General features: G+C 46.5%; 2 protein-coding genes across 2 annotated transcripts; both read right to left on the reverse strand.

The window, feature by feature from the left end:
- Nucleotides 1-7,643: 7,643 nt before the first annotated feature.
- On the reverse strand, nucleotides 7,644-49,752 carry LOC126534013 (glucoside xylosyltransferase 1-like). The gene is made up of 6 exons (XM_055072581.2): nucleotides 49,675-49,752; nucleotides 44,640-44,848; nucleotides 42,760-42,907; nucleotides 39,591-39,722; nucleotides 15,810-16,123; nucleotides 7,644-10,464 (listed from the first exon to the last, which is right to left on the reverse strand). The coding sequence occupies exons 2-5, from the start codon at nucleotides 44,828-44,830 to the stop codon at nucleotides 16,118-16,120; spliced, it is 477 nt and encodes a 158-aa protein (XP_054928556.1). The 5' UTR covers nucleotides 44,831-44,848; nucleotides 49,675-49,752; the 3' UTR covers nucleotides 7,644-10,464; nucleotides 15,810-16,117.
- Nucleotides 10,288-16,085, reverse strand: LOC129385815 (glucoside xylosyltransferase 1-like). The gene is made up of 2 exons (XM_055072962.1): nucleotides 15,810-16,085; nucleotides 10,288-10,464 (listed from the first exon to the last, which is right to left on the reverse strand). The coding sequence occupies exons 1-2, from the start codon at nucleotides 16,083-16,085 to the stop codon at nucleotides 10,288-10,290; spliced, it is 453 nt and encodes a 150-aa protein (XP_054928937.1).
- Nucleotides 49,753-72,089: the final 22,337 nt, after the last annotated feature.

Here is a 72,089-nt window from a genome sequence, read left to right on the forward strand (position 1 = left end):
TTCGATTATTGGCCTAATTAGGGTTTTATACGCTAAATAGTTTGTTGTGCCGCAAAGGGCAAATTATGCCTGAGACACCAGAGCGACTTGCTGGCACTAGAATATATGTAATCTGTATGATCGTTCAAGCGAAGATCATTTGAGAAAATCAAGCCGAGGTACCTATGCTGCTCATCTCTTTAAAGTTCATAATTATCAGTATAGTAAGAGTAGTTTAAATAATCTTTATTTTTAAAGACCGTCATGACTACACTTTTTAATGAATTGTGTTTCATCTGCCATTCATCACACTATTTCTTTATCTTCTGGAAGTTCCGTGTTATCTTTTCTGGTAATCTTGTGTTTATACTTTATTGTACATAATGCAGTCATCTGCAAAGAGCCTGATGGAAACACCTATGCTATTCGCGAGGTTGTTAATTAATGACAGAAATAAAAGGAGGTCAAGAATGCTACATTGGGTACGCCTAACAGCTGAAACTCGACATTTCATGCCTCTAGCCTCAACATATTGCTCGCGAGTATGAAAATAGGATGAGAAATAATTGGTAATGGTGGGATCATTAAACATTATTCAATTTTGCTAGCAATTTATTGTGATACACTTTATCGAATGCTTTTGCGAAGTACATGAAGATCATATCTAACTGTCCGCGAAAGTTTATGGTCTCCGCAAGATGGCACACTAACTCGATGAGCTGAGATGTAGCAGATAAGACATTTGTCGAAAGCTGTGTTGGCAGTGAAATAATAAATTGTGCTCGTTTATATAACTTAAAAGATGTTTCGAGATAATGCGTTCAAGCAGCTTTGAGCGAGTATTGGTAATCGAGGCAGGGCGATAATTTTCTAAATTGACTGGACTGTCGCTTTCGAGGATAAGAATCACTTTAACTTGCTTCCAGAACCATAAACCGGAAAAGAACCATACGAAGCGAGGACAGAAAAATTAATGCGATATATTTTGAATTCCATTTGGCGAAGCTTGTGCATTTCAACTTGGTAGGCGTGTTTGACTCATTCTGAGCACGATTAATTATATACACAGGTGAAGACGCTGTCGCTATTGTGTTGTCGGTTCGACGGCAGATCGCGCGGGGTTCCGTCGAATTAACGAAGGTCGGCACGCTGATTTTGCCGGTGCCGTCGTCTAGAAAGCCCGTCGCAGTAAAATTCGCGCTTGTCGGTTGCGTCGTTGTCGACCTGGCATGATAAGGTTTCAGTGACGCACAATAGTCGGTCAATCGTTGGAGTGAGCGTCCTGTTGGTCTCGTATAGACCCAGTGTTGCTGCGCCCTACGAGTACGTGCAGTCAGGCACGCGCTGCTATCACCAGCAAGCGAGGACCGGCGCTGCAAGAAGATTTCGTCAGCAACGTGATGTACTTAAGAGTCGCCCAAGTGTAACGCACGGGGTTTTCGTTAAATTTGCTAGCCATCAATTACCTGGCTCACGGTGCAGTCTGCACAACTTGGAAGATGCCCTGACCGCTTTCTGTTTTAAAGTGGAGTTGCAGCCTTACGCTACGCATGTTTTCTACACCTCACCGACGTCGAGCTGCCAGTAGAGTTTCAATGCGGTACACGGCACGAGTGTTTGCAGCGGCGCGCGTCCGAGCGCTTTTCTTTTTTTCGGGGGACTTTACGGCCCGCGGCCACGCGCGCGACCCTTCCAAAATGTTTCGCGACTAATCCGCTAGGGCAGGGCGCATGCGCCGCCGCACCATGAAAGAGGTGAATTCTTACGTTTTCTATTTAGTTGTCTCTTTATGTGTAATATTTCTCTAGAAATCCAATGACTTCAATTACTAGTTTTCTTAATACGCTTAAGTATACACATGGCCAAATTAAAAAGTACTCCCAGAGAAATTCTGGGCTCTGGTTAAGCTGATAAATTTCAGAGAATATCTCGTAACAGTGCGCTAACAATTCTCGTACCCCAATATTATCAACGCCAGCATGATTTAAAACGTTCGTGAGAGAAGGCATACGGTGCTGGGGAAAGGTGTAAAGACAGCATTACTAGCTTACGGTTTGTGATATGATCGCGGGTTTCACAGTCAAGTAGAAAAGGGATCATGTGAGTATACACAAAAACAAGGTCAAAAACAGACGAACTACATGCACTGATTCTTGTATAGTCGCTTACCACTTGATTTAAACAAAAGCAAGATGCAATTTCTAGTAGTTGTTCACAACTTAGAATTTTGGCTGCTCCAGAAGAGTAATCATTACAGTTTATGCCAGGTTGGTTGAAGGCCCCCAAAAGTATATTATCACCACGATGCATATTGCAATCCATAAAACGCTGGAAACTTAAAAGCACTTGTGCTAGATACTTTGGGGGCCACCACCAAAGGCGCCAGTCCACGAATGTGAACGGCGCGGTTATTTAAATTGTCATAGCCCATACAGCCTCAATGTCAACTGAAACATGTAGTAAGACCGATATTATTGCGGATCACTAACACAACCCCGCCACCTGTACTATCCTGGGCTTTCCTAACCAATGAAGAAGAATTGGGCATTACTTCGCTATCTACCATATATTTATGAAGCCGTCTCAGTAATCCTTATATTGTCTGGTACATGTTCTAAAATCATTGATTCGATATCGTCGACCTTCTTTAGCATGCTTCTCGCATTCACATTGAATATCGTGAAGCTTTCGCTTTCTGAAATTCACGCAGAGTCATTCTGTGGGAGCGCATTACACTCGTATTGCTCCATCGTGTGTTTATTCCATGCATAAACAACATTGTTCAGTATGATTTTATCATGTACAAGCTTACCCTTAGCTCCCGTTGTCCTTTCCTGCTGTGAAGAAGCCCATAGACCTTTCCGTATTTTGAAGAATCTTTTCGAATAGTCCTCACTGACGCTTATATTCATTCCCTTAAGCAATAATGAATTGCTTTATGGGGTTTTACTTGCCGAAACCACTATGAGATACGCCGTAGTGGGGGACTGATAGGCAAGTACTGGCAGATAGGCTCAAAACGGGGTAAGTCGGCAAACAATGCTAATTACATTGAAAAGCCAGTGCAGGAACTACCCACTAGAGATAGCATCTCTTTCACGTACCAAGACAATTTAGAAAAAGTTGCCTGTAGAAAGCAACCCACTCGTGGCTAGAAGAAGAGGTCGCAAGAACAGGCCATGTGTGTTCGTATCAGTCTATGGCGTCTTTTTTGCCCACACACAGTACGTGGGGTCTGCATAATTTTTATGAAATTTTTATTTCTTCTTGTTTTTCCACTGTCCACTGAAATATTTTAATCCATTTTGCCCTCTCAAGGAAAAGAAATTATGCAGAAACTCCGCTGGAGTTGTTTAAGTATATGCGTGAGCATACCGACAAATTCCAACTGGTCCATCTCCAAATTTCAAGTTGACCAACCACCAGATTTCAATTGGCTCACCCATAAATTTACGTTGGCCCACCCACATAATTCACGTTGGCCCACCCCCAAATTTCAAGTTTTTCCTACTCCAAATATGAGTTGACTCACCTCTACTATAGGCTTCCCCGTACATTTTGTTTGGAGCTCTATGTATCACTGTAGGTAGGGATAAATCTGATCATATCACATCAACTTTTTAACTCGATATCGCTAAGGGCCCCGTGTCGCAGAAAATTTTGTGTGGGCGTCGGCGGCGTTGTCCGTGAGGGAAAAATCATCACGCATTCCGAACCACGCAGGCCCTCAGCGCGGCGCGTAGGCGTTACTAAACTAATGAAAGTTTTCAAAGTACAACTTACACACAACCTACAGACATGATGGCGTCGGATTCTAATTTGAATGTACGAGAAAGCATAATTCTGCTACGCGGAAACTCGAACACAAACCGATTTTGCAGCGGCCGTTTGAGGTCTGGCTTAGTACCAGCGGCGCGCCCCGCTCGGTTCCTTGCAACACCATCTTGATGGAGCTACCCTCCACGCATTCACGGCAGCAGCGGCGCCCACCGTGAAGGGGGATAAAAAAAGATCCAGAAAGCTCGCCTTCGTGCATACATTCGTCGCCAGTGTTTCCTTGAAAATATTAAGTTAAATATGCTGCATTTGCCGGGAAGCGTGAGAAGCGGTCGAGGAACTGTGAATGATATCGTGTTCCACTCTTAAAGTCGAAGCTTAAGCGTCCTCCTAGTTTTTTCAATTGTTTCTTATTACTTATAAAGGTACCGATCATCTACATTTACTCCATTATAACGATTAAATGTTTTTACTTCACAAATTACGTGTTTTTGTGCAGATACAAGGCTTTGCGCTTCTCGCGCGATCGAGATATTAGAGAGTTTTAGCCCAGCGGGTTTACGGCCAGCGGAGCGGAGCGGGTGAGCGGAGACGCGACTGCGCATGCGCACAACGCTGAGGCGGCCAGCGGTTTTACGGAGCAGCGTTTACGCCTGCTGCAAAGCACTCCCCAGCGGAGCGTATACGCAGCGCGCGAGCGTGCGTAAGCGCGCGCGGGCGTGTGTGGGAAATGCAAGATGGCAGCCGCGAACATGAACGCCGGCAGTTCTGCATCGACGATGACGACTGCGGCGCTGACCCGCACATTAGTACTCAGTACATTATTAACAAATATAGTACTGAGAACATGTAATATATCTTTATTCGACATTTCTCGCATTATAAAAGCAAGCGTAATTCAAATTCATTTATCAGTAACTCCTATTCGGACCACTAGGTGGGGCAGCAGAGCGCCCCGCTCTTTGCCCCGCTTGAGCGGGTGAGTGATCCGCCGGGCTCAGTCAGTCAGTCAAGAACTTTGTTGAGGTCCTGAGGGGGTTTAAGCCGTTGGAGATCGCACGCGGGGAGCTCCTTGGGCCGAAACCGTAGGCGACGCCCAAGTAGGGACGGGAACGTGGTGACGCTCCGCCAGTTCTTGGGCCCTCTGGACGGCCTTGAGTTGGAGTTTGAGGTCCGGGCTTTTGAGGGGTTCTTCCCATTTGGGCTCACTGGAGAGAGGGCCCTCTGGTAACGCGGTACATTGCCAAAGCATGTGCGAGCAATAGAGTTTTGGGCAGTCTGGGCAATTTGGCGGGATTTCCGAATTGTAGTGGCTTAATAGGCCTCGTGACGGATACGAGTCCGTTTGCAGCATTCGAAATGCGGCCGCCTGCGCGCGCTCGAGTTTGGCGTGCGGTAGCGGGTATTTCATTCTGCCTTTTCGATAGTGTGAGGCGATTTCTTGGTAAGTGAGTAGCGGGTCATTAAACTGAATGTCCAGCCCCGCTCACATGGGGAAAGACATTCACCCGCCGGGCTAAAATTCTTTTTTCGCGAGCCGCTCCGCTGGCGCAACGGTGGAGACCGCGAGCGGAGCGAAACGTAAACCCGCTGAGCTAAAAGTCTCTATTTTGTTTGGTATTCGTCAAAAGATGCTTACGCATAAAAAGTAGCGTGTCAGTGGTCATATGCACGCCGGGAAAACTCTATACTTTCCAATGGAGAGCTTCTCTTTCATAGGACAGGTAACCCAGCTCAAGGGTCCTCGGCGCTAAAGGATGTCAAGAACGCAGAAAGATAAGGCGAACACGGTAGGCTTCTTTTCCGGCACTGTGGATTTTTTCGCGCTCACTACCCTCTAATGAAAAATCAGCTTGCTTATGAACGGATCGCATAACTGAAGTGTTCTGCAGGCGTTCATTTTGTTTATCCACCAAAAAGTGTTTTACCTTCATAGATATTTGAGCTCACTGTGCTCATTACTTGCGCATCCAGCAGGTCTATTTTTCGTTGTTATGCCTATACAGCCGGCTAAGTCCCTTCGCAGCCATGGAGTACCTCGCTTTTAATAATTTCCTAAGGTGACTAACAAGTGATAGCGCTACATTTTGATCCCTGATTTAAAGTCAGACACATGCACGCGTGTGTGGAAGTTGATTAAGTTTCATTATTTGCGTTTTCATTTATGAACAATCACACCAAGTTGCTCAACATGGTTTTTCTTCCCAGCGTGAAGAGTAAATGCTGTTACCTGACACGAAAACCCAGAATGTCACATCAACATGCCAACGTATCACGCGATGATGCACCTTCGTCTCTGTGTGTCTATGGCAATAAAAAAGTAGCATCTGGCGCAGACAATCTGTCTCGTGCGGCACATTGCAAACGGAGCAAAGTGTGACTCTACTGTCTCGCTAATCGGGAGATCGGGAGAGGCAGCGCGTGGGTGACGCGTGAGCGTGATTCACAGCAGCCGCCGCAGACAGACCTCCGCTCATGCAATGCTTTGTTTGTATGTATGACATCGGTGGACCCGCTTGCCGCATGCCATCGGTAAAAGAACATGGCGCTCTTCTCTGGCGCCATCTCGTATAGCAGTCGTCGCGGCAGAGATCGTCTTGCGCGGCACTACGCTTTTCTCCTCACGCTTTCACCATACCCTCCTCCTCTGCTTTCCTCATCGCGCTCTCTACGCTATTGCCGTGTTTCATCCCGCGCTGCGTTACGCGTTCTCTCTTGCATCCATCGCTGTGTTCGTTCGCTTGGTTACGCAGAGAGGCGATGCCAACACGAAACGCAGGAATGGGCGCCTACGAACTAAGCTCTGAAAGGCTCTTTCACATTTATAAGACATTTGTCACTTTTATTAGCAGTAGTCCGATAAGAAATGTCACTAAATCCTCAAGTAATGAGGCTATAGCAAGATTCCTTATCTTATCACTACTTAGCCCTTCATGTCTCCATCTTCTTATGAGCTTCTGTCTTTGGAGTTACTAAGAACCAACTTGCAAAACAGTTATGTTCCGGATATGTGTTTTGGTCGGAAGTGGATAGTACGACGGATTGTTACTATAAGTATTACACGGTAGCCAGCTGAGCCCTTACCATGTTTACTTTTGCTGCCTGCGCATCTGCTTGCTTTGTGCTATTTACATTTTGAATATTTAGGGCAGTCCCGTTGTAATGTAGCTCCGGTCCAGCAGTCACGGTGTTGACCGCCGCTGTTCTGCCGCGAAATTGTAGACAATGTTTCAGTCGTATGCCAAATAGTTTTTCCTTACCACTGTTCAAAACTTGTAAAAGAAGTACCAAAACATGGTCTATAAGCGGTACGTCTTTAAATTCCCAAAAGTGTTACTTCATCCTCTTTTGAAGTTTACCTAGAGGTGTAGGTGAACTTCGGGCAATATTAGCACTTCTAAACACTCATTTACGAAATATGAAAAATTAGATTGTAATAGAAAGAAAATAAAAATAAAGATCAACAACATTTGGCGACGACATCTTGTTTTGGGCACACTAGTATGTGTTACCCAGGACGGCTGAAGAACTCCACGTCTGTTCGGCAACGTTCTTGTCATATCGCGCTTTCAGGATTCCTCACCAGCTCATCCAGTTGACCACTTCATTTATTAAATTGCTAGTACAATAATACAAAACATAACAAACTTCAGGTACAGAAAATACAGACGCTGGCTTTGAGGTTACGGCTTCTAATGAGCAGTCGCTCGTGCCACTTATTCGACGCACCGTTCCCTGTATTTGTTCATGGCAGTGGCTTTGAACCACTCCGTGACATTTTGTGCCTTGTTCTTGTGTGGCTGATCACTACGAAGTGCATTATTTCTTAAGAGAAACAGCTCCTCTTCAGAGCGGAAAAATCGTTTTGCTCAGCATACACTGAATGATTCAGGGTTTGAATTAATTTGGTTTTATTATTATTACACACGATACACACACAAAGAAACAGTGTACAGGAGAAGGGCCCGCGGTGAAAGACTGTAATGGGACCTTATGTATAGCGCATAAGTAAAAGTATAAACCACAAGTGCAACGATTAATGTAAAATAAAAAAAAGTCGTAAACATACATTGGTTTATGACAGTACTAACGCAAATCAGCTACAAACGTGCAAGCACATTTGTTAATTCATACAGCACATAAAAGTACGCCATATACTAGAGACATAATCATTATTATTGCATTTGACTAAATAAATATATATATCAATACAGGTGGAAGTAACTATAACGCCTTTATAGAAGGAAATGGATAATGAGGCATAACCAGGTAGATTTTTATTCGTGTAGCGTAAGTACTAACAAAGTGTACGTTTGGAGGCAGAAAAGGAAAAAAAAAAGATACATAAATAACTAAGTGATTGCAGATGCTAAAATATGGTTTTTTCAGTTTTTGTTTGAATTCAAATGATTTACATGACTTAATAGTAGGAGGTAGTGTGTTCCAGAAAGAAACAACCAAAGAAGAAAAAAGGAGGGGGCCCTCTGCTTAGCATAATTGGAGGGTACCTTCAGAATAATAAAATTCGCGTAAGATTGGTATTCAGTAGAAAAGGTCTAGGTATCACACTGTTGCGGTGAGAGTCAGCTGGTTGTCGGTATAAAGACGTACGAAGAATACAGTTAATGAGTTTGTAGTAAGAATGCTATAGTTACGCAGTAACCGTTTGGCATTGCAATGGTTAGGATGAAAACTGATTATTCTAACAACTTTGTTTTGCAAGACTTGTAAGGATAGCAAGTGGGTAGCATACGTATTGCCCTCGCATGCATTGCAATAGTTTGTATGAGAATGGATAAATGAATAGTATAGAGAGAGTAATGTTTCATGGCTCTATACATAGCGAGCTTTTCAACGTGTCCTTGTTCCGTAGGTTGCCTTCTGTCTAATGTTGGCTATGTGTTGATGAAATTTAAGATTACAATCAATTTCTACTCCCAAATAATTACAGGAAGAAGTAAGGGCGATGGGATTATCACTAAGGTAAAGTGGAGGCAGGAATGCGGATGAGCGTTGCTGGGACGCGATTAAAACAGATTTACTTTCAGAAGGGTTCATATCGAGCTGGTTAATGTTGCGCCAATTTAACATGTTGGTTAACTCAGCGTTAAGTTTCGAAACTAGTTTACTTACACAATTGTCAGAGTTAAAGATATTTGTGTCAGCTGCATAAAGGATGCAGTTATGAGAAAGCTGACAATTAAGTAGGTAGTTAACATATATTACAAACAAAAGTGAGCCAAATATGTATCCCTGTGGTACACCAAAGCTTGTTATCATTGATTTAGGAAGAACATAATTCATTCTTACTATTTGTGTTCTATCTTTTAACTAATTTTGTGTCAATCTTACAGCAGCTACGACCTGTTGTTCCGATAGATTCAAGTTTAAAAGACAAAATGCAGTGGTTAATTGCCTTGAAGGCCTTAGTTAGATCTACTAACACTGATACAGCATGCATGGCTTTGCCAATCGCCATCTTTAATTGTTCACTTATGGCGATGAGAGCAAGTTCAGTTGAATAGCCCTTACGGCAGCCCAATCGGAAAGGTAAAAGTGTACTGAATTTCGACAGGTAAATAGTTCGGCGCTTTTCTACCAGCCGTTCAATAACTTTGCTGAAAAAGGGTCGAATGCAAACGCGTCTATAAGTAGAGTTCAACGTACGGTCACCCTTTTTGAATACTGTAGTTATTCTGCCTTGTTTTGATCAAGCCAACAGTGTTGCTATCTGAAGAAAGAGCTACGATTCGTCGGTTTGTCGCTGTAACTATTGCAGTGTATGTTTTTGATCATACCTTGGGCAACAGTGCGGTTCATGGACATGCACCTCTATATGTTCTTTTTTATTGTCTAGTTTGTTACCGCTCGTTCGGTATATATTTATCGATGCGTGCGAAAATAGAATCTTTAGTTGAAAGTAGCACAGTCTGTGTGTATCTGTTTCTTTCTAGGTCGTCGTTCAGTCGCGCTTACACACTCTATCATGTATACCATTATGTCTAACACTCTGTAGCGCAGCAACAAAAAAAAAAGATATTCTATCTTGTAAAGATGACCTAAGATATCTACATTGCATAAAATTGATGTATCGCAGACCAATATGTGATATACTACTGATGAGTAGAACTAAATGGCGACGTCTGTTCTCAGTGGAAAGTTGCGGATATGGAAGCGTCGTGCTTCTACATGTTAGAAGCTTACCGATTTCTGGCAATTTCTTTTAAAATGAAGATGCCTTAAATGAAAATTCTGCGTCTTGTTGCCTGTAAAATGCAACTTCGTCCCTTGAATGCAAGAAAGTTAACTCAAGCCGATTCAGCAGTTAGTTTTGGGAGAGAATTTAAGCGTTTTGCATGCGTTTGAAGATTCCATCAGTGTTTCGCTCTTGGTACAGCGTCCTCTTAACAACCGACTGCTGCGGTCATTTGACCGAGCAGTGGTCACAAAACTATCGGGGCACAGTTGATTTATGAGGGAATATAACCACCGGTAAGCGTCACTAAAGCCGCACGGAGATGCACTCCACCGCTACGTTCTATTCGCGGCCGTAGCTCGGCCAGTCACGTTGTCGACACGACTTGCAGACAGCGTAAGTAGAGGCAGCTGCTTGGTTAACTCTTTGGTGCACCCCGTCGGACGCGCCTTCTGGAGGCCTTCTCTCACAGGAACAATGAAGTCATCCACGAGACTTTGTCCAAGCTTGAACTGAAATGTTGAACAGAAGGAAACATTACGACAGAACTCATCTCCCGATGCGCTGCAAAACAAGGTGGCCGACGCTTGTAATAAGGTCATTGCCAATTGCAGCCCGGTACTTGTTATACACAACTGACGGGTGAGGGCTTGGTCTACGGTTTATGAAGATTATTAGCATCTGCAGTGCTGGAATCTTGTACCTATTACTTACGTGCCGCTAAGCATAGTGACAACTCCCTCACCAACGGCTCTACTTCTCCCGACAACGCAACAACAATGCCAATGCTAGAGAGCTTTATGCATGCAGGTTGACACACTCGATAATTATCTTCTGATATAATTCATAAACATTTGTAATTTTACGAATTCTTACCTTCAAATAGTACAATCTTCAATAGCACTTTTGAGAGGGTGTGAATATTTTTATTCCTTCTTTAATGCCTTAGCTTTAGGGGCTGATGATATACATGTTGGGTATATGTCAGGATTCTTCGGTTTGCACACGTTATTCGCAAACCGAGGGATTCGTCAGTGCTCTGACTCAAATATAGAGTGACGGACTCAGGGAAACAAATTTTGCCTTGAGATGTAGTTAAAGCTTTTAATTGCCTATACGCCTCCTTGAGGCTTATGGGAAGAGGTCTTTAGTTTTTGCCTTTTAAATAATGTTTTGTTTTGCGCGAGAAGTGACACAAGCCCATCCTCATAATTTTTTTCAGGCTTCCTTGTGGTTTGTCCCGAACAGTCTGTTCTGTTTTGCCGCTGCGTCAGCATTGTTCTCCCTCTTTGCACGACTGCGAAGTCAACGAAAACTTGCATTTCGGAAGAACCAAATTAAGTTGCAATTTTCTTTAGTGAAAATAGGCACGGTACCAAAAAGAACAAAACGAGAGCGGGATTATTGATTGGTGCAGTGAAATTTTCTCTTGTACAAGTAGATTCCGTTTATAGTGTTCGGTAGAAATGTTGCTTGTAAGAGCGCATTCGATTTTATCTCATCAATGCACGGTAACACTTTCACTGCTTGAAATACGTGTCACATTAGTCGCTTTTTGGTTGCATTTTCACTTCTTGTGGTCACTTTGTCGTGCAGCTGATTGGTCAGCTTACTTTGAGGATTGAGTTGAGAAACGCTCTTCGTCCGTAGCTCCGCATGATGTTATTTCGCTGGCTTTCACGTGGCCATCGACTACGTGCCGCTGAGCCTGCAGTTTAAAGCACCTGATTATGCAGTGCGTGCGTAATCTCTTGCCAGGAACCCGACTCAAGGCCGGCTCTTTGGGCAAGATATTAAGAGATAGTAGTATTTCTGCACAGATTGTTCTGATATTACGAGAACAGATCTAGACGCATAATAAAAATATAGCTATTTCTTAACCTCTTGATAATGATAACGGGCAGCACAAGTGGTGCGAACACTGTTTTTCCGTCATTTCGCACCCACGACAAGACGTTGCACCCGTAGGGCTGCTTTCTTTGTTATAATATAGATTTTCTTTTCATGCCCCGTTGGCCCGTCGTATCCAACATCGCAGTTCCTCTGCAATGGAAGACACGCAAAATGGAAACAGGCCGAGTGATTTTTCCCGTACGTTGAAGACATACTGTTGTCTCCAACTCAAAATAAACAAAGCCTGCATTGAAAACCCGCGAGGCTACATGTGAAAGTGAGGGAATTCATGTTAGTCATTCTGTCAGGAAAAGTCGCAGCTTCATCCTACAGGCGAAGCATCTATTGGGATAGCAAATTAGTATACAGTGTTGCGGCTAGGGTAGCGTGCAAGGTATGGAATGCAGCAAGCCCATCGAGTACGGCGTCAAGTTGTAGCAAATGAAGGAAAAAGGGTTTATTTAGCTTAGTTACACGGCTCCAGTACGGAAGCCCACTCCATGCAGGAGCAAGTTAAATGACTAAATTCACATCAGGATCCACTGACCTCACTCTCCAAAAGTATCTGATTTTGATCTCGTCCTCTTCCCTAGGCGAGTCGACTAGGGAATGTGAAGTCTGTCGAGCAGAAAATCTCCATCGTCGACTCCGTTGCGGTACCACGCCCATGCTCGCCATAACCCGCAGTAATTCCGCTTTGAAGAATCTGGTTTAGAATCTGAGGAAAGAAATCATCCGGCGACACCTGGTTCCTTCGTCGTTGCGCCCCACTCGCCCGTTCACCCGTTTCTCCAGTTTCCAGGTAATGGTGGGGTGAGCGCTTTTAGTCGTCCATGTCTCGTTGACGTCTGAATAGGAGGTTTGGTGGTTTCACACGTGGCAAACGTTCAATTAACACCCTTGGTGGTGTTGAGACGTAACAGCTATACCAAGTAAGGGCAATAATTTTATGTGCCGATATAAACTTGTAAACATTCGCTTACCAACTAAAATAAGAAGCATGGTGTCACGCGCACCCAAGCAAACGTGAACACATCTCACTCGATGACCGCAGAAACTCGCTGTCAAAGTGCTGCATTGAGGAAACGCGGCAGCAGGCGCGAGCGAATTGACCTTCTTGCAGCCGCTGGCATTAACAGGAAGTCGCAAAAACGCAGCGCAATGCGGAATCTGTACCCATTGCTGATTGCTTTCAAGATACAGCGGCAGGGCCCGGCGCGCGCGGCGGTCCAGACCGCCTGAAGCTGAAGAAGTTGAACGCGCGCCCCTCTTCCCCACCCTCTCCCCCGGAGCCTTGTGCGCGACGGAAGGCGGCGCGTTTCCTCCCCGCTTTCTTCCGTAGCGTGCACGAGCTTGGGCTGCGATCGCAGGCTCACCCTCGCACGCTTTCACTCGCACATACAGCATACGGCGCGCGACGACGATTCTATCGGCCTTGAACATTATACGGAACCTCATGGCGATGCCGATGGTGACGCCGACGGCAGAAATGCGCCTGGAGTGTCCATCTATTTGCTATCGCAATAAAAACGAGATCCTCCGAACTATAGGTAAAATCAGCTACGAAGTCTGTGTCGATGAAATGTATCTGTCACAGTCATGCCACGCGCTACGGCGGGTCGGTCATGTAGTGCGGCTAAAGTCGTTGCATGAGCGTCAGCGCACTGCACAATATTTATTGGTGCATGGATTATAATATTAAAGCGAATAGCTTTCTTTCGCTCTTTCGGTCGTTTTCATGGTAGGTCGGGGGCACGACGGCTTGCCAGAGAGAGAGAGAGAGAGAGAGAAAGACGTGTCTCGTTGGGCAATCGATTTGCGAAGGTGGCCGAGGAGGGAACGTGGAAAGTGGAAGAAAGGGGGCACATGGTCGCTCGTTCATCATGGCTAGGAGAGAGAAAGGGTGCGTGATTTTGGGCAAGAGAGTGGTGGGGAGATAACCCAGAGAGGAGTATTCTATAGAATGACTTGTTAATTGATTGATTGATTCATTCATTCATTCATTCATTCATTTATTCATTTATTATACTGTCAGCCTTCTTAAGGATATTACAGGAGTGGAGAATAAAAACAACAAGAAACATAGAATGCGACCGAGTTACAGGTTTTGACGCGCAAAGCTAGTCTTGGAATAGAAAAGACGTATGAAATACAACATACATGGGAAAATTATAAAGAACCCACTCATAACTTGGCACCGCGTCCTCTTAAACACAATAAGAGTCACTCATGTAAAAGTAAATGCATACACATTGGGCAATTTCACTACGTGTTATTACAAAAAATTGTGCTTTTAAGACTTTCCAAAAAGGCAGTTAAGCACATCGAGGGGACAAGAGAGACGGGTAGCAAATTCAATTCTCTTATCGCTCTAAGAAAGAAACTGAACTTCAAGCAATCATTGCGGGCGAGTGGAGGAGAAATGTACAGGCGCCGACAAAAGGGGTATGCTCCACGCAGCGGAAGCCGGAGCACGGCAAACTGCATCGCAACGCCATCTACAGGCGGCATCTGGGATCGAGACAGCCAATGGGTGCCCTTTATTATCTGCAAGCATGTCGCTTGACTCGTGTCAATGTTTCGTGCTTCAGCTCGCCAAAATGCCAAGCGACGCCGCTGCAGTAGCAATCTGCGTGGAATATACCACTTGTTTCGGCCCCTGTACATACTATGACGATGCCTCATTGACGCGTTCATAGGAAGCTCAAAATAATCATATGGTTTAATATCTACTCTATTGTGAATAACTTCGAAGAGGAATTTCAATCTGTCGTTTCTTGTTCTGAGCTCAAGTGGTGCTAGATCAACTAATTGGCATAACTATGATGGAGAATGGATGCGACGCTATATATTAAATATAAACCTGGCAGCTTGCCTCTCTCTTCGGTGAAGTTTAGAACAGTTACTTATGGTGTGTGGGTCCCAAACAGTTTTAGCATATTCAATAATTGGTCTAACTAGAGTTTTGTAAGGAAGACATTTAATTTCAGGGGTTGCCCGATATAGGTTCCGCTTGAAAGACTACAGGGCTTTAAGCAATTTAAAGCACACATTTTCTATGTGTGTGTTGTTGGGCTAATTGGTGTACCTTCTGTGTAATTGTGTCTTCGCGCTACATTATGTCGGCAAGCAGAGAGAGAGGAGGAAGGGAGGCTGTCGCTTGTGCGTTCGTCGCGCGTCTCTTTGGCCACCCGACGGCGGCCAGCCGATCGTGGACTGTATACGCCGTGGCCGGAAATTCATAGCATATTCTCGCCCATGGAAAGCCCAGCGCAAGCGCAGGCGAGTATTCTGTCAAACGTTGACGCCGTTCACGCGGATGCACCAAGGAGAGCAACAAGTGGATGCTTCACGTCTGGTACGAAAGAACTACACGAAGGCACCGAAGGAAAGGGCGCGCCCTTTCAGGCAACCGAGCTTCTGGGATAAGCGGCAAGGAGGTGGGCAGGACACCGTTGACTACTCGCTCATTCATTCGGGACATTTGCTTAAATTGAGAATCATTGTCGATGGTTTATGCATAATTTTTTCCCGCTTTTACTTTCTTGTGTGAGCATAAGAAGGACAACTTCTATAGAGCGGAGTTATACGTATGCGCTGCTTTTCATTTTCCTCTTTTATCGCATTACCGGAGCTGTCATCCTTATCAATCTTTTATTTAAAAGCGAGACGCGTACGCTGTATCGGATTGCGTAAAATGTCGTATACGTCTCGGGTGATGCAGCTATAGGAGCGGGCTGTGGTTGAGCAATCGGTGCAATGAATGACTTGTTTAGGGCGCCGTCACCACCACCACCACCAACAACAACGACAACGACAAAAACAAGAATAACGGCAAAGACAACAATCAAGTTTTGTTCAACAATCAATTGACGTTTCGGAGCACCCCTGGTGCATGGCGACTCCCACGACCAGTAGAGGTAAACCCCAATGCGACTGGGTTCACCACTGACTGTGCGCTTACCTTCTGCATGGCCTGATGGAGCACGACAAATGCCGGCTCGAGCTTCTCCAGAATCATCTTGCGCGAGGCGTGCACCACTGCCACTGGGCCGTCAGTGCAAAGGGCGTCACCATGGCAGTGCTCCCCGCGGAAGTTCCAGCGGCAGGTGAATGTGAATATCCCTTGCGGGTATCGATAGAACAGGATGTTCAGCAAATCCTGGTCAGCCCACGGAATGCGGCCCTCGAACTCCCGCTTGAGCTCCAGTACACGTCTCTCCAGGCCAAACGCACGCATGCGCGTAAGGTTCATCATAAGCAAACCAGCATTCAACGCTGCACCATCAAACAGAAAGGAACAGGAGTAGGAGGCACTTTGTCGCAAATATATCTGAAATCACAGGTACTTCGTATACGGGTAGGCATGGTGCCACAGGTTTCCCCATTAAAACACATGTGAAACGCTGATATGCTTTTTGGAGACAACCACAGGACCGATTAGAATGAAATTTGTTGAAATTGCGAAGAAAAATTACATTCTCTACCCGTAATGAAGAGAAATCCTGATATGAGATCTCGAATTTTATTTTACCAAGATTGCCAAAAATCAGTAGGAACGAAAAAGAAAGAAAATTAAAGCACGAGATATGCAAATTCGTAACACTGCACCAACAAAGATGTCGCAGTTCTGTAAACTGCATCTGTTAGAGCGCCGAAGTGGGCAAATGTGATTACTGCATTTACCATTTACGTCAATTTATTTCAAGGTTTACGCGGCTGCTGCAATGTCCTACCAACCTTCCGATATTACATTTTAGAGCTGTGTACGATAGATACATCAGTGCTGCCCACCTTAGATCCACTACCACGTGGAGTTTACAGAACCGCCCTATAGTTTTTGTATGCTGCGGAAATAGAGTTGTAAACTGAATTACGTGATTTGGATGAACTTTAGCAATTTCAAAGAATTCGTCTAATACGATTGAGGGGCTAAGTAAAGAAAAGCGCTCACTATGTTTGCTAGATTTTAGCTGTTCCTTTCGGCAAACTTCATAGAAACTGGTGTCCTTGTTGATGATGTCTCCGTTGATATGCATTTACAGATGACGAGCTAAAGCTTGTTTCTCTAACCGAAGCTCTACTTCGGCGCGAAATCGTATTTATCTGTTTAGAAAGTACACGTGAAACGCTGAGATGCCTTCAATAGACAACTACTCAAGCAAATTCAATAAACTTCGCTGCATTTAAAAAAGAAAAAAAAACCTTCAAACTACAAACTATAGCTAGCAGAATATTATTCTGCTGCTTCAAATGTTTACGAAAATTGCTGCAAATGCTCAACTTCTAAAAATAAAACATAAATAAAGATAAAGCAAGGAAACTAAGCTGATGCAGAAACCTTACAAATGCATAACTTAGTTCCAAAAACAGATACCGCAGTTTTGTCAACAAATCTGGTAAAACACCTGAAGCTGACAAATGTGGTGCACGGTACTTTCGCAGAGTGGATTGAACGCCTAATACAACAAGTGCACCAGGTTCTGCACATGGTGAAGCGGTTAAGTGCAAGTTAGTACTGGGAAAAACATCAAAACACAAAAATTAATGGGAACCCATCTTCACTCTCACGTAATGTTTTCTTTTCCATGTATGGCTCCTCCGCGTATACAGCTCTCGACGCAATAGGCCGTGCTCCTCAAGTGCCGGCGGATAGAACTGGCTGTTGCTCCATATGCCCGAACACGTGACGTACAAGCCGCAGCTGTCGACAATACGCTTCAAGAACGAAATGTGCCGCAGAACCCATATGACGATGACTCTCGGTGGTAATGCGTCTAGCATTGAGTCAATATAGCGGCACAACGTATTGCCACCATCGACACGAGTTATGGATAAATATGTGCTGCCAGCTGCATTCCTCTTTCGCGCTTCCTTAACAACTGACTGCGCCATCTAGCGCCACCGCCGCGAAGTCTGCGTGTAGCCTCCGAAATGCGTGGCGCGCAGGCACGTGCGAGCGCTGAGAGACGCGTCATGCGTCAACAGCTATGCGCTTCTTTCTGGACACGCTGCGCCATTTAGTGGCACTGCCGAGAAGGCCTCGCGTGGACTCCAAGACCAGAAGCATGGCGCGCCGGTTCCGTCTCTGCCCGCGCCCTCAGTGGCACTTATTCATTGACCCAAATCGGTGAGAGCCTCATGGAAAAGCGGCACATACCCAGTGAACTTGTGGCGCAGCCTGCTAAAAAATTATGGGGTTTTACGTGCCAAAACCACTTTCTGATTATGAGGCACGCCGTAGTGGAGGACTCCGGAAATTTCGACCACCTGGGGTTCTTTAGCGTGCACCTAAATCTAAGCACACAGGTGTTTTCGCATTTCGCCCCCATCGAAATGTGGCCGCCGTGGCCAGGATTCGATCCCGCAACCTCGTGCTCAGCAGCCCAACACCATAGCCACTGAGCAACCACGGCGGGTTAGCCTGCTAGTGCGTCCGGTTACCATCATTGAGGAACCCTTATGACGTGGCTTCAATTCGGCTCCACGTCGAAGAAATTTAATGCCAATGTATGCTCGAGCCGCACGCTCCAACGCCCTCCTGCCACACGCGTGCGGACGTGCGAAAAATTGCACCTGTCACACACTAGTGCCCAAATTTCAGTTTACGCTACATATACAAAATCAGTCTAAACCGAAGTTTGTGCCTCAGTGTACAACATGCGCGAGTTTTCGCACTACCGCACGCGTTAGGCAGGCGGGTGGAGCGCCATCAGGCGCGAACGTAAATCGGTCCTTAAGGGACCTTTCTGTGTCAATGTAGAACGTCGCAATCCCATGGGCACGTGCCCAGTTGCCAAAGTAGTCGTCAAAGACGTTCATTGGAGATAGGGCCACACCTATTTGCACAAACCCAGTACTCCAAGTGGGTGTCAAAGAACTTCTTCCAAGAGTTGCACCCACCCCGTCCCGCATCTACAGCGATCCATGTCGCCGTGAAAGAGTTTTGTTGGAGAGCTGCACGCATGCTCAGTAACGTGCAATATGACCTGCAACACCGGTGCCCGTGGTCGAAGGGGCTCCAAAACTGTACGGCTGCGCAGACACAGGGTAAGTTCCCGACCTAAACACAGCTTCAATTAGTGGTATTTATTAAACCGCTATTTCACATGTCAGAGTCATTGCGCAACTCTGGAGTCCATTCGACCACGAACAAGGGTGTTATCTTGCAAGTAACTGCACGCGACTGTACATATTGCCAGTTACTCAGTGACACGTTGCGGCCCCGCCTCTTCGTTATAAAATTTCTCGACGGACAAAATACAATAATAATAACTGCATTGTCATTGCGAAAGATGCTGCTAACGAATTCTTGAATGCTACGCACTGTCAAGAGAAGTAAAATATGCATTTTTCATAAAAGAATATACTCGTACGTCTCAAAAATTGTGTCCGGAGTAATATATATCAATGCTTCCATGTTTTCTGTCTATTTGATACGTAAAGAAAATATCACACGAACTTTAGAACTGTATCAGTTTGAAAAATATGTATGAAAAATATAAAGACCATGGAATGAACTTGTTAAGGACAAATATTTTAATAAAACTTTGTTAACCTTCCTGCCTTTCTCTCATTTGCATCTCTCTATCTCTGTCAGTCAAGAACTTTGTTTACACCTTTGTACATATGCAACGACCAGGGAAAAATCTCAATTACGCTGTCATTTGTTAGAATGTATTGCCCACAAGCAGCTGTCATCGGTCGTTCATTGTGAGTAATTGCTCCAAAAAGCGGAACTTGAAGGGCTCCAAAGTATGAAAAGCATGAAATTCTTTTATTTAGTTTTTCATGACAAAATTGGAATTGATGAGGCATCGTACATAAAACCATCATCAGAATGTACAATGCGCTCCTGTCACTGTAAGAAAGTTGTATATTTAATAAATCCCACCGATACATTCAAATTTTTTTTTCCGATAACAACTCGGGAATGGAATTGTCTACAAGCCGATGTTGTAGAATGTGAAACAGTCGAACTATTTATAAATGCGCTATGAAACCAATCCTGATTTTTTTCTCATTGTGTTGGTTGTGCAATGATGGATCTCATTAAAAATAATTCAATGTTTTTTTCAGCTATATTTCATTTTTTTTTCACCATGTCTTTGTGATGTTATATGTTGCAACTATTTTGGCAAAAAACATAATCTATGGTCACTCCTGCTTAAGGCATGGCACCCGTGCTAGCAATATATGGAATAAATAAAATAATTATCAAAAGCAGGAGTTCTGCAAAATATACGAAGGCGAGTCAAATGAAAGTCAGCCAATGCGAACATATGACTAACGGCGTACTTTGTTTAAAAGTAGTCTCCATGAGCATTCAGACATTTGTCCCACTGACTAACAAGTCGCGTGATTCCCGTCTCATAAAACTCTTTGGGTTGCTGCATCAAAAAGTCTGTAAGTGACTTTCAGGTCATCATCCGACATGAATCTGGTTCCCTTGAGCAGCTTTTTTTTTTCAAATGCTCCAAAATGTGGAAGGCAGAGTCCCTCCGGGTTTAGAAAATCCGATGAGTAATGGTCCCTGACGACTAAAAAAAATTCAGCACCTTTTCGGCGGAAATGACGGCCTTTGCTTTCCTTGGGGGTTGTGAATTGAAATGATTTCACTGTAAGCTTTGCCCTCGTGTTTCAATAGTGGCAGCATGATTCGTGCCGGGTCACAATTGCAGACAAAAAGTCGTCACGCTCATCGTGATACCGGATTAGATGAGTGAAGGCACCGCCAAACCTCTCTGTCTTCTGGCCGCGGTTCAAAATCTTGGGCATCCATTGCGCACACAAGAACCGATAACCGAGATGTTCAGGAATTATGGTGTGACCCGAACCATGACTGATGTTCAAGCCCTGCGAATTCACCCATGCTTATTCTCCCTTCTTTTCTAATGCGCATTTGCAATTGTGTTGGGGTGATTGCACGGCGGCTTTGGACCGGTCTTTGATCGTCTTCGCAGGTTTCACGTCCTTCTTTGAACCGCTTGCTCCAACGGTTCACAGTGGCCAATGAAATGCAATGTTCAACGTACACGTTAGCCATACAGCGACTAATTCCTTTTTGGGAAACACCTTCAGCTGTCAGAAAACCTTACGACACCACGCTGTTCAACTTTTGGAGCGTCAGTTATGCCACGATACTGAGCTGAACCCAGTGTATAAGAGCATGAAAGAACCTTTTTCCTAACACCTAAGTGTCACTTTTGTAAGTAAGAGATGCCTCTGTGCTACGCGCATGCCTCGCAGGTAATTAACCGAACCATTATTGCGCGGCGTGTGTTGGCTCACTTTCATTTGACTCACCCTCGTACATTAGAAATGCGGAGATAGAACGGAATATACAAATGCGAAGATACAGCTTTATGAAAGGCAAAAAAAGTGTCACTGGAAACAAAGTTTACCGCACGTACGTACAAAACCTCGCAACAAGATATTTAAATATACACATAAGTCTCCAATAAATCTACGTATCTAAGAAAACGTCACTACATATAATGTGTCAAACAAGGCAAATAACCATGTTGCGCAGCCAGAGATTCACAAATCACAGCCCCCTCCCTCCCCTCTATCCACTCCCTCTGATGCATCGCGCGCGACAGGAGGCGACGCGGTTCCTCGCCGCTTTTCTCCTTGCGCGCACAAGACGGAGCCACCATCGTCTGCTCACCCATGGCACAATAGCCGCTTCGGTTGGCGATGGTGTCCGCTGCCACCTCCAACGCCGGTGCCCACAGCACCACTCACCACGCGAAATTGAGAAAAGAAAAATTCCCACTTCCCACCGGGATTGAGCCCGGGCCCGCAGCGTGGGAGTCAACTACCCTGTCACTGAGTCACGCCAGCGGTTGCTTGCATGCAGCGAAAAAAGTGCCCCATAAACTTGTCCTAGTGCGCGAGCAGACACCCGATGTGACATACGCGTCGCGAAGCGTCGATACCTGCACATTTTGCGTTGCGGTTGCCTATTATTGCACCCAGGTAGAACGCCATGTAGCAGGTGCACTGGTAACGGTACAAGGCAGTCAAAGAAAGATTGAGGAAGAAAAAGAAGTTGAAGGAGATGTATTGACGAATATATTGCGCACCTAATTGAATTAAGCTTGGTAGGAGACTTCGAAGGAATGGTCAATAAATCGTGATCATCACCATCATTAGTATCGTTTCGTGCCACTTGTCAAATCAAGCTGGCTAGTGACTACATCGCCGCTGCGTTTCAAAGAGGATGCCAATAAATCATCATCATCATCATCATTATCATCATCATCATCATCGTATTGTGCCACTTGCCTTGCCAGGTTAGATAAGCACTGCGTGGCGTCTGTACGTGCGCCCTTTCAATTGCAGTAGCGTATTATTGAGCCAGGTGGTATACAATGCAGCAATTGCATAAGTATCGGTACAAGGCAGATGAACTCTTGAGGAAGAGAAAGAAGAATATGGAGATGTATAAATATTGATGTAATGAAAAGATGTATAGCATATCTGATTAATTCAAGCAGGCTAGGCGACTGTTTTCCACTGTCCGGTTTCAAAGGGAATGTCATTAAATCATCATAATCATTAGCATCGTATTGTGCCATTTTACACGCGATGTAACAAGCGCGCCGCATAGCATCGATGCGTGCAAAAATTCTACGTTGAAGTTCCACTATATTTCACCAGCAGTGGCATATAGCAGTTGCAAGCTCCATAAAGCTGGACCTGGTAAGCTCGAACAGGCTAGGAGATACCAATGAGCCATAATTATCATAATCATCTACAGCAACGTACCGTGCCTCAGATAACGGGATGTAACATGCAACCACGTAGTCCGCTTACCTGTGTTTACTCTTCGGTACACGTAATGGCGACTCCTCGCAATGTATGAACCGCTGCTGAAGAAGCAAATCGTGGAGCTATGCGCGCGACTGCAACCAGGCAACATCGGGCTTAGCAGAACGCTGTGCAGAGAGCCGGACGAGCCGCAGCTCGCTGTTGACGCCGGGCGGAAAGTTCAGATCGTTTTCGTGAGAACGACGCGAAGAGACCTCACCGCGGAGACCCTGTAGTGCGTGGTGCCGAACATGGAGATCTTATGAAGCCGCTCATCCAGCTTACGCCCTGATGGTGTTGCGTGTGCCGCGTAGGCCAGCGAGTTTTTTGTACGATGTTTATTTTTCAGAAATAGCAGAAGCGTAACGTACTGTACCTTCAGTTTTCCCGCAACCGCTGTCTGCGTGTCTTCTCACGTCATCTTCTCCCTCTCCCGCCTGCTACCCCTGTATGGGGTCTACAAGAGTGGCAAGGTTGTTATTCACTCGTTCCACAACTGCGTCGTTTGTATCCATTTTCTGCCTCCTCTCTCCCCGCCTCTCTACAGTTACATCTACGCCTCCTCTCGACTTGCAAGTTAGTAGAAAGGTAAGCGCTGCAGTTTCTGTAACGCTTTTGAAAGGGGTCACGGATAACTACAGCGGTCAAGACTAATGCGGCGACACCCAGGGAGCACCATAGAGCATTGTGCACATGTTACACGATGGAAAGGTACAAATGAGTTTCTTGCTTCGATTTTATTCTCTGCCACGCTCCTGCCATGCATATACAACCTCTGAAGCAGCCTCCAACGCAGCGTGCAGGACTATTACAACACGACAACAAGAAGACAAACAACAACAACAACCACAACAGCAGCAGCAGCAGCGGTGGCGGCGGCGCAAAAGTCGAAGCAAGAGGCAAAGAATGTGTCGTCTTTACCCGCTACCGCGGCTTTGCGGCTACGGTGTTGTGCTGCTAGGCACGATGTTGCGGGATGAAATCCCGACCACGGCAGCCACATTTCGATGGGGGTGAAATCTAAAAAATGGCTGTGTCCCGTGTAATTGGAGGCACGTTAACTATCCCCTGGTGGTCAAAATTCATCCGGACTCCCCCACTACGGCGTGTCCAAAAATCAAATCGTTACTGTGGCACGTAAAACTCCAGAATTCAATTCAACAACTCCATTGAACCTTGAATTCTGTGCACGTTAAATAATCTCATGTGGTCAAAATTAAACTGGAGTCTCCCACTAAGGCTTGCCTCATCACAATATCGTGGTTTCGGCCTATAAAGTACGATAGAGAGAGAGCGCGAGAGAGAAAGAGAGCGCGTGCTCGTATGTGTGTGTTTGTGTGTGGCTTATGCTGCATTGTCGTACCAGATGTTTTCGCATTCATTGACTCGAATTTCACGATTGCACTTGTTTAGACTTGAACACGAATGATCGAGTTTGTGGAATAATGATCAACCACCTATGATATTGAATAGTTTTGCATCTTAAGTGAACTTGCAATCTTGCTGGTGTTATCGGAAGTTACTTCACTCTATTGTTGGGAAGTGAACTAGGTATCTCGCTGTAGCTTAACCAAGAGATGGAGTGAGTGCATTCAAGATAACCGCGGAGGCCAATGTGATGCTTATGGCACATTTTGTCTATTCTTTAGCTATCAATAATGGTGCCCTTCATGCGCATTCATCTTTCGTTGGGTTTGCTATATAAGAGCTGAAATTTAGCCATACTGCCGCCTATTTCAGAAATTTACTAATTTCGTCTTCAAGTTTCTTTTCGATTTCGTTTAACTCCTTTGAGACCATGCTGGTCGTAGTCGAAGAAGCAGATATTTAGTGATTGACATTCCGTCAAAAGGTGCCAAATGATACAGAAAAACAACAAACTCCCTTGAATGAATCTCGTTTACTTAAGAAAATGAACGTACACGCAAATGCAGGCTCGGAGTACAGGGTCACTTCTTGAGGAACCTATCGAAGCAGTTTGCTGGTCCATCTTCCTCAATGCAACGATGCACCTCACACGTTTTGTACTGAAGCTTTTTTCTACGTCCGCGCACGCACGCACGCACTCGCACGCACGCACGCACGCACGCACGCACACGCACGCACGCACACACGCACGCACGCGCACGCACGCACGCACGCACGCACACGCATACGCACGCACGCACACGCACACACACGCACGCACACACGCACACGCACGCACACGCACGCACACGCACGCACACGCACGCACACGCACACACGCACGCACACGCACGCACGCACACGCACACACACACACACACACACACATGCATATACAAGAGGCGTTCTGGTTGGTTTAGTTGATGAAACTCGGAGAAAGTATATAGCACAGCAGCGACAGGTCACACAGCTGAGGCAACACGGGCGCAAGGCTTCAAAGAACTCCTTATCATCGTCTTTCGTGAAGCAATGCATGCTGCTCGTTCTTTTCCAGTACAATTATCTCCCCGAAGAAGAAGAGCCGTCCTGGTGTCCTACGGGCAGGATAGCACAGATAGCCTAGCGGCTTAAGCCGCTGAACGTGCAAGATTTCGTGCCCTCAGCTACGCTTATCCGAAAGCGGCTCAAGGGGTTCTTCCAAATAGTCCACAGGAGACGTATGACTGACGAGACGGTAGGGACCTTGGTACTTGAAAACGTGTTTCGGTGAAAGTGCAGGTCTGGTAGCGGGAATCCAAAGCCAGACTAGTGAGTCAGAGGCATAGGGTGCAGGAGAGGTATGAATATCATGTAGGGGCTTCTGCCGCTGCTGATCTTCCGAAGTAAATGCGCGGAAGAGCTTTCGGCACTCTTTGGAGTGTGAAGCAGCTTCGGACAGGGTAGTAGCCTTTGTCGTGTCAGGGCGGTTTCGGAAGGATGACATCCATTGTGAAGGAAGGCTCGCGTCCGTAAAGAAGAAATACCGGGGAAATCGTACGTCATGACGGGTCCAATTGGTCTGGTCGGATGCGACATACATGGCTGTCATATCGCTAAGAGTGCGGTAAAAGCGCTTAATTATCCCATTTCTTTGCGGGTGACATGCATTAGTGTTACGGTTATTTACGTGGCATTCCTTGAGTAGGGCTTCTATAACGTCAGATAGAAAGACACGGCCTCTGTCGCTCAGCAATTCTCTGGGGGCTACATGGCGAAGTATCATGTTACATAGAAGGAACCAGGCAACATCGCGCGCAGGTGCGTTGAGCAGAGGCGAAGCTTCCGCGTAGCGCGTAAGATGGTCTATCGCCACAATCAACCAGTGGTTGCCGTCTGATGTACTCGGAAGGGGTCCGGAAAGATAAACTCCGACGCGGTCAAAGGCGCGTCCTGGCCAACGCAATGGTTGCAATGGAGCAGCTGAGGGACGACGGGCAGCATGTTGAGACGGCGTGAAGAGAACTGTGGAATCGTAGAAAGCAGCACAGGAAACAGGCACAAGGGTAGAAGAGAACGGAGGAATGGCGTAATAGTTCTGCGGGAACCCGCAAGGTTGACGGAAGTGATTAATAAAGGGAAAATGAGACATCCACTCAATCGTAGCCATTGCTACAAAGGAAAACCTTTTGTTTGGCTTTACTTTGTAGCAATTGCTATGATTGGGTGGATGTGACATTTTTCCTTTATTGTGGACCTTCGGCATAAACTTCAATGACGTTCGCCAGAAATAAACCAGGGCTTGAGCAGTTCGAAGAAATTGCAGTTCTTGCCTCCGGAACTGCACCTTTTAGTTTTCCTCCACAGCTGGATGGCGACGGACGATTATGGACAGGGAACGTTGACGGGGTGATGGAGACCGACGAGTGTTGAAGCTTTGGAGAGCAGGAGACGAGGGAGCGAAGTGGGGAACTGCTAGAGCATAGCGGGACTTGGAATCAGGAGATCCGTTGTAGTCTAGCAGTACCCGGAGGATACCTACCTCACCGGCGGCAGAACCGTGCCACGCGGCTAGCAAGGCCACACGCGAAGCAAATCGGCCGGTTGTCTTGGGTACGCCACGGATTGTGAACAGGGGGCCTAGGTTGGGGTGCACAATGCTGAGCCGGGCGTAGGGGCTGCGGAGGCGCGCAAAAAACGCTTATGGGCAAGCAGTTCCCAAGTGCAAAAGACGAGGCGTAGAAGCCGCTTGTGGGCATGAAGTGCGCCACTTCAGGCGGAGATCTTGGAATGATGACGAAGGCAGCGTACGTGAGTAGAACCGGCGCTGGAGGAGGTTTATTAGCGAGAGGCAGGGCGTCGGTGACTTGCTCATTTGTGACCTCTCGCAGTTGCGGGGACAAAGAGGACTCAGACTATTGGTTAGCACGCAGCAGTGACAGTTCGTGAACGAATTCTTTGATTCGGTCGAGGAATGGAGAGTGGGCGGGAGCATCACTGGAACTGTCGGTTAAGGCCGAAACCGTATCGTCCGGCACGACAGCTCGGCGCATAGTAAGGCGTTATTTGCGGAGCTCGTCGTAGCTCTGCCACAGGGTTAATGACCTCGTCAACCGTTCCGAGAATTTTCACCAAGAGCATTTGGAAGGCGTCATCCTCTATGCCCTTCATGACATTCTTGTCCTTTTCAGTGTCGGGCGTAGCGGGATTAATGCGCGGGCAGAGGTCAACTGCGTCTTCAATGTAGCTGGTGAAGTTTTCACCCTTTTGCTGAGGGCGACCACGCAAGCGTTGTTCCCCGCGAAGCTTGCGCAGATCAGGGCGACCGAATACTTCTTTGAAACAATTCTGGCTTACAGCACCGGGGGCAAACGACAGGTGATGCCTGGGGAGGATCGGCCTGTGTGGCGTCCTGAGGCATGGCAGAAACGGTAGGGAGCGCCCCCCCTGCTGAGTTCCATGTTTGTAAAGGGCCCAGCACGTCCACCACATTTCAAGAGGCATTCTGGTTTAATTGATGAAACCTTCAGAGAGTCAGAGAGTAGAGCACCGCAGCGAGAGGTCACACATCTGTTGCAACACAAGCGCAAGGCTTCGAATAACTCGTTGTCGTCGTCTTTCGAGAAGCAGTGCATGCTGCTCGCTCTTCTCCAGTCCAATATATATATATATATATATATATATATATATATATATATATATATATAGTTACGGGGTTAAAAACAGTCAGACGTATATTTACAGGATATTTACAATAATCGTAGCGGCTGACAAGATGGTAGACAGCGCGCGAAGTCCAGAGCGTCGTCTTCTTCCGACCAAGCTGGCAACATCTTCTTCCTCAGCGTGTCGCATGACCCCCGGCGGCTGAAGCACCGGCTCGGTGCTGGTTACGAGGCGGGCGAGTGATGCAACTTAAGACACGCGACGTGGACCAAGTCGGAGCGATGCTGAGCCACAGTTGGCTGAAGGGGGGCGATTTCGTACGTGTCGTCAGTTACTTGACGCAAGGCACGGTAAGGGCCGGAGTAGCGTGAAAGTAACTTCTACGAGAGGCCAACGCGTCGTGACGGCGACCAAAGGAGAACCAGGGCGCCCAATGTGTAAAGAACGCCACGATGGCGGGCGTCATATAAGCGCCGCTGATTGTCCTGCGACTCCACAAGTCGACGTCGGGCAATATGGCGTGCTTGTGCTTTGAGGATGGCTTCACGGGCGTACTCGGATGTGGTATTCAGACTAGCAGGCAGAACGGTGTCGAAAGCTAACGTAGGGTCGCGGCCAAACGAGAGGAAGAATGGAGAGAAGCCTGCGATATCATGGCGAGACGAATTATAGGCGAAAGTAACGAACGGCAGCGCAACGTCCCTGTCGTGATGGTCGTCGAAGACATACATGGACAGCATGCCAGTAAGGGTGCGGTTAAGGCGCTCGGTTAGACCCTTCGTTTGTGGATGGTAAGCAGTAGCAAGTTTGTGTTTAGTCGCGCACGAGTGTAGAATGTCATCGACAACTTTAGAAAGAAAGTAGCGGCCTGGGTCGGTGAGGAGCTGTCGAGGGGCGTCGTGGTGAAGGATGACGTTTTCTAGGAGGAAGTCGGCGACATCGGTTGCGCAGCTTGTCGGAAGAGCGCGTGTGATTGCATATCGGGTGGCGTAGTCTGTTGCTACAGCAATCCACTTGTTTCCCGAAGCAGACGTAGGAAAAGGGTCTAAACGATCAACACCTACACGGACGAATGGTTCTGATGGTACGTCAAGTGGTTGAAGGCGACCAGCAGGGAGTGTGATCCGCTTTTTGCGTCGTTGACAAAAATCACACGCAGGGACATAACGGCAGACGTCACGGTATAGGCCAGGCCAAAAGAAGCGCCGACGAACGCGGTCATAAGTCCGTGACACGCCAAGGTGACCTGCAGTCGGTACATCATGGAGCTGGGTGAGAACAGTCGGACGCAGATGCTCAGGCACAATGAAGAGTCGGGCAGGGCCGTCCGGGCGCATGTTAGAGCGGTACAATGTACCATCTTGGAGTTCAAACATGCGATGTGAAGGTTCGGGCGTCGTTGAAGTGAGCCGTTGAATAAGGTGTTGCAAAGAGGCGCCCTGACGTTGTTCGGCTCCAATGTCGCGAAAAGCACCCAGAGAGACAACGGTGACAGGAATGCCGGCCGCAGAAACGTCAGGAAGATCGACACGATGGCGCGACAAGCAGTCCGCATCTTGATGTAACCGGCCGGTCTTGTATACAACTTAATAGTTGTATTCTTGGAGGCGCAGAGCCCAGCGGCGAAGGCGCCCTGAAGGATCTTTGAGGGACGAAAGGCAACACAGAGCGTGGTGATCAGTGATGACTGTGAATTGGCGGCCGTACAAATAGGGGCGGAATTTACCGACTGCCCAAACGAGAGCTATACACTCGCGTTCAGTGATAGAATAATTGCTCTCCGCAGAGGAAAGAAGGCGGCTGGCGTAGGCAATAACACGTTCGCGCCCTTGTTGTTTCTGTGCCAAGATAGCTCAAATACCGTAGCCACTGGCATCGGTACGGACTTCTGTTGGAGCTGACGCATCAAAGTGAGCGAGAATGGGCTGGGACGTAAGCAGCCCAATCAGCTCGGTGAAAGCACCAGCTTGCTCAGGGCCCCAAATGAATGCAGCGTCTTTCTTGAGGAGCTGATTGAGAGGGCGCGCAACAGTCGCAAAATTTCGGACAAACCAACGGAAGGAGGAGCAAAGGCCCAAGAAGCTGCGAACATCCTTGGCACATGTTGGCACGGGAAAGTCTTTGACTGCGCGTATTTTATCGTGATCAGGGCGTACACCAGAAGAACCGATGCCCGAGCACAGAAATTTTCCGACGACCGAAGTGGCACTTGGACGAATTTAGTTGTAGGTTCGCCTGACGGAAAACAGATAGTATCCTCGACAGGCGTTCGAGGTGTGTCGCAAAAGTCGGAGAAAAAAGGATTACGTCGTCCAGGTAACAGAGGCAGATGGACCACTTGAAACCGTGTAGGAGGGCGTCCATCATTCGTTCAAATGTGGCCGGGGCATTACATAAACCGAAAGGCATCACATTGAACTGATACAGGCCATCGGGAGTAATAAAATCTGTCTTCTCGCGGTCCATGTCATCGACGGCAATTTGCCAGTAGGTGGAGGGAAGGTCGATGGACGAAAAATATTGTGCTCCATGCAGGCAATCCAGGGCATCGTCAATGTGTGGTAGCGGATAGGCGTCCCTCTTGGTTACCTTGTTGAGGTGTCGATAATCGACGCATAATCGCCAGCTGTTGTCCTTCTTTTTAACTATTACAACAGGGGATGCCCACGGGCTGCAAGAAGGTTCGATGATGTCTCGAGAAAGCATCTTGTCAACTTCGTGTTGGATGATATGCCGCTCAGTGGGCGACACGCAGTAGGGTCGCCGATGGATCGGGCTCGCATAACCGGTATTTATTCGATGTTTTACGACAAGTGAAGCATATAGGCCTGTTGTCTGGAGTACGCCATTCAGCCGGGTTGCGATACCGCGTTGGGGCATTCAGGTGGTGGGCGCGTATGACAGTGCTGGACGGAGTGTAGTCAGGCCGATTATCTGAGCAGACGTTGGTCAAGCCAACGTTGGCCAATTCTTGGCGCACGACGGACTGTCGCCTGGCAATTGTCGGGGCCGTAGGTTGGGGTCGTGACAAGGGATGCGGCTTCTATTTCACGTCGCATGACATGGAGGATGTCATCAGAGCGATTGGGTGTGGGCGGACTGCGGAGGTCTTCGCAGGTGGACGTAGCAGCCGTGTTGGGAAGGCAGGGAAATGGCTGGGCAATGCGGTGACTCTTGGATTCTTCAAACCGCCGGCATTCGGTAATGATGGCTTGCACAGTGGCAGAATTCTTAAGGACAAGGAGATGGAAGGCATCATCTGCTATGCCCTTAATAAAATGTGCAACCTTATCAGGTTCGGACATCTTCGAATCCACTTTGCGGCACAGAGCGAGCACGTCCTGGATGTACGTGAGATAGGATTCAGTGCACGTCTGGACACGCGAAGCGAGGTATTTTTGGGCGGCGCGCTGACGTCCAACAGGCTTGCCAAACAAATCTTTGAGTTTCTGTTTCGAAATGTCCGAGCTGGTAAGTTCCTCCTCGTGGGTCTGAAACCAGACGCGTGCCGTGCCCACGAGGTAAAATATCAAATTAGCGAGCATGATGGTCTGGTCCCAGTGGTTGCAGGCGCTCACCCGCTCATATAGTTGAAGCCAGTCTTCAACATCAGTGTCGCCGGTGCCAGAAAAGGTTCCTGGGTCGCGGGGTTGTGCTAGATTGAAGGTGGGCGTGGGTGCCGACGGGCCAGAAGCATCCTCGCCTTGAGCTGGCATTGTAGATGCAGCCAAGGAGCGCCTGCTGCGTACATCCGTCTTGATAATGATCCCGCAACCTCCACCAAAATGTTACGGGGTTAAAAACAATCAGACGTGTAATTACAGAATGTTTACAATAATTATAGCAGCTGACCAGATGGTAGACAGCGCGCGTAGACCAGAACATCGTCTTGATCCGACGATGATTAAAACATCTTCGTCAGCGTGTCACAATATATATATATATATATATATATATATATATATATATATATATATATATATATATATATATATATAATTCAAGGCACAGTTCTGTAGGTCCGATGCATAGGTAGTTGAATAAACGAAGGAGCACACTTACGAAAATTGCATTTTTAATGTTTTAACTTCTCGGCCGTGCCACGGCCGAAAAGTGTTGTCCTATCCGTGCCGTTTGTGTCCGTACTTCGAACGACTACCTTTTCACGCCATCAGTCGCTTACTATAGACCGTTTCAATGTGAAATAAGCATTTGATGCATAGAATACAGCATACACATATTTGACCTCGCCGTATGGCTGCACTAACTTAAATCATTCTGTCAACCTTTATGTCAGTATAAAACGGACACTGTGGAGGATGCAAACAAAAAGCTATGTTCAGGATTGACGAGCTCGCCGCCTCCTTACGTGGCAGGCAGTAAGAGAAACATATAAGGCGTAAACTCAAGTATAATAGAAGTAAACACGCGGGAGTGAAATTATGAGGGTAATGTACAGCTGAAACGTAAATGAAGCCAACTAACGTAAAAATAAGTGGGCACACACAACTAAACTATATAATCATAACTTAAATCTAGGGCACAGGGATGCAAAATACAGGCCCTGTAAGAAGAACTAAATAATTGATACAGCGTTTTATTACTGTATAAACTTGATTTACTAGCACCAACAACATGAACAGGACGAGTAGTACAGTGTAATACGTATAATGAGATTGCAATGTGAAGTAACATAGCGAGAGAGCAAGACATGCGCTGTGAAAAATAACTTGCAGAAAAGAAACTGCCCTTTCTTCTCTATTTGCTCCTTACACTTCTGTTTTCTTTAATCTTCCTCTTTCGCCTGAACCACTTTATTTCCAATGCGAAAATAATTCGCAGAGCTGAATCCACGGGAAGACGTTCAATATTTTCGCTTCAAGGCTACATCTTTTAAGAAGGCACTTGTTCAAAATATTCCTGGGTAACATTTACGCAATGCTAATGTTCCCGCGTTTTATTTTCCTAACCTCCCGTCATTATCTTAATGAGCCCCGCTTCTCCCCTCCGCCATCATCACTATGCCAATTTACGATGACTGCGGGGCAAAGGTTTCCAATCGATCTTCAGTTGGCATTTTTATGTGCTATCGAAAGCGTGATAATGCTACTACTGAGGTTGAAAGTCCGCCCTATGCATGCATGTGCTGGCAAGTTGTGCTAACAAATCCTAACAAAAGTTCACCAGCATAAACATTTAGGCACCACTCTGACCTGAGATGGGACGCGCACATTGCCAACGTGACCTTGAAAGCATTACGCAAGCTATTTTATCTGCGAAGATGTCTCCGCCTTACACCCACGTCGATTAAGCTTCTCCCATATACTACTTTAGTTAGACCGGTTTTGGAGTACGCTAACACAGTTTGGTTTCCCCACTCACTAACTAATATAACGAAACTGAAGAAAGTACAGCTAAATGCGCTGCGGTTTATTTAGAACAAGTATAAGCGCACAGATTCGCCCATTATCCTTGCGGCTATATCGGGTTTAGCGACACTATCATCAAGAGGGAAACAAGCGAGGCTCAAACTTTTATTTAACTTGATTCACAACTATTATAAGACAGACCTAACAAGATGCATATGTTTTTCGCAGTCACGATTATCGAGACATAAACATGTACACGCATAAGAGAATGTGCATCCATAATGACACATTCATATACTCTTATTTCCCCCTCGTGATAAAGGAATGGAATCGGCTTGATCCTTAAGTTATTTCAGTAGACTCATTATCTCAGTTGACATCATGATTAGAATCCCTATCAAGCAATCAGTAACGCAGTCTTATTCACATAATATGCTTTGAAACTCTTGTAAGCCATGCTGAATATCTGAAGATGTTCACTGTTATTTTTGTTCTCGTTTGGTGTCTTTTCATGATGTTTTTTTCCTATGCATTGTTACGTTGTTCTTTCGCGTTTCTTGTTTGTCTTATTGACGCTAAATTTGTACGTGCACATTTATTACTATGTATTTCTGTTTTGTATGCCCACCTGCTATGGTCCCTGATGGGACTGGCAGTGTCGAATATAAATAAATAAATAAATAATACGTTAGAACATTGGATGATACGAAATGTTCCAAATTTGTTTTCTGCTAGACCCTGCAGAGACACACTTGCTTGTACTAGACATGATATAAAGGAATACTGTTTAAAACTTGTATCGGCTTTGATAATTAGACATCAAGAAATTTTTTTACTTAGCAAGCTGCATCAGTGTGCATGCAAGATGACGATTCTACGCGCTCTTCGTCCCGCATGATGGTAGCGATAGCTCTATTGCGCTGGCCTACTACGCTGTCCGCTTTTATCAATGCTCTCTATGGCATTTCGGCACAACTGCCACAAAGATAACGTAACTACAGCTCCGTCTGGGTTAATGTGCTGCGTATGTAGAAGTTTACAAGTGGAATAACAACGGCCCTTACCAAATGGTTTCACAAAAGGGTGGAGTGCTTTTGTCAAGTAGTAGTTCTGTGTAAAGTTCTCTGTCTCCGGTGCCATGCCGGCCATCTGCCATTCGTTCATGGCGTAAAACTTCCTCCAAAAGTCTTCGACCGGATGCATAAATACCACGTCTGTGTCAACGTAGATGACGGCATCTTCGTTAGGAAGCATACTCTGTGAAAATGATGTTAAGCTGGCTTGTAGAGTTCGCACAATCGAAAGTTCCTCGGCAGGTTTGTCGCTTTACCTGTTAGCGTGATCAAGGATAGGCATTCTTAATAGCTGAGTGCTCATGCACATTCACTTACTGTTAAGCCATAAGGGCCAATAATGCTAACTTCTATGGTCGCAACATGTTGAAGCCTACGCTATAAGTGAGCGAAATGAACCGCTGCTTCAAAAAGAACAGCTTCAAAAATAGCATCCGGCAGGCAGCTGTCTTCTGCGGACGTCAGTGGCAGAGCTAACATATAAACACAGAAATATGACAGGAGGAAAGTTTTAGGTGAAGTATTCAGTAAATAAATTGCAAAATAATTCTTCATCTTCGTCTCTAAGTCAATGTCAAATGAAAGTTTACAGAAACTTGAAATAGGAAGCTCGCTTTCGATTATTATGTTTTTGAACAAGTATCCCAGGTTATGACACTGAACAAAAGTTTTTGAAAGAGTTGTCGCTTGGTCAGCTCCCAGTAAGTTATCGAAGTATCTAGTTCTTGTATTATGAAACATGGCTTTTACTCTGAGGATAAGTAGAACACTATTGAGTTTGGATGGTATTCTTCCAATAGTTCTCTAGTTGACTTTGCTACAGAGTCTTTGTAGGACTTGATGTCTTATAAAGCATTGAATGATCTCATTTTTTATGCTGTGTGGCCACTACCAGAACAATGGATTGAACTAAACGACAAGCAATTGTGAATAAAACCGCTCTTACAGTTCAGTTCTTGTCATTTTCAGTTCCCATGGTGTACGCACAAGAACCGGGAAGTGGCGACATGACGCGAAGCCATCATTGGTACGTCACCGTTCTCGATAAAAGGCTGCCAATCGCACTGGCTGGCGTTTCTATGAACGAAATAATGGCTGTACGTAGAGTGGTAGCTCGGTGTATGATTTTATGCTCACCCATATTCCTATATCTCTCATACCAAACGGGCGTCAAGGAATCGTCTCTACGATACAGATTAAATTGAAAGAGGAAGAAAATCCGCTTTAGGCGTCCGCGCATCTAACACTCTGGGTGCCCGGCGCGTTTTTCACAGCCCTTATTTTCGTTACCACACCGGTTAATTAAACATCGAGGTGTGCTCTAACTTGATGCACATAGTGTCTGAGTACGACGACGCTGCATAGGATTCCATTATGGCAGAGCCATCACGGCTCGGCCCAGCCGAACAGCCACACCACTGCCACTCGTTCGAATGGCTATAGAAGAACACGTGGTGCAAGTTGTGCTACAGTATCGCCGTCAAGTCATCCGGTTGTGCCCTCTACGTAATAGCACGCGCTGCCGTCAGTGCGCAATTAGTTTTTTTCTGTGTTTCTTACCCATCTCACACCTCCAGTACGTTCCTTTACATCAATTCGCTGTTCGTAGAAATCATGCAATCATCGTTACCGTCGTCGTCATCTTGCTGCTGTCGTCACACCAACGCACTATAGCGCTAATTCTAGTACGCGGTACTCGCGTCACACAAACACATACTGGATTTACACAAGCACATTGGTAAAGCTGGCTACGCATTGCGCAACCGCAAACAATAGTGCATAGCCAGCTGACTGCAAAATAGCTTGCACAACGTCGATTCGCACCGTGCGTGGGATCTGCACAACTTACTTTTTGCCGCGGCGAGGCAGATGCCTACATAAACCCTATACGTTTAATTAGAACTTGGTGATAAAGGTTACCGAAGTGCCGAGCATCTTTCACCTTTGCAGCAAACCATCCCCAGGAGCAGAAACACCAGCTATGTCCGGGTTAACTCTCGTCCACCTGGCCAGCCGTACGATTCGGGGACGGCCTCCGGAAGGGACGACGTTTACAGCAAGTGAAGCACAAAGGATAGATACTGGCGCAGGGTACAACACATGCGCTAACCCTCCGTCTGTCTCTGTATTTTTTTTTCGCGTTTCACTTTGAGTATGCCGTACCGACAAGGCCGAATTGATAGCCCTTCTCAAGTTAACAACTACACCGAAAGGTATACCCAGCGCTGTGACAAACCACTACACACGGCAGAGCCCAGGGGTGCTAGCCGTGAGTTGCGTGTAGAGATAAATGAGTGCTTGCCAAGCTTAGTCAAGGTGAACCACACTTTTAACCCAAGCAACAGAATCGTACCGTACAATGACGAACGTTCATTACACTAACAACGCTACCTCCTGACGAGAAAAGAACGCGAACTGAATTGTACGTAAGTGCAAGACATTCTCGATGACGGCGTTATGAATGCTTTCTACAGCTCACGGGCGTCGGCGGTCGTGATAATAACAGAAAAAAAAAAGACAGAGCGCCACCATTTCGTGACTATTTCAGAAAGCTCAAGGCACTAACTAGATAGTACGTCTGCCTAGTGCCACGCACCGATGACTCCGAAGACAAAGTTCGACGCGCCCTGCGTTGTTTGCTTGTCTATAGAGGTTGACTGGCGTGGCCACCGTCGACTTTACCGAGGAACTTAGCGTGCTTTTGTTTGGTTTGTGCTCAGCCCCCGCTACTTCCCAGTAAATGGCGGACACTGTTCTCTTCGAAATGAAATGGCAGATCTATCCAGTATATCTTGCTGACGTAGTCGTCTGTTCCAAACCATTTATGAAACTCCTGAAAGCGACTGCACTAAGTTGAAGAAGCAATACGTTGGGGGCTAATCTCACGCTTAAGCAGTGCTTTGGGTTCGGACGGCTCAAGTTCCTCAGACATATCGTGAGTGCCAGATAGAGACTGGCCGTCCGGCACGTTTATTGCGAACACAGGTTCGCCTGAATTTAAATGGGGCTTCTGCAAAGTACTTGAGCACCTTATATTACAGTTCCCTGCATTCCTTTCACAGTGTGCTTCGCTACTAAAGGACTATAGCCTACGAGACCTGCAGTGTAGGAGCCTTGAGCATTGCATGTATCCGAATGGCTGTTCTCGGCACGACCAAGCTCACGTGACCATGCTGGCTTTTCTTCAAAAAACTGGCTTGGCTTCCCGTTTGTGAGATACATTGGAAGGGACGAAATATTTATTGCTACCTTTTCATTGCAGTCTTACATCCTTCCGTAAATAGTGCGATAAGCGAGTTCTCTTTCTTTCTGCGCCTGCATGTATATTACCTTCCCTAATTGCTCACTGCATCACTGCATGGTAATGCGAATTCTGGTTCTGCTTTCCGGGCGGATGCCTACTTGATAACCTGTGACCTTGGCTCGTGGTCGGCACTTTAGTGTTTCCTGTAGCCTATCCTTGTAGCACTTTCATCTTTTACGCTGAAACCCGTGATTCTTAAACTGACACTTTTACATGTTTCGACGGCGCACGAGCTCTTCAACAGCATCTGTTCTTTTTTTTTTTTTCCACAGCCTCTGATCTTTAATGAAGAACTATTTATTTCGCGTTTTTTGAAAACTAGTCACATCGCAGCCATTTATTCTTCGAAAGCTTGTGGCAACTACGCTTTAAAGATGTTGAGAAGCTATTCCTGCAGTTATATTAATTACAGTTAGAGATAGTGCGTTTGGAACCGATGTTACATGCCGGGAATAGGTTGGAGTCATTTTTTCTCTAGTCAATATAAGCGCGGTACCTGCTTATGCCGAAATAAATATTTGTACTCTTAATGTATGCGTATTGGTCTGACTATTCTACTTCGATTCGCATTCGAAAAAAGTTCATATGCGCCCACCTATAGTAAATATACAAAATGCTGCGCTGTTGACGATGCGCAAGTTTTCTAGAAACCATAAAATGAAGCCAAGAAAACGCTAGTTAAAACTGATGTTTTTGGCATTTACAAGTCAAGTTTCAGTCCTCGTTCTTGTAATGGATATTCAAGCCTAATTATCCCCTCTTTAATTATTTGAACGTCAGTTCAATGTAAACAAAACGGGCATTATGTGCCCCTTCGCAGTGGTCTGTACGGGCCAATGCAGAGGTTGCAGAAAAACACACGACATTGGAGCCGCGATGGTGAAGGTAACACTAGCCTTTGGTACATGTATTTCGCCTATAATTAGCATAGGTTTAGGAGAGGACCGTGCATGAAGAATTTGCCACCGCAGCGGTGTTATTGTCAGGCAGAGAAGCTTGTCTAATATTATTATGAATAACTGTGCTCACGCACGTCGTTATCTGCGTATCCCAATCACACGCTTTGTGCGACATTGTGCACGCCGAGATTGCCCATCAAAAGCAAACCCACTTACGAAATAATCATACGTAAAACATCGCTACACCTTAGAAACTTCTTATCGCACTTGTGCAGCAAGCTTGTATTATATGTGCAAAGTGTTTTAGGAAACTGAGCTGAAAGGTAGAAGACCGCGTTTTTTCTATTGATGTAAGTATGACATTATGGAATGGGCTCACTTCGTTGTTTTCAATCCTGTTTTACGTCAAGTATATTTTCCAAGGTGCTGGATGCGTGCTTTGCAATACACTGCAAACTCAAAAAAACAGAAATAAAATTGGCAGTTCCTGCCTTTATCGACAACGATAGCAAACTTCAGCGTTGTGTTTAGACTTCTTGGACAGCGTTAACGTGTACACGGGTACGACGTCATTGCACGACGCTGCAATTATTTCATTAGATTTTATTTGTTTCAAACACAATGAGGTAAGGTGAGCCGCAAAACTTAAGGCGAATCCTGCTAGATAGAAGTAACAGCGCCCCGTCTCTTACTAAACCTCTGACAACGCTGGCATGTTGAAGAGCGCCGCCGGTGGTGTTGCCCATGTCGCACATGTCACACATGTCGCACATGAACAGTGCACGAGGTGAGACCTACGGCAATCCGTCAACGTTCGGCAAACGCTCCAAACGATTCCACACGCTGGCTTGCATTACGGACATTTTTAAGGATGTTCTATTCTGATCCTTGAGACATGTGCGTGGGGCGTAAAGGTTATTGTAACGGGCTTCTGTGCTCGAGCTATCATAATCGAATTCCGCCGGTGGACGTTTCATTAATGTTTATTTATTCATTTAAATATTTCTGTAAACATATATATGCGGAACATCAGGACAACGGAGAAAATTTGCCTGGAATGCGTTATAATTGCTATTGCAGCATTAGTTCATCATCTCATAGTTCACACACGCACACAAAACATTCTCGCATGCAGTCCAGTCTGTAAGCTGGACATCTCTCTCTGAAGCGCTGAGAATGTACAATCTCTTCTAAAGGTTGTACTCGAAGGGGATATACCTTCAGGCGCATACTTACCGGTAAGAAAAGCCTCTGAGTTGTGCAAGGTCTGAACATTGAGCGCCAAGTGTGGTAGTTATCTTTGGGGAACCACTCCAGCTTCACCTCACAGCTCACACGTTTTCTGACGCTATCTGGCCAGGAGGAGTACTTGAAACAAGGGGGGTGTGGCAGCCAAGGCAAAACAAGAGACGATATCAAAAGCTAGAAAAGACATATTGTCTCCAAAATAGCCATTAGTACGCTAACCTTAGTCTGCAAGCACGTACACAAAGTAAACACGACGAATCAGCAAATATTTTATATAAAATAAAGTTTAAGTTGTTGTTGCATTTTAACACAAGGGAGGAGATATTTCAGACTAATTATTTCGCAATATCAACAATATTTCTCATTTAGACAACAGGGAACCAACCACCTTGAAAAAAAAAATTGGCAGCATGTTACCCTTGTTTTACACGTGAAGACGAAAGCCTGTTGCACACCTGGTAATTCATTAAGTTGTCCGATCGAAAAGGTCAGACTTCTTGTATGACATAACGAGCTGCACTATGAAGTAAACTTAATTCGCTGTATTTCGATCTCCTCAACGACACACGCGGGCACCAAATGCACTATCTAAAGGTTGTTTCGTTCTATCTTACTTGCAGACTTTTCTATTTCTTTCTTTTTTCTTTCTTTTTCGTTGTTCCTTTATTTCTCTCTTTTATTATTTCTTTCATTCGTCCTTTCTTTCGTTTTTCTTTCATTCCTTGCAATAAGAATGAACAATGCAGGGGTGCCTCATTCTATCCCGGCTAGGATACCAAACACCAAGATAACCACAACCGGAAGATCGCACACCTCTCGAGCTCAGCCTTCACAACGAAATTCACGTGGCCCCATTTCCCCAGAATATGTATTCTGGCCGTCATAAAGGCCGATGAAAGGCAAGAGCACAAGCCTGGCTCGATTCTTTGGCTATGGCACATCGAACACACCGGTCCTATGTACCGGCGTGGCCCGCTAATCACAGACACGTGGGTACAGATACTCTCTGAGGGCCCGCTGTGGACAGTGGCACGGCGGAAGGGGCTGCTATCGCCCTAGCCATCGTACACGCTTCAACCATACCGGCACCGGATGGACCCATCACATTGGTCACGGATTCACACACCACCTGCAGGACTTTGGCAGAAAAGATAGTGACATCCTACACAAACCGCATCCTTACATGATTACACCTTACATCGTTACACAGGGTGCGTATCGTCTGTACACCTGGACACGCCTCTCTTTATGGTGATGAACGCGCTAATGCGGTAGCTCGAGAGCTCACTAACCGGGCGCCATTGGAAGAGCTGTCCAACCGAGACGACGCACCGACAGAACCACTGAACGACACTGAAATTCTACAGCATTACAGAGATAGCAGCAGACACTCAGCCCCCCCCCCCCCCCCCCCGCCCCTAATTCCCTTAACCGAAAAGATGCCGCTGTGTGGCGACAGCTTCAAGCTAACTTATTTCCCTGTCTCTTTTATCTTCACTTCTTCTACCCCGTGCAATATGCCTCATACTCTCCCTACTGTGGAGCAAAGCCCACAGTATATCATTGCACATGGGAGTTCCCATGCCCTCCAGATTACTGCCCTATTCTTTCACCTTCACCTTCCTCCTGGGAGACTGCGCTGACCAGCTTAGACCCGCAAAAGCAGCGACGGCTTATCCAGCGGGCACGCGCAGTGGCGTGAGCCAATGGGGCCCGGAACTAATGGCTTCTACCAACGAGGAAGTCACCCAACCTCTTCAGAAGTAAATGTTTTCTCTTTCGCTCTCTCTTTCATTCGTTTCTTCTTTCATATTCCGCCAATGTATCTGCTCGTTTGCGAGGGTATAAGCCATTCCAAATTTTGGTATTTCATTTCTTTCTTTGCCTCATTCCTTTTTTTCTGTCGTGCCTTCATTCATATTGAGCCATTACATCTTTGTTTGCTTACGGTGGTATGATGCATTCCAGATTATGCTATTTTTTTTATGGGCCATTGCTAATGATGATATATTTGTGCCACTCGTCTGCCTTTTGTATCACTGGACCAGACTCCACTATTTTTCGTGTATGGGCCATTGCAACGAGCCCCTTAACGCTTTCGCCTTAATAATGATTCAACTAAAATGTTGGAATCTATTTGAAGCAAAGGCTAGGTGAAGGGGGTAAAACACTGCAATGCAATTAAATGCTGTGCGTACAACTGTGCCCTCATATTATGCAACTTCCAAAATATTCTATGTGTTTTCCCAATATTTACAGTGCGGCAATGAAGTCTAACTTTTGGAACAGAGCCCACAATTTTCTTACCAGTCACTCTTACAATCCTGCTGCCCGATCCTTATCAGCAGATGATCGACTTTATGTTCTTCGAGCATTTCACAAGTGAACTAGTTTGCACATCTTCAGCATCCTATCAATATAGGTCGTACACGTTTCACCAGGTAGCGAAACCTTTCGTGCCATGGTGTGCTCGCTACCTTTACTTCGCATAGCAGAGACTCCAAAATAACTAGGCGGGCTCTTTCTGTAGAGGCGTTCTTGCCGATGAAATTCTTGATTGAGGATCTTGCACATGCGAGTCCTGCACCCCACTGAAGAAACAAAAGCACGAAGAAAAGAGTGGACGTCATTGGGAAGAGTCCTGTTCTGCTGACTCACGCTGCGATGAGACTAGCGGTAGAGAAAGGACAGGAAATACACCCTCAGAAAAGAATATTTTCCCGCTTTTACATTATCTGTTTGTACTACGTCGAAGGCCGTAGCACCCAAAGCGTAAGATGAAGTCAAAAACAAAATATATTGAAATACATTTCAAGAGAATCTATGCGGTTTCAGCGATTTGCAATACCACATGTGGTATATAGGTAGCGCGCCATAAGCGAATACCAAATGGAGAGACTGGGACACACCTGTGACACGAAAGTTCAACTATATTTTGAATAACTAGAATTTTGCACCATTATATAGGTTGTTAAGAAAGCGAATACCGCTTTGCCTCTCGAGTGTATGAGTAGAATCGATCGTTAAGAATTGCTGCTCGACTCGGAAAACCACCCGCATAGTTTCTCGCTACGGCGCCTGAAAATCTCGTGACTCTCAGAAAAAGCTGACGCATCTGTACAACATACGCCATTTACGGCATACGTTACCGGCTTACCTCATTTCTCATCTTTTCCTCGTTCTGTTTATCTGTGATGACGACTAGGTGTAGTCTTGACGTTGAGTAGGCGACAGCTGATTTTACAGCAACGATGCCAAGATCAAAATGGCTCTCGCATATGACGAACACCAGGGTCATTCTCTCGCTGTAAAACAAAGTAACTCGTTTTAGATCTAAAGTAACATTTCGCCTCGGAGAAAATAGTTGTGTACTTGAGATAACTTCCTGCTCTTCTTTCATGAGCAGCAGCAGCCGCAGCAGCAGCATCCGCCGCCGCCGCCTATGTTCATGTCCACTGCAGAACGACGGCTCCTCCTAGCGACCTCCAATTACCCTTGTTGTGCACTTGCTGATTCGAAGTTATCACTGCGAATTTCTTGATGTCATCACACCATCTGATTCTCTCCCGTCCTCGAATGGGCTTCATTCTCTTGCTGCGCACCCATTCTGTAACTTTAACAGACCACCGGTTATCTTCCCTACGGATCGCGATGCTTGCGCAGCTTCATTTTTTTTTCTTTTAAATGTCAACAAGAACATCAGCTATTTCTGTTTGCTCTCTAGTCCACATCGCTGTCTTCCTGCCTCTAAACGTTACACATAACATTTAACTCTATCGCTCGTTGTGCGGTCCTTACTTCTAAAGTTTCTTTAAACCTTCAAATTTCTCGCCTTAGGTGTTTGCCAGTAGACTGCAATGGGGAAGCACTTCTCCTTTTACGGATAGCGGCAAGCTGCTGGTCGTCGCTTGGTAATGACTGGCATGTGAACTTCAATGCACTTTTTCTATCCGTAAATTGTCTTCTCATAATCAGGGTCTCCTCTGACTAATTAGCCTATGTAAAGGTACTCTTGCACTGGCTTGAGAGGCTGACTCCCAATAAAAAGATTCCTATTCTCCAGCTAGGTTATTGAACATCAGCTAGAAGGCCAGGCATCCTTGTAGAAAAGCCAGAGTGTATTGAGCAAAAGCGAGCAGCTTCTCGCTTTCACTGAACAAATGGTGCCTCTCCGGAACAACCGTGGTTCCCCTGTAAAGTAAGCATTCAGAACTGTCTCCACTCGGATATGTCTTTCGATTCGTAGACATCCAATAGGCGTCGTATCGATTTGTTATAACCCATATGAAAAAAAAGGAACGAACATTCGACAATTTCGAGCAGTGCACATCGAATCAACTATTAATCTAGTCGAAAAGTTTGCTCGAGTAGTATTCATTACTCCGATTACTGCCACGACCCTTACAATAAAACAGTTGTTACATTGAGCATCATCGTTTATGTGTCATCGCGTTTCTTCGTTGAGCTGTGCAGCGGAACATCTCAACCCCAAATCATATAGCTGGTTGACATCTCACATGCCCAAAAGCAAACAAGAAGTACACGCCTGCACACTTTGGTTGTGGCACTCCGCTCACTCTACAAAAAGGACAAAAACTACGAAGAAGCTACGGACATTATGGCACCCTTCAATAATAAAAAAGAAGACCCATAATATTCCTTTATTGATGCAGCCAGATGCTTCAGCGCTGCAGCGCCACGGATGCTCGTGGGCACCAGGAGAACAACTGTCAGTGTTAGCACGCACCGGCGAGCCACCGGTGAAATATCGCAGGCCAGGCAAAGGCACGATGGCTTGGCGTGAGTGACGGTAGATGGCGCAGCGTCTCTAGAGGAAACCGTAACATAGAAGCCCGGCTGTTGACGGCTAAGTCGTTATGCGCTTTGGTGGCGGTATACAGTACGTCACTGTACTGCTTGAATGCCGATACAGTTAACGTCGACAGTGATATTCAGTTCGGTTCTAGCGGAATTTTTTTCAGTTATCTGAACTAAGAGGTAAATGAGATTGTCGGGGAGAAAGTGAGAAATGCTCACCTTACAGTTGGCTCGACGAGTGTTACGGCGTTGAAGGCGACAGAATCCTGGACTTTGACCTCGGCCTTGTTACGGAACTGGTGCAAGTTGTCATCCAAGATCATGGAGCCAAAGCGGGTGAGAAGAAATCCGGAAAATGCTGCTAACGCACACAGGACGAGTAAGAGGTGCGCAAGACGGATATCGGCCATGATAGTCGTTGTTCCGTACTGCACAAAAGCAACACGTGCAATAAACTCCTGATTTAAATTTTTTTAGCGAGTGCCGAAACCTTTCATTTGCACCTGGTTATAATGAATGTAAATTCAAACTATATAAAGGCTTTATCTAATTATCCATGCTTATGTTACTGCGTCCGCGTGCGCGTATATAAATTGCTTCGTGTTTATTAGCTATAATTAGGTGCGTATCAAAAAGATCAAGCTGCGGTCTTACAGTATCTGCAATTCTAACAGCACGGATACACTTTGTCACAAGAAGTGCTGTTTGCACAATACGAATTGCATCGGTCAACACAGCTCCTTGCGAAGCCAAACTTTCAGCAAAAGTGAGGCTATGTTCTTCCCTTGTTCTCCGTTAGCTTCACAGATTCGCTTCACAAGGTTTATCAGAAGCTTCAAAATTCTCCGTCAAGTTTGTTAAAATATCTTGTGACAGATCACTTCGTGTTGAAGGTTGCATTAGTGCGACCTTACTTGTGTGTCTTTTGGCAAATATTCTTCTGTAGAAAAAAAAATGGGAATAGAAAAACAACGAGGCACTTCTTTAAAGGGAACGGCACCTAATTGCGCTGACTTATACTAACTTATGTTACCTCTAGTAAATGTGTTTACTCAAACATTCTTGGACCAGTTAGTTCTTGATGACTGACTTGCAGCGCAAAGAAAGAGGGCTAAAAGAGACACACGACACAGATACAGCACTGAATAGCGACTGAAAGCTTTATATGAGCACCAGCCTGTTTGTGACAATGAGAATTGTTTATTATCACCCCCATTACAAGTTTGCATTGCCGAGAATTTTAAAGGCTTCGTTGGAAATGGACCCAGAAGCAAAGGCCCTAGCCGCTGATCTAGAGTCTGTGTAGATTGGCGATCTACTATCGTCCAGGAGGGCGAGAGCTAGGACCGCCTTCTCGGCCCTCGAGGGAGTAGAATCTTTGAAAGATGCGGAATTGAGGATCGAACCGTTGTGATCGATGACAATGGCAGCGAATCTGGTGGAGCATCCATACTAGGCGGCATCTACGAAGCAAACTGAGCGAGGTCCGTCCTTAACGTGTCTGAGAAGCGTGACGGCCCTGGCCTACGCCTGCCGACGTTGTGCTGTGGATGAAAATTGCGAGGAAAAGGAGAGGCCTGAATGCTGGCCCCTTGGGCGTCATAGAGCTGATGTCGCCGCTCCGCAATGAGTGTGCGGTTGAGACCGTCTACGGCCAAAATCTTCCTTCCGGCCGGCGTAGACGACAGCAGAGGTACCTGGGCATCGATGATGTCTTCTAAGGGTGTTGTGAACCCCTAGCTGCACGAGTCGTTCGGTGCTGGCTTGCATGGGAATGTCCAGCACCCTCTTTATGCTCTATCGAATTAGCGTGTCCAGCTTCTTCTCATGGCCTTGCCAGCAGTGCATGGCCGCCACGTGCGTGATGTGGCTCGTGAGGAAGGCGTGAAAGAGCCTCAGGAGGTTGTCTTCTCTGAGACCTCCCTGCCTGCTGGAGACTCTGTTGGTTAGTCTGATTATGTTCTTCGTCGTCGTGGCAATTTAGTTGATCGTTCGACCGTTACAGTCGTTCGACTCTATCAGCATGCCAAGAACTTTAAGGACGTCCACCCGTTACTCGGGTGGAGGTTTATGTCGACTGCCGACAGCAGCATACGGCCCTTAGGTGTGGGCCTTCCCCTGACGGGCCTGTGTAGGAGGAGGAACAGATAGACCCCGATGAACAAGTAGTTAAGTTATAGAGTTGAAAACTTATATTTTACTTCCTCATCGGGGTCTCTCAGTTTTCAGGGAGTGCTTGATCCCTTTGGGTCTTACTAAAAAGTGCCCTCGCAACGATACAAACGTACTTTTCCAATTGAAGACTACTTTATTTTCACAGACGACGCTTTATGGCTGATTAAGACTTGTGAGAATGGTTGTACCCGTTCGCTTCTGCACACTCAGCACTCACGATAAAGAGCATTGTCAGCCTCTGTTTTCCCAAATGAATGTGAACCTTAATATCATGAAACCTTGAAAAGCTTCGGCAGTCAAGTTGGGCACCTCCTGACTACCGATTAGGAGCTTCTTGCCTGCTGGACACAAAATCTTTTGTAGCCGTTTCACACCGGTCAAAATGGGTAAAAATGTACAATCGCTAAAGGCATCTACATAGCGTCTTTTTTACATGTCTGGAAGACGTTTTGTTAAAGTGCCTTTTGTTTACGTATTGCTAAGGCGTCTTGCAACCATCGTTTCAAGACGGCTAGAACACGCTCTGCGAAAACGTATGAACTATATCTGTGTTGATCGTCATTCGGATATAAGTGTTAAATAAGCCATAATTACATCGTAGTTTTGACCTGCTAAACCCCAGAATCGATTTTTTTTAACCATTTCTGTTTGCTTACTGAACGTTGTTGAAAAACCACGATCCAAATATGAGCACGCCGTGGTGGAAACTCCGGAATAATTTTGGCCACTTGGGGTTCTTAACATTCACCTATGTTTAAGTGAATGATCGTTTTTGCATTTCGTTCCCATTTAAATGCGGCCAACTTGGCCGAGATTGAACCGCGGCCTCAGAAACTATGTATCCCCTGAGTTGTCGCGGCAGGTAACAGAAAACGTGTGGCTACGCAGAGCATCTGGGCAATATTTAATTTGAACGATACTTTCAACCAAATGGATACGTGAGTCCAACAATATCTTTTGTTGCAGAAGATCGGGCGCAGTAGCACGCTGGGTATTGATGCTTATAAGTGTTGTGGTAAACGCGAAGCAATATGGAAGAACGCTTGCCTTCGTCGTTTTCTCCTTATTCCGTCTTGTTTAGTGCTGCACCGCTTATAAGTTACGGTTTCTACCCGATCAGCTTTATGCTGGCTGTCGAAACAGTTGTTTCTCCCGCGGTGCTGCCTGCCGGATCAACCTCCCATACCAACGTATTATTTGCCAGTCTTTCGCTTCTTCCTGAATCTACACATTGAGCAGCATCGCAAATGCGCAGTCAGGTGGTAAATGAAGCCGTAAATAATGGTAATACCGAGAGCTGGTTCGTTCCTAATTTAGCGCACTTGTCACTGTGGTGTTGTCCCAAGTTGTGACACCGAACCGCCCAATGTGTTGCTTACTTTTAAACTAGATACCGATATATTTACAAACGCTAGATAAAATAGGTGTTTTCAATGTTTATTTCCTTGGTGACGAAGATACACTCGCCAGAGGCAACAAAAAGACCAAGAAACTTTATGTCGTTTCGAGGTGCGTACGGCTCCCTTCACATATGCGAACGAGAAAGGTTCGTGCCTTATACATGTAATAGATGATGCTACCAACTAATGTATATGTGATGTATATGTATAGATTTCCACGCACTCGATTCGGCGTATGAGGTTTGGATTGAATAAATATTAATAATGCCTATTGAGGGTGGTTTCTCCGCGGCGATAATAGAGGCAAAATGCAATTGAATGGTTTCAGCTAATATAACATGATGTCGAGCAAGTGCGTTCGCGGCCACTTGTCCCTTGGATGCGCCATTTTGGTGTCGAATGATACGCTATCTGAAGTTGCCTGCTTCTCCGATCTACGATGCACTGCAGCCTTGGCGTGGTGTATTGCATACCACTACTGGGTAACGTTGGCGTTCTAAGTTGTCTTTTACGCGTACCAGTTCGCTCCTTAGCTTGTGCGTGGGCACATGGGCAATCTGAGTATTACAGCCCTTGAGCACTTTTGCGACTGCTTCACTTACACAGGGAGCATACGGAATGGGTGCTGTTTTTCTAGGCTGCGCAGTGCTGGTGCGGAGGCGCTCAGCAGAACGGCGTTGTTGCGGACGTAGTAGTTTCCAGAAGTAGCCATTACTTGCCAGGTCGTTTCTTATTATTTTCGCTTTCAGCCTACGTGAGGGTTCGTGCGTACAAAACCCGCTTGAACAAAGGTGCCGCCTCCGAGCGTTTCTGGCCCATGAGATGTATAGGTATCTGTGCAAATCTCTGGTATTTGGCGAAATGAGTCCGTTTCCTGTACATGGTTGCAGTGCTGATTCATTGCTGCGTTTGGCTTGTATTTCTCTTAGCTCTAGAATTCATATAATAAAACAGAAAGGATGTCGTGGCCTATCAAACTGTGGGAATAAAAATTATACGTTTCCGCTTCCGTACGGAAGCCCTTTATCAATACACTAGCTGCTCGAAGCTGCGACCTTAAGTATGTAATAGTACCTACAACGCAGCATTTTGCGTATGCAGGTGCATGGCTGTCATCATGGTGCTTCAACTTTTTGCTGCGACCTGGATAGCAAGGATTTCCCCCCGAAATGATGCTTTAATTCAGTTTCTTTTATTGGCATTATTGGAAGTCTTGTCCCAGTCAGTGTTTTAAACGAGGCAGCCCAGTGCTCCGCCCACGTGCATCGGAAACGACATTATTGTTTCCTTGTAATTCGCTTGCAATTATTTTTTTTGACATCATACATATTGTTGCAGTATGGTATGTGCCGGCAGCGCGACAACAAAAGAAGACGAGGTTGACTGTTTTGCTATGGTGTGCATGCCCACAAGAACTTAATTAGGTTACTTTGGATGCCAGGTCATAAGGGATTATACATGAACTAAATGGATGACAGTCTCGCGAGAGCAGTCCTCAATGGCCCTGTACTATGATTACGTTCTACATCGGCTTACCTAATTGCTGCTACATTTAGGATATATGCAATTGATCAAGACTTTATGAACCAAGCCATAGCAAATTTTTCAGAATATGGACACCTCCTAGGAGCGTGGCACAAAATTTCCTTTCACAACAGAAAAACTGAAGTAATTCTTACCCAATTAGGCTGTCGAACACCTGTGTTAAACTTTTATCGTCACACGCCTGGTCTGGCAGCCTCCAGCTTATGCCCAATCTGCATGTGCAGAAGATGAGACCATAGATATCTTTTTCTTATTATGCCGCCGTTTTAGTTTTCTTCTTTAAGGAAAAACATTTCAGAACCAACGTTAAAGCAATTTGGTTTACATTTTTTCATTCCAAATATTCTTTCTCTAGGAGTCTCCTCTCTTGGAAACTACCACAGGAATATTTTCTCAGCCGTGGACAAATTCATAGTTGTTTCAAGGCGACTCAGCTAAATTCTTCAAACATTATCTTTGTACATTTTCACTTGACACTTTACCAACATTTGTATTAACAGAATTTTGCTAATTCCATCCAATTCTTTACCAATTGCTTGCAGTAAGTACGCGCCATCGTAGAAGGATATCCTATCCTACCCGATGCTATGGTTGGGAGCCCTCGCTGTTGCGTTTAATAATATACCAGTGCAAATCTCGTACGCAGTCACATGTGGTGGGGAGTGCGTGGTATGATCACTACGACGCTGCGCTGTATCTCCGTTGTGAACGCCACGTCGGTTCCGTCACCATGTCTTGATACGACCCCAAGGGGTCTACATACCCGCAAGCTTTATGAGATTTAGTGCTATCGCACTCTCGTAACCAAGGGATTTTCGCCGGCACATATGGCACGGACGTTGAAGAGTGGCTCACCTGGCATGAACGCGTCCGCGACCATAACGGATGGTGACAATAATGCTTGTCAACGTAATCTTCTATCTCCAAGGCACGGCTTTCGTGTGGTATGACGCACACGAAGAAGACCTGACTAGCTGGGAAGTGTGCCAACAAAAGATGCGTGACGTATTTGGAAAACCTTCAAGGTCGTCAGCTAACAGCCAGACAAGAGCGTGCGACACTGGCTGAATCGTCCACATAGTCGTATATTTCCTATATACAGGACGTGCCGGCTCTTTGTAAAAAAAGCAGACAAAGACATGTCGGAATCGGATAAAGTCGGCCATGTGCTAAAGGGAATAGCAGACGACACATTCAATTTGCTTTTGTGCAAGGATTGTGCGACAGTTGATGCCGTCCTTTCGGCGCGCTGATGCCTAGAACAAGCTAAAGGCCGACGCAATGCTCAGCGATTCGATCGCCTGCCAATCACCGCAGTTATTTCCTCCTGGACTGACGTTCCAGCGCTTCGTCAGCCATCAAGTTCACCTAGCGTGACAGAGATTGTCCGTCGGGAACTGGACGCCATTTCTCCAGTGATCCGTTATCCTCCATCGCCCGACTATGACGTGACGACCGTATCACTCATTCAAGCTGTCGTTCGACAAGAGTTTGCCAACATGGGTTTCCACAGTGAAGGAAGCAGCCGTCCACTCCCCAAATGCTCCAGTGGTCGTTTCAGCTGCACCAAGTCGGCGGTACCCACCAGTGCGTTATCAAAGCCCAGGTGAATGGCAAACGTGACATGAATGGCCGCAGCCATTCGTACTCATCTGCGCGTGCCATCGTCACTTTTCATCACAGCTCGGCATATGACCCGCGCGGCCAATTTTATGCTCGATACAGTCCACCACGTAGTGACGTCCCCGCTCCGTCGTTTAATCCAAACCGTTCGCCCTCGCCTCAAGCTCGACAGTTCCGCTCACCTACGCGTCGACGTTCGCCGCCTCCGTCGTATCCCAGTCGAAACTCGGAAAACTAAACAATGCAGCGCCCGGAGGTTACGCTGCATTGACGACCCGGAACGAAGATCCTCTCTTGACCTCTTCTCCTTGACGCAACCGCATCGAAGTTTTCATTGATGGTCTGTTCATAACCACTCTAATAGACACAGATGCCCAGACATCTGTAATGAGCTCCGCCCTCCGCCGACGTCTTAAGAAAATGCTCACACTTGGCGCCTCCCCTCCCGTTCTAGTTGCCAATGGCAGCACAACTGCGTACTCGACCTATGTACTGCCCGTATTAACATTACCGGCCGTGTTCTGGCGTTCTTACGGAGTTCTGTGCTAATATCGACACCAATTTACTGCCGACGACGCCATAGACAAGCCCCGCATTGGGTGGGGCCAATTCGTTCGTCTGCCACCCCGGGTCGATCCATACCTCTCAATGGTGCCCTTCCCGTCTCTCCCTGATGGAGAGTACGTGGAATATCCTGTTCTAGACGTTCCCTTAAGCCGCCATGTTACGTTACCTAACACCATTGTTACAGTTCGGAATAATCAGGTGGGCATTTCCATTGTGAACTTTACTTAATCGACGAAAGTTCTTCCGCTGCATATTTCCCTAGCAACGCTGAATTCATTGCAGCACTGTACTGTTTTGACACTGGCTACTTATCCTCAGCTTGACTGCTGTACAGTCGACTTCAAATTCTACGTATGAGGACATATTAAACCGAACGATTTCGCGCGATTATGGGGAACGGGCCAACGGCCTCGTCAAAATGGTTCTCAAAACAGATTATTTATGACCAGCGCGGGAGTACCTCGGTCAGGAGTGGTTTGGGCAATTAGCAAGGATATGGCCATCACTTGTCAGCCGCACAAATTGGTAGGTCAACGCCGGAGACGTGGTCAATGGAATGATACGGTCCATCACCTGTCAGCCGCCCGAATTGGCATGTCCACGCCGGGGACGGAATCGGTATACGATCGGAGTCAGCGTACGCCCCCCCATCCCATTTCCCCGTTTGTGCCCAGTCATGTGCGTGCGTTTCCTACAAGGCTCCCTTCGGAGGGAAACGGCAACCGACCCCCGGATTGGTGGGACCTGATGTCATCGCTCTTCTGATGCCGGATTTGGAGATGTGACTGAACAATAACCACGCAGGACATCAAAGGAGCAACGGACGGCAGGAGTCATCGGCTGCTACGGCTTCATCATGAATTTTTCTGTATCACTTAGAATTTTCTCGTAGATATCTAAATATGAACGTGTTTGTAAAAGGTCCTAAATATCATGCCCAGACTGCCGTTTCCTTACTCCTCGATGAGCAAAGTACATTCCAGGCCTTCGGACTCCCAGTCACAACATTGAATGGCAGCGGTGAGATAGCCAGCACAGCGCTTCGACTTCGGCATGGTGAGTGCACGACCTTTTCTCCTTTGAGAGTTGCCAGGGTTAACGTGGTTCTTGCTGTTGACAAGCGTGTTAGAAGCCTTGTTGACAGACACCTTGCTTCTACACTTAATTCCTTGAGAAACTTGGCGGCAAAAGAGAGGTAGCCATGGATTGGAGGAAGTCGCGCAGAGCGGACTTCAACGTGATATGGGGGGAATTGGGGATTGGTTTTGGGAAGAAGCTAAAGAAGGCGGATGTAATCGATGCGATGGAGGCAAGCGGCAGAGATCACGAGGAGATCGTGCAGGCTTGGGAGGATATTCAGGACCAGAGAAAGGGAGAGCAGGATGAACGCGAGTACCAGAGAAAGCGAGAGCAGGATGAAAGCGAACGCGAACGCGAGAGAGAAGGCGACATAAGGCGGGACAGAAAACGTGAAAGGGAAAGAGAGGAAATTGACAGGAAAACCCAGAATCTCAGGGCACTGGAGGCACAGTATAGGCTGCACGTATTCGAGGATGGCGAAAACAAAAACAGCTTTCTTGAATTTTTCTAGAATGTTTGCGCAGAGGTACAGCTGCACTGTGACTTTTGGTCGGCAAAGTTGTTGGGGGTACTTCCCGGGGCGTGTTCTGTTGCTTATCTCGCCTTTCTGATGTCGACTTCAAGAGGTACAATCTAGCTAAACAGGCATTGTTGCGCCATTTCGGTGTTTTTGCGGAGACCGAGAGACAAGATCAAAGTGACCAGTACAAAATTTGCCCTGTCGAAGAGACGGAGGTTGCGCCACTAAATGAAGAGCATGGAAAGGGCGAGGTGGCGAAATCCTCAGAGGCAGAGAACGTCGAGAGCGAGGCTGTTGTCAGCCTACTGAGAGCGGCAATTCCTGAGGACATCCCTTGCGAGGACGAGGCTTGTTCCAGCGGCCATAGAACGTTAAGGAGGTGCTGGAGACATTCGCTGATCCGAGCACTTGGGCGACTTTCCGGAATCGTCTACGATAGACCCAGATGCGGTGGCGGCCGATCCAAGAAAAGACTCGACGCAGCAGAACGGCGCGGACATCACTCAGGGCTCCAGCATCGGTGACTGCGCAATGCCGTCGTAGGCCGAAACCGAGCCGGCGGCCATCCTGGAGAGCCCTTCTTTCGGGGAGGAGGCTTGTTACAGACACCCTATGAGGGTCAATGTAGGACTGGATACCTTCCTCGTGCCTCAGCACTTGAGTGATTCTGTGGCATTGCCGAGAATCGAGAAAGATGTAGAGACAGTGACGATTACGAAAGGCGGTCCTTGCGGGGACGAGGCTTGTTTCAGAAATCCTAACAGTGTAAAGGAGGCGCTGAAAACCTTCCACGTACCACCGCACTTGAGCGACGGTCCGGATACGCCAAAACAAGCCAATGCCATGGCGGCCAGGCAGGGCAGGCACCCGACGCTTGGGGTTTCTAGCGCCACATTCGGTGACCAGCTGGCAGCGACAAATTGGTTCAGGCGGCACAGGCTCAAAAAGCTAAGTATTCGGCGGTTTAAAAAAGAGCGAAAGGCGTCACATCGTCGAGCGTGAGACAGAGGCACAGGCCATCTCGCAGAGCCGAAAAGGGTTCGTTGCGGCGATTCAGGAAACGGAGGCGTCGCGAAAGGTTGATAAGGACAATAGAGGGCACGTATCTGCGAGTAAGGGTGTGGCTGAAAAGTTCAACTGAGCTGAGACAGGCGCGTCGGAACCGCGTTGGTCGAACGGTCACTGAGGTGGAATGTGCCACGAATGCCAAGACGAAGGGAGAATGGTTATTCTTGCCGCGTTTACGGCCCCCCCCCCCCCCTCAGGGACGAGACAGCAGGCCGCGAGCACAGAGTGGTAGGTGACGGCAGAGAGAAATGTAGGTCTCGCACCACTTGTGCTCAGTGTGGCCCAAAGGCTGTCAGTCGGCGACCCAATAGAGCACCATTACGAGAGCAATTGTCGAATAGGACCCATCCATAAATTAATTTTGTTGTTTTTGCTTGTAATTAGTGCGCAATGCAATTTTCTTGTTAGTTTTAAGGTCATATTACTTTTTATTTTATTATTTTCGCGTTAGGAAAGCATCTTTTTCGAAGGTTTCTTGCGCGCAGATAGTGTGCAGCTTTTGTTTTTTTTAGGTTGTAAATACCACTGCAGGAATTAATTTAGTTGATAAAAAAGCGGTCAGCAGAGCGCAGTACGTTTAGCATTCGAGGCGCTGGTACTGCCAGCCGGCACTGACCAAATGAGCAACTCGGCACGCGACCTTGATCCCTTTGACCATTTCAATCGCTGTACCGAACCCCGTGGTTCAGAAGGGAAGCTTTTGTTTTCTTTTTCTTCGGCTGCTTGAGAAACACTCGCCACATATGGGAAATGTTAGTTCGGAAAGGTAGAGTTTGGAAACGTGGGACACATTGCCGGGAGAGGGTCCCAATTCTTTCTTCGAATTTCGACAACGCTATACCGTGACCGAATTGACACCGGTCTTGGGGCTGTTTAGAGGGGGAGGAACAAAGGTGGCTGAAAGTAGCCGACTCATGGGTCTGCCCACTCCTTGGCTGCACCCGTTTGTCGTGTGTCACTGATCTCGGGAGCGTGCGGATGTCAGGAGAGATGGCGTGGGGAGAGGCTGAGCAGCACAGCGAACAGATTTTAATTACCCCAAACACAAAATAAAACTCTTCTGAACTACAACACCATGAAGAGATACTGACCCCTATGCCACCTACTTAGCAGTGACTAAACATGTTCTTATTGCCGGCCACGTCAGTCCGTGGCGCTTTCTACTCGAAAGTTAGGCAACCCTAGCCTATGGCTGGGCGTTAACAGAAAGGAGCGTTCTTACAGACTTTTAATGCCACACGTATCCTCAGAGTCCGATGCGTATCAGATCTTCCACATAGTTGGTGTTCTCGCCGACTCTGCAAGCGTTGATGCCTTGGTGTTGGGCAGTCATATTGTCCGTCTCTGACGCCGGTGTCCCGAACTCCATCGATGATGTGGCACCCCGACTTCACCACTTGGGCCTAACTCCGGTTTCCGCCGCTACTTCTTCGAGTGCCGACGAGACGCCCCGGGGGCTATCGTACGTGCTGGTCTGCCTCTGAAGGGGGATCCTTCCTGGAGTGCCCGGCACCGCCATGAAAGGCTGCAGCAGGTCCAAGAAGCCTCACTCGAACGTCGCCGATGTCGACGGCCACACCCTGGACCGCCAGCGTCACGGACTTGACCGAATCTCCATGGATCCGTTCGCCTGTGCGATGCTGACGCTCCAAGCTTCTTGGCCCAAAGCCACGTCGATAATGCCAGCTGAGCGCCGCTTCTCTCTCGATCACGGTTCGGGTCACGCGCCTCGAGGGCTCATGCCGTTCGGACCGATACGTGCACAACGTCCTCTTCCTTTCTTTCTGCGCCGCATGCCTCTTACATGTGACATGGGGCCCCTTTTCAGGAGTTTTTGTTTTCAAAAAAACTGCCTTTTGTCGGTTTTCTTGGTGGCGAATTTGACTCTCCTGTTGTGACTTGGGTGCTTTTTATATCGTGGCTCACGACACATCACCACACTTTCACCCACATTTCATCACAAGCACCGTGCACAACGTTTGCGAGTTCATTGTTCCCACCACTTTACATGTTTACGCTTGTTCCGACCGCGTTACACTCTCGATATTTCATTACTTCATCGCCCTACTCATGGAATCCGCCCCCAGATTCTGCCAACCTTTGTTGTATTCTATGTGGAAACAGTATTCTCGCAAGGTGAGCCTCCATCCCATTATTATGCCATGAGCTAGCTTTGCTCAAATACTCTAAGGGCTGGGGGTCTGTCTGCATCCTAAATTGTTTGCCAAATAAATAGATGTGGAATGTCTCGCCCATAGAAGGGCGAGACATTCCTTCTCTACGGTTAAGTAATTCCGTCCTGCATTGTTAATTCACCTGCTAGCGAAAAATACCGGATAGAGTGTCTTGTCTTTCTCTTCCAGGAGTACTGCTCCTAATATCTTATCGGAGGCATCAGTTCGTAGAAGAAACTCCTTCCGTATGTCTGGTTCTAACAGCGCCGGTGGATGTGCTAAGTTTTTCTTTAGCATTTCCAACGCCCTTTGTTGATGCTCACCCCAGTCGACTATGTTGTTTGCCCCATTTTCGTCAACGTTATTAATGGTCCAGCTACTTCAGAGTACTTTGGGATAACTTCTCTATAAAATCCTGTAAGCCCCCAAAAACATTGCGCTTGTTTCTTTGTCTTAGACATACTGCTTGGATATTGTATAGAGTATCTGCCTTGGGCTCGACTTGGCCCATTCCCAATTTGTGCCCTAAAACTTCCACGGCCTTGTACCCAAGTTCACTTTTTGTTGGCTTTATCTTCAGCCCCGCGTCCATTACTCTCGTTATCAGCATTTCAAAGGGCCTTAGTGTGTTCATCCTACGTATCAGTGGCAACCAGTATGTCATCAGTATAGTGTTCAACGTGTGGCGCAGCATGTAACACCTATGTTATCAATCTTGTGAACACTGCTGCCACTGTCATTAGACCAAATCGCATATACTAAAATTGAAATAGTCCTTTTGAGCACGAGAGAGCTGTCTTTGGACGCTTCTTCCATAGGAATCTGCAAATCTTCTTTAGACAAATCCAGTTTTGAGAAATAAATCTTATTTGCCACCCTTGCTATTACCGCGTCTATCCTCGGGATTCGTTCTGCGTCTGTTTTCAATGCGTTGTTGAGACGTCTGATATCAACACATACTATATTAGAACCGTAGGCTTTCTGAACCACTACTAATGTCGCGTTATAAAGAAAATTAGCCCTTTCTATGATTTCCTTGCGTCAACATCTCGTCTATATCACTTTCAATCGCTTCTTGCATTGCAAGGGGTAATCGATATTGCTTTACATGCACTAGTTCTGCTATTGAACACTGTAGCTCGCACCGCGCTACTTCTGACCGCCCAGGGCGATCTCTCAACACTTCCTTGAACTTGTGAATCATCCCTCTCAATTTCTCTACTTATGTTGCCGCTAGGGATTGGTTTAACCTAACGCTCTCTACCCCCATGGTCTTCTTATCGATATAAGTGTGCACCTCCCCATGGTCCTTCTCTTCGGCAATCACCATGCAAACTCCAGTCCCCTCCTCGTTCTTCCCCTTTTCTACCTCCTTTCCTACACGTCCCTTAGCCACCGTCTTCGGGCATACATCACATGATTTCACATGCCGTTTCACATCACTCTGCACCCCGATCCAAAAGAACTCTTCGGTGATCCTTTCTAACCTATTTTTATTCTTTGGTGACCTGCCATTACACTATCGCGCCATATCTTTAGTACTGTATCCCTCAGATCCTTCGCGAGCATCAACAGTAGCATTTCCCTACCTGAACTAAACACACACTTCCGGTACAATCGGTTATTCTTCATTTTAAAGTCCACTACTGCCCTACTCCTTTTCCTTCGCAGCATTTCCCCTATCTTTAGTTCACACTTTCGTATTGACTCATCCTCGCTCTGTAATTCTCTAAATTCTGCTGCTGCTATATCTAATCCAATAATGGGTGTAACCTGCAATGCTGTCCGAGGTTTGGTACCACTACTGCTTGCTCGTGTTTGTACTGCAGCCGCTACGTCAGTCTCTTGCATCCCCTCTTTTTGCGTTTCTGATTGTTCTTTCTCTTCCACGTTCTACCTTCTCCTCTTCCAACTTGGGTCTGGCTCGTCTGCCTTCCTCACCTCAGGTACTATTCCCACAATCAAATTATGAAGGAGGTCCTCCACACATCTGGCTGTGACCAACCCTGTATAGAAGGGTGTCGATATTTTAATGCGTGCTCCTGGCAGATATTTAACGGACTTATCTACCAAAAGTACTCGTTTAAAGTACCCGGTCATGCATTCTGGTGGTACTAGACTCCTCCTTACTAAAATGGTATTGGCTCCCGTGTCCCTCAAGACCATAGCTGTGCGTCATTGAACCTCGACTTCCACTACAGGCATGCCCTGCGCTCTTTGTCCATCCTCTCTTGATCTCATTACACATACCGTCTTATCCACGGATCTAGTCCTGCATTCCTCTGCCCTATGGCTTTTCTTTTAGCACAACTGGCAAACCAGTGGAGCTTCGGGACAATTACCTCTCACTCGGCAGTTCACCGCTAAATGACACAACCGGTAACATAGAAAGCATCTCTGGGGTCCCCTTTGTCTCCTAATTTGCCCCTGGTTCTTCATCTCTCCTACTGCTGTCGATGCGCATATTTGTTGCCCTTTACCAAATTTCTCAATCCTTGTGCCTCTACGAACTGTTCTGTTTGTTCTGCCATCTCCTCCACAGCTTGTAGTTTTCTCTCTTTAAGGAATATTGCCAAACTCCTGAGACACCTGGCAAGAAATTGTTCACCCACGACTTTGTAGCGAAACCCTTCATACGTTTTCTCCGTCTCGGACATCACTATCCACCTCTCAAAATAATTTGTTAAATGAAACGCGAACTGCTTCCCTGTTTCTGAATCTTCAGGGTTACATGACCTAAACTTCTCCCAGAACGTTTCTGCGGTCAACCTGAATCTCTGCAACAAAGTTTTCTTCAGCTTGTCATAGTCTAATGACTCCTCTGCTGGCATACGCCCTAAGATGCTCAGAGCCTCGCCCACTAAGCACAAGCTTAAAGCATTAGCCCACTCGCTCCTGTCCCAGCCTTGGCCAACTGCTAATATTTCAAACCGATGAAAATACGCATCCACGTCATCCCTCCGCTCATCGAAAGGTGCGGTCAATAGCCTAGGGCAAATCTGTATTGACCTGGAAGAAGATGAGTCGGATGGCGCCGATCCGAGTTTACTCGCGCCATCACAAGAGTCTGCGCCATCTCTGCTAGTTGCATCTTCAATTCTAACATTTATTTTTCTCTTTTGTGCTCTTCGCCATTCGTTCGTATTACTTTTCGACGAACAGCATCGTCTCGTCCTTCGACAGGTTTAAATGTTTAGCTATAACCGCAAACGTTCCCACTCCATCTTTAAACTATCAAGAAAAGTGACAGGGCCGAAATAGAATCCTGGCACTTATCCTTGAACGGATCCTGGCGGGCTCGCCAATTATCATCTGTCACCGATCTCGGAGACGTGCGGATGCCATGTGACATATGGTTGGGAGACGCAGAACAGCACAGAAAAGAGATTTCAATTACCCCATAATCAAAATAAAACTCACGTGAACTACAAGCAGCACCTATGCCACCTGCTTAACAGCGAATGAACATGTCCCTATTGCCGACCATGTCAGTCCTTGTCACTTTCTACTCGAAATTTAGGCAACCCTAGCCTATGGCTGCGCACTAACAGAAAGGAGCGTTCTTACAGACTTGACGTCACACGTATCCTCCGAGTCCGATGCGATTCAGATCTTCTTCATAGTCGGTGTTCTCGCGGACTCCGCAAGCGTTGCTACGTCTGCGTTGGCCCGTCAACTCGTCCGTCTCTGACGCTGGGGTCCCGAATTCCGTCGATGGCGTCGCACGCCGACCTCACCAGTTAGGCCTAACTCCGGGTTCCGCCGCTAATTCTTTGATTACCAACGAGGCGCCCTGGGGATTATCGTACGTGCTGGTGTGCATCTGCAGGGGGATAGTTCCTGGGGTACCTTGCACTGCCGTGAGAGGCTGCAGCAGCTGCAAGGAGTATCGCTCGAACGTCGCCGAGGTCGCGGCCACACCCTGGACCGCCAGCGTCACGGAGTTGACCCAACCTCCATGTCTCCCGTCGCCAGTGCGATGCTGACGCTACAATTGTCTTGGCCCAGAGCCACGTCGATAATGCCAGCTAAGCGCTGCTTCTTCACAGCTCGGGTCACGCGCCTCGAGGGCTCGTGCCGTTCGGACAGATACGTGCACATCGTCCTCTTCATTTCTTGCTCCGCCGCATGCCTCTTACATGTGACAGCATTTTAATGATTTTCCCGTGTTCACAGCTGTAAAGTATGTCTCACAGATGCTCGCCTACGGCGACAGGGTGACTCAGTCAAGCATATTTTTAAGTTTCACTTCACAGCGGGGCAAGGAATTAACAAAATGCAGCTGTCCTCAGATTAGGCCTTTCAATTTGACAGAACTGACTTGATTCAGACCCTTGATTTATTCTTTTTCTTTGCCATTTCTTGTCATTTTCATGAGCTATGTCTTTTCATAGGCGCTTATGCCTCGATAGGGAACATAAAGAGTCTTTGCGTGTGTGTGTTGTAGGTTCTAAACGATCTTCATTTGTCGTTTGTCTTAGAGCTGCGTGGGTTGCGCCTTTTTTGAGACGCGATTAAAACCAAATTGATCAAAACGTTATTCACTCTACCATTTGAACTTGTTTAAGGTCGTTGGCACGGCGCTCCTCTATGGCTGCCTTTCTGGTGCTCTTCTGGTTGTAACCTTGGGATTAATGATGGGAGAGGGGGTGATTCCCTGGCATATCTGGGAGGGGGATTGTGCGTTTGCTGTGTCACTGCTCGGGCGCTGAGCAGATTTGATCGCTAAATGCCATTTTTTTTTCACTCTCCTCTACAATATTTGAATCCCGTTCCATATCCTTATACAGAGTCGCATGCCAGTGGTTCTATACACGCTCGGGATAAAATCTTTGTTTCTCCAACAGAGAACCGTTCTCTCTCTCCCTCTACATAAGCAAAAGCAGCAATTGCTAAAGCGCCTGGAGCCATAACAATGTTTTCAATAAAAAAAAACAGAGGTGACTTGGAAAACTCCTTGAAGCATCACATATGTCGCATCAAACAAAGAATGTCGCTTGCGACGCACTTGTGGAGCCCGTAGGAACCTCTAATCGTGGCATTGACATCTGAAGACCGAAGATTTTCTCTGCGAGCCCATCCACGTTTGCGGTACCGTGGGTACTGCGTGGCAGTTCTCTTGCCGAATAGCTAAATAAGTGGCAAAATTGCAGAGGAGGGTGTGCACGATGTCACCGCCGTTCGGTTAATTGCACCGCCACAAGGTGGCGCTCACCTCCGCGCATCCTTGTACGCAAAAACATAGATCCAGAGTGGAGGAAAAGAACTGGGAAGCGTACCAGCAAGTATGCGGCCTGTACGGTGAACAACAGCGCAACCAAGAACGTCAAGCGGAAAGACAGAGAGGCTGAAATAATCTCATGGGTGGCGGCAATGGAAAAGACACCTGCCATGACTAGCTACATAAGCGAAAAAAAAAAAAAGAAATCAGAAAAGAAATAATTTATGATAACTCAAAGGGAACCTCAGCACTTCTTGAAGCGAGATCAGGATGCCTTCGAACGCGCAACTATAAAGCGAGATATAAGAAGGAAGACGCACGTGATTGGGGGGCGATAAAGCTAGGAAAAAGATGCAGCATTTTTTCTTATAATGTGAAGCCATCTGCCCAGTGGTCGATTTAGGCACCACTGGCTTCCTGGAAGCCCTTGGGCTCAGCGAGAGCAGGACGAAAGCACACGTATACGCAATAGAGATTAGTAAGAGGCGATTGGAACGGTGGTGGAAGAAAAGTAGGGACAGGACAAACAACGGAGGCATAGAAAAACAAAGTTCACAATGGGGGTCAGAAATTTTGGTTATGGGAATTCATCGTGTTTTTCTATTTGTTTTAACAAAGGTAGGACACTAGGCAATAAACTAACGAGAGCCATGTGGCTCAACCCTCCGCACCCTTTGAAAAGGGCACTCTAATAACGTACGTCCGTCCATGCATCCTTGGCAGCGGCGGCGGCGGCCGCACGGGCGAAAGAAAAAGGAAGAACAGGAAAAACGCCAGGATGCCCCACGATCTAGTCCACGTGTGTGTTTCGTTTACAAGACATTGCATTAGGATATGTACAATGCCCGGATAAAGCCTCCCCTGTCACTTTGTGCGTACATTTAAAAACACAAGCTCCTCTTTCGGCACTTTAAGCACTCAGTCAAAGTTCTGCTGTATGCAAGTTCCAATCCGTTGGACCCGCTGTTTTTTGAACAAAGCTATGTCGATTTTATGGCAGCATGTTGGGTCACCTGCCATGCACACTACAGAAAACCGCCCAGTCATAACGATGTCAATTCTGCTCATGCATACGCAGGATGCCCTGGTCAGGTACTACTACATGCATAAGCTCTCCGCTTTGAGAAGTTAGTGTTCGCGAACAAGGCTTACGTAAGGAGGAGTAGGATCATTTGTCAGTCATACAGAACATTCTTGTTAATGTTTTTTTGTCTTAGCTTCATGTTACAGGCACACAATCTGATTTCTGTGAGAACCAATCAAGTACGTATTGACCATCATTAAGAACAATATTAATTTTCTGTGGGTGTGTCAGCCAACTCTCTGAATCGTGAAGTGATGGATGTGTGAGAACAGGCAGTCAGAAAGCAAAACTATAATGTGCATTAGAAACGTTTTGCTTCGTAGGTGCGTGCTATTGCTTTCTTTAATTAAAAGTTATTCGAGACCTTGGAACACGGAAGTGCCTCATTTCTTTGAATAAAAATGTTTTATGTTTTGCGTGTACCTAACATACGTTGTCACTTCTCCGACCTTGCCAATGTATCAGTGATCCTCTGGTATGTTGTAAGAATTGGGCCATAGGCATTGGTGGGGTTGAGTTTTTGTTCAATAATGCAATGGGAATGTTCCAACTCATTCGTCGATTTTGCAGGTTCCACGGAAGACTGAATTTGTTTATGATAAATGCCACACAGGCAGGATGTCCGTGTTTCTAAATCTATATGTGTATGCCGAACGTGCATATAAGGAAGGCTACCGTTACAGTGCACCGGACGCGTTCGCACTGGACTCGCCCACTGGGCTCCGTCTGCGAGGGGAGCCATGTTACAGTGCGTCAAAGGCAGTGGAGCAGCAGCATCAACAGAAACAAGAACATTAAGAGGGCAGCGAAGAAGAGAAGGACGACGTGCAGCAGCGGCAGCCACTCGCGAACCTGATAAGAGTTGACAACGTAAGTGAAACAACGATTGCGGGTCTTCCCAGACCATCGCATGTGCGCAGTGTAGGCAGGTTCTGACGAGATCTCTGGAGGTGAGTGTAGTGTCGTAGGGCGACACTAGGTGCCCTTAGTTGCGTAATTAACAAAACCATAAAGAGATGGCACCACTGTTGCCCATATATATATCAGTATTCGCGTGAATAAGGGGTCTTGCGTCTTCTGTGGAATGGATCAACATCTGTGTCGTTCTTGAGCTGATCGCACTGCTGGCCAACACTACAGTGAGCAGCGCTCCCTTCGATAGTTGACATTAAAGACAGACAATCTGGATTGCAATGACGTCAATAAATTTTCGCTGCTGCAGATTCTTGAAAATGTCATCTTTGTGCTAGCGTTTTCTCTGACAATCGTGCTTTTTTTTGTATTCGTTTTTCACTGAGGAATATGTGTGCCCTTTTCATGGAGCGTCAAAGTGCAAGGAAAACGTTCGCGGAGGTGCGCATTCTCTCTTCACATAAGACCTGTCGTTTCTTTCTTTCCTGTACTTTCTGATATTTTGAGTTCTTTCTGATCAGTAAGTGAACACTTTCTCGATGTCATTGGCATTACATCCTCCGCGATAGCCTCTTGCTCTTTCGCTGCCTTGAGCGGTACTCGTTCCCTTTGCCCGTGCTTCTGCGTGGATATGCTTACTGTCAGACTCGGCCAAAATGTCTACGCACCGGCTAAGTATTATCTCAAAAAACAGTTTCGAGAACTTGTAGGGAAAAAAAGATCAGACAAATCAAAATAGCCCTCTCTGTGCACCGCGTCTGCGTGTCTAAACTGTCGTGCGTTGCGAATATTAAAGCGGGAAATTGGAAGTAACTGAGGGTGCCTTGCCTAAACCTGTGGTGCCGCTATGTCGCATGCTCCGCTCCGCTGCTTCGAACACGTCGTTGCGGTCCTATTCCACCACCAAGTCATGTTTTCCAGAATGAGCATTTGTTAACCACGATATTCCGCTCACTTTGTAGCGACTTGCGCTGCGCAGCTGTTGAAAAAAAAAATGTCGGAATTGCTGGTGATTGCTTAAAAAATAAATCAAACAATTTCCAATTCTAGAAAGAAGAAAATGTGCAGTCACTACCCTACACATAAGGGATCTGTAGAATTGATCTTGTGCGCCAAATGACAGGGGACGCACACCAACGAGTTTACAAGAGAGCCCAGAGATGGCACAAATTAGCAACAAGGGCCTACAATAGAGCGTGCGTTACTGCATACACTGTAGAACCCTTATTTTCTTTCTTTTGTGAGATGAGGGAGGGTGTGGAGAAGGAGCAAGACTTCTATCTTTAGCCAACACACACACACACACACACACACACACACACACACACACACACACACACACACACACACACACACAAACACACACACACACCAGGCACGTAACGTACCCAGGATATCTTCTCGGGGGGGGGGGGGGGCAATCCAAGGTAACTCTTTCTATGCAAATGAGGGGGGAAGTATCTATACTAGTACAAATATGAATAATGCCCATCATTCGCCATAAAGACGCGTAAACCTGCAAAAGAGAATTGAAATAAGGTGTACCTCTCAGGTACACCTGTGAGACGCACCTCTCCTTCCCGTGGCAAACAAGGAACCACATCAAATGTACTCGCACAGGACAGAAGCGCAGGAAGAACGTTGCCAAGAACAAGTAAACAATCTAAAGTATACAATAAAGATTTCTAGGAGCGTTTTTTGAATTACCCCTGGAAGAAGTATCGAGAAATATTTATGTTTGTGGAACAATCACAGTTCTTTTGCATCCCTCGTTTACTGCTCTACCAATTTAAGCGCCTAAACCGAGTGGGGTTGTATTTGGGAAGTTGCGTAACGATGCGTTGTCACCAGTCCCGTACAGCCGCGTAGAGCGCAGGAGGCTGCGATTCTAGACGTGCTGCGCCCACCGCGGAAAGTTAGAAAAACACTCACATTAGCACAGCAGAGAAGTGGCTACGTCAGGCGGCTCGACTGATTCACGATTCATGTTCATTCACGACGATTCACAAACAACGGTTAAATTAGTTAATTTTCGCTTTTCATTCCTATTTGGCTGTTGCCTTGGGTCTCTTCCTTAGTAGACCGCAAAATTTCTCCACTTTTGTGGCACTTCTTTCCAGTTGCCAATTTTGCAGGAAAGTGCTGTACAATTAGGGAAAAGCCAGACGAGGTAACGGGTGACAATCATATTGCTTATGGTTTTAACGGTTATTACAGGGTTTAACGATGGACGCTGTTTCGCATAATTTTATTTTCCACGTTATCTAACCCATATCGCGGGTATATGCTTCCGAGGATCTGTTAGCGTCATGGCGAGCCGTCACTCGGGGAAATAATGAAGCAAAAGGAAAAGTTTAACGCAACTAGCGTTTCTCCGGGCGCAACTCGCTCCACGAGCATACAAACCAGCTGACTACGAAGCGAATCCCTTTCCTGGTCCCTGGATCAATCTAAACAAAGGTTGAACTAACAAAGCAACAGCGATGCGCTTGATCGTTGAATAGATGGTGACAACTGAACTGATATCGAGTTATTCGCGTGGGCACCGAATCGATGAGAAAACTGGCCTTCACACCCCAGCAGACGCCGATAACTACCGCCATCCAAAACTCTGTGAAGATGGAATGACGGCGAGAGCTGACGACAGTCAAAGCTCTCAAACGAAAAGCAAAGTGCTTCACCTCCGCCGTGGGTGCCCAACGGTAGTGCATTGCCGGGCCTACCCACCGTGGAGGTGAGCAGGCGTTAAGCTCTCCGCATACGTGGGCCCAACCCGAAGATGTTGAAGGGCCCGTTACAGGTTCCCGAGACCACAGGGGTATACGCCATTGAGCTTGGTTCGTTTTGCACTATCACCAGGACCGGTCCACGTGATGACTTTCTCTGTTGACGGATGGCGAAAAAACTATGTAAGGTTAGTCATATAGAGATCTCGCTGTAAAAGGCAGCAAAATGTGGACCACCGAGTAGATTGATTTATTTGTCTGTGCTTTAGGAATGTGTGTTTGGTGTGCTGGTGTAGGCTTTCTGGGGGGGCGGGTATGCCGTTTAATTTCGCCCCCCCCCTCGGTACGTGCCTGACAAACACACATATATCTAGCAGTGACACCACAGACAGAATAGGGTATATTACTTGTAGTCTTAAATTGAACTAACGATAGGATAAATAAAAGGAAATGAAAGTGGATGAAGAAACAACTGGCCGCAGATGGGGGGATACGAAGGCACGTGCTGCCATTACGCGCACGATGCTCTTACCTACCGGGCTACCACGGCACCGTATTCACATGCACTTTGTGGGGTACGTACGTTTTATATAGTTGAACAAATCTCGTGAAAGTTAGCCAGCGCCACCAGTGAAGGCCTTGGCGGCAGATGTGGAACATAGTTGCTGCCGAAGGCCCGACGTCTACGTCAGCTTTTCTTTTCTTTCTTGGGGGAAGGAGGGAAAGGCCATTTGGGCAATAAACCTACACATGCAACCAGAAGCCATCAAAGCTGCCGGATTGGAGTCCCTCACTGTGTAATAAATGGGAAGAAAGCTATCCGAGGGCGCCATTTTTTATTAGTGATATCATAAGAAGCTAACAATGACACCAAGAACTGAAATAATTCAGTTAAGGACTTCAAGTACTTTTCTCTATGCTTTCCTTGATGTCATTGCTTGTTGGATGTTTTGTCACGATCCCGTCAAATACGGGAAGTGCCAGACTACTAGTGTCACAAGTAGCGACAACCGCAATATAATGCCCATATGAACGCGGTCTTGTGGTCACCTGGAATGCGGGAGAGGCTAGTCTTGGATTGGACGGCAACGTTCTGCTGCTACGAGCGCGGTAACTTGCTTTCTTGGAATGCGTGGGGGATGGAAGCGCTTGGCACAGCGTTGCTAATATAGCTGCTAGTAGACTATGCGTGCAGGAAACCATGCGTGCCGACAAACGCAACCTCAAAACCGGCGGGAGCGACGCAAGAGAAGCCATTGATAGGCGCAAACTTCCGCGCCGATCGCTAACCGTCACAGGCGTCTTGAATCTCTGCGCAGATTGTGGCCGACCTCACTACGCAGTCCTTTCCCTATTTATCTCGCTCGCCACGACGTGCTTATACACCACTTTTCTCCAAAAGCAACGCGCTCCCTGCGTCCCATTGTAGCTATAGCTATGCAAATCGATTTGGGGGGGGAGAGGCGACCACCCCCCCTGTTCCATCCGCCCCCCCCCCCCCCTGAGCACCGGCAGTAAACGGAGAAAGAACTTGGTCTCACGTACGCGTATACTTGTAGTTATTCAACACATGATAGTTTGTGAGCTAGAATTGAAAATACGGAACAGCCGGTTGGACGCGCCAGTCTGAGACAAAGCTGTCGCCAATAGTATCATAGCATAAATGCATTCGGTTCCCTACATGAGATAGGCGCTGTGCCAGTCAAAAATCTACAGGGAAGTGTGACAGAACGTAATAACGGTGGTAGAGTGCAGAAGAATATGAGCAAAAAGTGTTATACAAGCCCAAAGTACGTTCGATCTTTATGATCTTGCACGTGCGCGTGGAAAAGAACACACTCTTCAAGCCTAAAACAAAAATGGTCAAAGATATTTTACAGTGACAGAAGATACTCGGATAACAAGTATTTGAGATGCAGATACACGATACTACCACAGTTATTGTGTCTGACAAGATATTTTCCATTTGTATCTTAGGATATTTCGATGGATTTGCAAGTTTCTTATCATAGATCTATATAGCGAAGGACCAAATGCGTATGCAAAAGAATGTTTCATTTGAATGAAACATCGGTTAGTGTGACGAAATTTGTCTTTCTTGCTGAAAGTGTAGTATTTTTATTCCGAAACAATTTACTGGGGTTGCTTTAGCTGCTTAACTTCAGGGGCTTTAGCTCCTTGTACGCTGCGCTGTCAGCGATTCTTGCTTGTCGCTTTTTTAATCATCGACGCTGCTGCTCTGCTTGCCGAGTAGCTTGGGGGAGCACCATATAACTACAAGAATGTGAATAAGAAGCCTCTGCACGATGGCGTAAGTACCGCCGTGGAGTTTTACCTTAACCGTAAAAATATTACCGTTTCTGCAATAACGGATTATCGGACAGCTGTACAGCTGTACAACAGAAACAAACTTGATGGCGAGATTTTTTGTGACGCTTCGTGTATGCAGAGAGCACATCAAGCTGCAATGACCTTTCATATTCTACTTATCTACTGGCGTAATGCGTTAGTTAAATACATATTCATTACCGTACAGTCGTTTTAGGATTTTTCTTCTACGAGAAAACATCTGCCGCGCAAGAAACTTTCACGTAACGTAGTCCACAAAAGTGATTTCACGCACACAAAATAAATGCCTTATGCACAAGTCTCCCGGAAGCAGCGCAATCCATGCTTTGGTTTAGAACAGTCAAACTTACGTCCCCGAGACCTTTCAAGTCGCTGCTGTGTGAAATCCACTGGACGCAAGGCCACGCCGTTCTTGCATTCTTCAGACTTCGTAACAAAGCACCACGCAAGAGCAACTTCTATGACGACAATGTGGCGGCATCAGATATTGCGCGAAAGACGCCGCACGCATCAGTATGCGCAGCATGGCGCGGTGGCTGCGAGCAAGCGTCAATTGCACCGACCAAACTAAAGACAGAAAAATCTAGAATACAAAAGGTCGGCTGCGCGCTGACGTTTGCGCGCTTGTTTTTGTCGAGGCTGCGCGAACGCCTGCCCATGGCTCTGCTATACCAGTGGGGCCGCGCATGCCTGATCGCCTGTCCTCGCTGGAGGGTTGTGACGGAAAGATAAAAGAAAGAATGCAGCATTCTTTAGTCTTACTCTGGGGGCTTAGCGGCAGCAGTATCGTCCTGAGAAGCAAAGTTCAGCCAACCTATACTGTTTCGCTCGGTGACGTTGCGACGGCCGTGCTTGTAACTTAAGAAACACGACACATTCTTTCCTTTATCGGGAATACAGATACTGATTAACTGACTTAGATGGGCTAGTTGGTTGCTGGCTTGATGGAACATAGTTAAATCGGTGCGATTTCGGGAGAGAACGCAGAAAGGATGCACAAACGGCAGTTGCCGAACTTCAACTGAGCTTTACTGCGTAAAAGTTGCGCGAGTAGCAGTTGTTGCGCAGAGACATTAGAGACAATATTGCCACAGCGCACTTTGGCAGCATCGAGAAAATGTGCAGGCTTTCGTAGCGGAGGGTCACTTGGCTGGCCATTGCAAAAGGTGCCCTTTCACTCCACTTCTAAATAAAGCGAAGGAATTGTTTGACACACGTATAAAAAAGAAGGAGAAGGTTGATCTAGCACCGGGTCGCTTAATGTATCGAGAGAACAACAGATATATTTGCACAATAAGTATTGAAGTCCACGGACATGAGGAGCGTAGAATGTTTTATAGCGTGGTTACAAATTTGTCTTTACTCTTGCGCATATCAGGACTTTGAGTAGTGAAGTGTGGCCTGATGAACTGCTTTTGTGCTGACAAAGTTCGCTGTGGAAATATTGTTTCCAAAGTTTCTGCGCAGCAACTGTTGCTCGTATATTGTTTACGCAGTAAAGCTCAGCTGATGTTTGGCGGCTGTCTTGTGAGCATTCTTTCTGTCTCATGTCCTCAAATCACTCCGTTATAACCATGTTCCATCAATACAGACACACGTCTTGCCAGACGTATCATGACACAGATGCAACATACTCAAAGATTATCTAACATAGTATTCAAGATACATCTATCTTCGATGCTGCATAGCACTGGCATACTATAACTTTTAAGCCTTGATATAAAGATATGTGGTAAAACAAGCTACAGAAACAGAATTTCCTGATCTTGAGAAGAAGTAGACAATAGCAGAAAAAGGAGAAATCATAGGCGAAAGAAGTGCTACGAAATGTTGGTCGGCGTCAGCTTCTGCAGCCTTCCTCTACAGACGGACTCCGCGGGCGATTGTCTTCTTTTGAGAAGTCGTGCGAGCGCCATAACAAAGGCATTTCCTTCCTTGTGAGCCGATGTCAGCTATGTTTGACGTCAGAGTAGCAGCTTCAGGACGCGGCAGCAATTCAAGAAAGATAAAAGTCCCAGTGAGGTCATGGCGGCGGTCCGTCAAATCCGAAAGCAGCATATGTTATATTCTCCCCGAAGTAAACATCGTAGCTTTAGCGACAGTAAGCACTCCAATATACACAAGCTAAGGAAGCACGCGCCATTTGGCTTGCGCCGACACAAATGAACAAGGAGAACTCGAGGTCGGAGTGGCGACTCCGTTAGAGTAATGACGTGATGAGTAGCGTCTGCCATGGGCAGCGCGGGCTTGTTCCTAAAAGGTGTAGGTTGCGTGGTACCGCTTTCGTCACCATTGCTAGTGTGCCACGTGTCTGAAACTGAGCAAATCACATCAGCTGTATGCTACACGGCGTATGTAAGATAGCTTTGATGAAGCTACCCGGCTACAAGCGTGCCCGGTTCGCTGTCGGCTTGGTGTGGCCGCTGTCGAAGCGCGAGCAAACCACGTGACGTGCTACCCTCGGTCAAGCGGGCAACGTATGCTATCAGCCGCGCACCTGAATTGTGTCCACTTCTTGTAGTCAACTTTACCGAAATGTTACTCTTGCCATTCAAGGAATATCATGATCCGCTTATACCTAAGACCAGTGATGTAGTAAAATTGCTGGATCTCTCGTAAACGAGAAGGCTTTTGACGGTATGCACCATGTTATTTTTTTCCCTATTCTCGATTACATTATTATTGTGTCCATTATCACAGAGTAAGGGAATTGCACCACACGAATAATTGTTACTAAAGCCTTAGGAGCCCCGATTAAATTCCAGCGCTTTGTGCGTCACGGTGCCTCCTTCCCAGTGTTGTTTTGTCTTTATGCAGAGAGCATGTGCTTGTCATTTATCTAAAATGAAAATGTTCGGGCCCATGACAAGTTCTGTGCACCTTTCCTTCTTTTCACTCCCAGCGGTTCAAGCATCGGGCGATGAACTTCCACGATTCCGATCTTCTACATCCGTGTGATTAGAGCAAGTCAACTTTCCTGATCACGACGTCACACTCTCGTGTGACATTTCACCTAACAGTACCCGCATTTATGTTCCTGCTCTTCGTCGTGCTGTTTTCGATACACTGAACTCAATCTGCCATCCAGGCGTACGTGCAAATCAAGACCTTATTACCGAACGTTACTTTTGGCCGCGCATGCGCGCTGATATACGAGACTGCATAGATCCGCCCTTGTACAGCGTGTCAACGTATCAGAGTGCAACGACACAACAATCTCGATTG

The sequence above is a fragment of the Dermacentor andersoni genome, chromosome 7 (assembly GCF_023375885.2).
Source record: "Dermacentor andersoni chromosome 7, qqDerAnde1_hic_scaffold, whole genome shotgun sequence".
Lineage (NCBI taxonomy): Eukaryota > Metazoa > Arthropoda > Arachnida > Ixodida > Ixodidae > Dermacentor > Dermacentor andersoni.

What these genes read in the sequence shown, in the direction of transcription:
- LOC129385815 (XM_055072962.1), bottom strand. Translation starts at nt 16,085, where the DNA reads ATGCGTGCGTTTGGCCTGGAGAGACGTGTACTGGAGCTCAAGCGGGAG. An exon ending in TCCATCAGGCCATGCAGAAG is followed by an intron (nt 10,465 to 15,809) that starts GTAAGCGCACAG and finishes TCAACATTTCAG; the next exon opens with TTCAAGCTTGGACAAAGTCT.
- LOC126534013 (XM_055072581.2), bottom strand. Translation starts at nt 44,830, where the DNA reads ATGGCCGATATCCGTCTTGCGCACCTCTTACTCGTCCTGTGTGCGTTA. An exon ending in CTCGTCGAGCCAACTGTAAG is followed by an intron (nt 42,908 to 44,639) that starts GTGAGCATTTCT and finishes TTTGTTTTACAG; the next exon opens with CGAGAGAATGACCCTGGTGT. An exon ending in AGGAAAAGATGAGAAATGAG is followed by an intron (nt 39,723 to 42,759) that starts GTAAGCCGGTAA and finishes CCTTGTTTCAAG; the next exon opens with TACTCCTCCTGGCCAGATAG.